We start from the raw sequence: 68,479 nt of genomic DNA, 5'->3' as shown, positions 1-68,479 counted from the left end.
CATCTGACATTTTTATAACTGTATTGTAATGTCAGCCTACAGGGAAGATCAGTCCTATGGAGATGTTCCTATTGAAACATACAGTGGTTGTATTGTAATGTCAGCCTACAGGGAAGATCAGTCCTATGGAGATGTTCCTATTGAAACATACAGTGGTTGTATTGTAATGTCAGCCTACAGGGAAGATCAGTCCTATGGAGATGTTCCTATTGAAACATACAGTGGTTGTATTGTAATGTCGGCCTATAGGGAAGATAGATCCTATGGAGATGTTCCTATTGAAACATACAGTGGTTGTATTGTAATGTCAGCCTATAGGGAAGATAGATCCTATGGAGATGTTCCTATTGAAACATACAGTGGTTGTATTGTAATGTTATCCTATAGGGAAGATAGATCCTATGGAGATGTTCATATTGAAACATACAGTGGTTGTATTGTAATGTCAGCCTACAAGGAAGATAGATCCTATGGAGATGTTCCTATTGAAACATACAGTGGTTGTATTGTAATGTCGGCCTACAGGGAAGATAGATCCTATGGAGATGTTCCTATTGAAACATACAGTGGTTGTATTGTAATGTCAGCCTACAGGGAAGATAGATCCTATGGAGATGTTCCTATTGAAACATACAGTGGTTGTATTGTAATGTCGGCCTATAGGGAAGATAGATCCTATGGAGATGTTCCTATTGAAACATACAGTGGTTGTATTGTAATGTCGGCCTATAAGGAAGATAGATCCTGTGGAGATGTTCCTATTGAAACATACAGTGGTTGTATTGTAATGTCGGCCTATAGGGAAGATAGATCCTATGGAGATGTTCCTATTGAAACATACAGTGGTTTTATTGTAATGTCAGCCTACAGGGAAGATCAGTCCTATGGAGATGTTCCTATTGAAACATACAGTGGTTGTATTGTAATGTCGGCCTACAGGGAAGATAGATCCTATGGAGATGTTCCTATTGAAACATACAGTGGTTGTATTGTAATGTCAGCCTACAGGGAAGATAGATCCTATGGAGATGTTCCTATTGAAACATACAGTGGTTGTATTGTAATGTCGGCCTATAGGGAAGATAGATCCTATGGAGATGTTCCTATTGAAACATACAGTGGTTGTATTGTAATGTCGGCCTATAAGGAAGATAGATCCTTTGGAGATGTTCCTATTGAAACATACAGTGGTTATATTGTAATGTCTACCTATAGGGAAGATCAGTCCTATGGAGATGTTCCTATTGAAACATACAGTGGTTGTATTGTAATGTCGGCCTATAGGGAGGATCAGTCCTATGGAGATGTTCCTATTGAAACATACAGTGGTTGTATTGTAATGTCGGCCTATAGGGAAGATAGATCCTGTGGAGATGTTCCTATTGAAACATACAGTGGTAGTATTGTAATGTCGTCCTATAGGGAAGATAGATCCTGTGGAGATGTGCGTATTGAAACATACAGTGGTTGTATTGTAATGTCGGCCTATAGGGAGGATAGATCCTGTGGAGATGTTCCTATTGAAACATACAGTGGTTGTATTGTAATGTCGGCCTATAGGGAGGATCAGTCCTATGGAGATGTTCAACCTGAAATGTAGTGGTTGTATTTTAATGTCGACCTATAGGTGAAGATAGATCCTGTGGAGATGTTCCTATTGAAACATAACTTATTTTTCTTAAGTTCGTAACTAGTTTGAAAAGATTAGTACAGAGATAAGGAGAGATAGGGGGTCAGATAGATAGAGAGATAGAAACAGAGCAGGAGAGCGAGATAGAGAGAGGGGCAGACAGACAGACAGAGAGGGGCAGATTGAGAGAGAGATTTGATTTTAAAATTACGTTTATTGGCCCAATCATTTACGCCACTTTAGTAAAGGATATCCCCCCCTTCCACTGCACACAGAACCGCCTTGGCACACCATTTCACCAGACAGTACACACACACAGAGACAGAGACAGAGACAGAGACAGAGACAGAGACAGAGAGAGAGGGGGGGGTACAGAGATTGAAAGAGAGGGGTACAGATGAATAAAAGATGGATAGGGCGCTACAGGCAGCAGCAGCAGTGTCTGCTAGATGCAGGTGGTGGTGTTATTATGATCTGTTCATGGCACACTGGGTTTCATCAGGGCCAGAGGGGACTGGAGCCTTATTGGAATGAAATGACACACATAGAGAACAAGCTAGATAGAGAGAGAAGAGAGGGAATGGAGAAAAGAGGAGGGACTGATGGTATTCATGGAGAATGGACAGCGATGGGAAGACAAGGAGGTAGAGGGACAGAATGAGAGAATGGTAGAATGAGAGAACGGTAGAATGAGAGAATGGTAGAATGAGAGAATGGTAAAATGAGAGAATGGTAGAATGAGAGAATGGTAGAATGAGAGAATGGTAGAATGAGAGAATGGTAGAATGAGAGAACGGTAGAATGGTAGAATGAGAGAACGGTAGAATGGTAGAATGAGAGAATGGTAGAATGGTGGAATGAGAGAACGGTAGAATGAGAGAATGGTAGAATGAGAGAACGGTAGAATGAGAGAATGGTAGAATGAGAGAACGGTAGAATGAGAGAACGGTAGAATGAGAGAACGGTAGAATGAGAGAATGAGAGAATGGTAGAATGGTAGAATGAGATAATGGTAGAATGAGATAATGGTAGAATGAGATAATGGTAGAATGAGATAATGGTAGAATGAGATAATGGTAGAATGAGATAATGGTAGAATGAGATAATGGTAGAATAAGAGAACGGTAGAATGAGAGAACGGTAGAATGAGAGAACGGTAGAATGAGAGAACGGTAGAATGAGAGAATGAGAGAACGGTAGAATGGTAGAATGAGATAATGGTAGAATGGTAGAACGAGAGAATGAGAGAATGGTAGAATGAGAGAATGGTAGAATGAGAGAATGGTAGAATGAGAGAATGGTAAAATGAGAGAATGGTAGAATAGACAGATAGAAGGGATAAGAGCAGAGAGGAAGAGAGATAGAAAAGGAAGAATGAGGGATGAAGAGGTAGGAAGAGAGATAGAAAAGGAAGAATGAGGGATGAAGAGGTAGGAAGAGAGATAGAAAAGGAAGAATGAGGGATGAAGAGGTAGGATGAGAGATAGAAAGGAAGAATGCGGGATGAAGAGGTAGGAAGAGAGATAGAAAAGGAAGAATGAGGGATGAAGAGGTAGGAAGAGAGATAGAAAAGGAAGAATGAGGGATGAAGAGGTAGGAAGAGAGATAGAAAAGGAAGAATGAGGGATGAAGAGGTAGGAAGAGAGATAGAAAAGGAAGAATGAGGGATGAAGAGGTAGGAAGAGAGATAGAAAAGGAAGAATGAGGGATGAAGAGGTAGGAAGAGAGATAGAAAAGGAAGAATGAGGGATGAAGAGGTAGGAAGAGAGATAGAAAAGGAAGAATGAGGGATGAAGAGGTAGGAAGAGAGATAGAAAAGGAAGAATGAGGGATGAAGAGGTAGGAAGAGAGATAGAAAAGGAAGAATGAGGGATGAAGAGGTAGGAAGAGAGATAGAAAAGGAAGAATGAGGGATGAAGAGGTAGGAAGAGAGATAGAAAAGGAAGAATGAGGGATGAAGAGGTAGGAAGAGAGATAGAAAAGGAAGAATGAGGGATGAAGAGGTAGGAAGAGAGATAGAAAAGGAAGAATGAGGGATGAAGAGGTAGGAAGAGAGATAGAAAAGGAAGAATGAGGGATGAAGAGGTAGGAAGAGAGATAGAAAAGGAAGAATGCAGGATGAAGAGGTAGGATGAGAGATAGAAAAGGAAGAATGAGGGATGAAGAGGTAGGAAGAGAGATAGAAAAGGAAGAATGAGGGATGAAGAGGTAGGAAGAGAGATAGAAAAGGAAGAATGAGGGATGAAGAGGTAGGAAGAGAGATAGAAAAGGAAGAATGAGGGATGAAGAGGTAAGGAGAGGCAGGTTGGTCATTCACTCTCATTTTTTTCTGTAAATCTGTGTAAACATAACTGAATAAATGAATGAATGCATCAATCAATCAATCAATTAGATCAAGTTTATTGAGACAGTTTTCTTCCTGGACACTGAACACCTGGGATTTGATGTATTATATAGCGTTGTGAGAGGGAGCATTGGTTTCTGGGTAGATGATACACAACATTGCCAAAAGTATGTCGACACCCCTTCAAATGAGTGGACTCGGCTATTTCAGCCACACCCGTTGCTAACAGGTATATCAAATCGAGCACACTGCCATGCAATCTCCATAGACAAACATTGGCAGTAGAATGGCCTTACTGAAGAGCTCAGTGACTTTCAATGTGGCACCGTCATACGATGCCACCTTTCCAACAAGTCAGTTGGTCAAATTTCTGCCCTGCTAGAGCTGCCCCGGGCAACTATAAGTGCTCTTATTGTGAAGTGGAAACGTCTAGGAGCAACAACTGCTCAGCCGCGAAGTGGTAGGCCACACAAGCTCATAGAATGGGACCACTGAGTGCTGAAGCGCTCATTACCGAGTTCCAAACTGCCTCTGGAAGCAACGTCAGCACAATAAATGTTTGTCGGGAGCTTCATGAAATGGGTTTCCATGGCAGAGCAGCCGCACACAAGCATAAGATCACCATGCTCAATGCCAAGGGTTGGCTGGAGTGGTGTAGCTCACCTGGCTGTAGTGGCTGTCCTCCTGTAGCCTAATAGCAGAGCCTGTAGTCTAATAGCAGAGCCTGGCTGTCCCCTAATAGCAGAGCCTGGCTGTCCTCCTGTAGCCTAATAGCAGAGCCTGTAGTTTAATAGCAGAGCCTGGCTGTCCCCTAATAGCAGAGCCTGGCTGTCCTCCTGTAGCCTAATAGCAGAGCCTGTAGTCTAATAGCAGAGCCTGGCTGTCCCCTAATAGCAGAGCCTGGCTGTCCTCCTGTAGTCTAATAGCAGAGCCTGGCTGTCCTCCTGTAGTCTAATAGCAGAGCCTGGCTGTCCTCCTGTAGTCTAATAGCAGAGCCTGGCTGTCCTCCTGTAGTCTAATAGCAGAACCTGGCTGTCCTCCTGTAGTCTAATAGCAGGGCCTGGCTGTCCTCCTGTCGCCTAATAGCAGAGTCTGGCTGTCCTCCTGTGGTCTAATCGCAGCAGCAGGCCGTCCTCCTGTAGTCTAATAGCAGACCCTGGCTGTCCTCCTGTAGTCTAATAGCAGAGCCTGGCTGTCCTCCTGTAGTCTAATAGCAGAGCCTGGCTGTCCTCCTGTAGTCTAATCGCAGCAGCTGGCCGTCCTCCTGTAGTCTAATAGCAGCAGCTGGCAATCCTCCTGTAGTCTAGTAGCAGCAGTTGGCCATCCTCCTGTAGTCTAATAGCAGAGCCTGGCTGTCCTCCTGTAGTCTAATAGCAGCAGCTGGCTGTCCTCCTGTAGTCTAATAGCAGAGCCTGGCTGTCCTCCTGTAGTCTAATAGCAGTAGCTGATGATCCTCCTGTAGTCTAGTAGCAGCAGCTGGCCATCCTCCTGTAGTCTAATAGCAGCAGCTGGCTGTCTTCCTGTAGTCTAATAGCAGCAGCTGGCTGTCCTCCTGTAGTCTAATAGCAGAGCCTGGCTGTCCTCCTGTAGTCTAATAGCAGCAGCTTGCCGTCCTCCTGTAGTCTAATAGCAGAGCCTGGCTGTCCTCCTGTAGTCTAATAGCAGAGCCTGGCTGTCCCCTAATAGCAGAGCCTGGCTGTCCTCCTGTAGTCTAATAGCAGCAGCTGGCCGTCCTCCTGTAGTCTAATAGCAGAGCCTGGCTGTCCTCCTGTAGTCTAATAGCAGAACCTGGCTGTCCTCCTGTAGTCTAATAGCAGAGCCTGGCTGTCCTCCTGTAGTCTAATAGCAGAGCCTGGCTGTCCTCCTGTAGTCTAATAGCAGAACCTGGCTGTCCTCCTGTAGTCTAATAGCAGGGCCTGGCTGTCCTCCTGTCGCCTAATAGCAGAGTCTGGCTGTCCTCCTGTAGTCTAATCGCAGCAGCAGGCCGTCCTCCTGTAGTCTAATAGCAGACCCTGGCTGTCCTCCTGTAGTCTAATAGCAGAGCCTGGCTGTCCTCCTGTAGTCTAATAGCAGAGCCTGGCTGTCCTCCTGTAGTCTAATCGCAGCAGCTGGCCGTCCTCCTGTAGTCTAATAGCAGCAGCTGGCAATCCTCCTGTAGTCTAGTAGCAGCAGTTGGCCATCCTCCTGTAGTCTAATAGCAGAGCCTGGCTGTCCTCCTGTAGTCTAATAGCAGCAGCTGGCTGTCCTCCTGTAGTCTAATAGCAGAGCCTGGCTGTCCTCCTGTAGTCTAATAGCAGTAGCTGATGATCCTCCTGTAGTCTAGTAGCAGCAGCTGGCCATCCTCCTGTAGTCTAATAGCAGCAGCTGGCTGTCTTCCTGTAGTCTAATAGCAGCAGCTGGCTGTCCTCCTGTAGTCTAATAGCAGAGCCTGGTTGTCCTCCTGTAGTCTAATAGCAGCAGCTTGCCGTCCTCCTGTAGTCTAATAGCAGAGCCTGGCTGTCCTCCTGTAGTCTAATAGCAGAGCCTGGCCGTCCTCCTGTAGTCTAATAGCAGAGCCTGGCTGTCCTCCTGTAGTCTAATAGCAGCAGCTGGCCGTCCTCCTGTAGTCTAATAGCAGAGCCTGGCTGTCCCCTAATAGCAGAGCCTGGCTGTCCTCCTGTAGTCTAATAGCAGCAGCTGGCCGTCCTCCTGTAGTCTAATAGCAGAGCCTGGCTGTCCTCCTGTAGTCTAATAGCAGCAGCTGGCCGTCCTCCTGTAGTCTAATAGCAGCAGCTGGCCGTCCTCCTGTAGTCTAATAGCAGCAGCTGGCTGTCCTCCTGTAGTCTAATAGCAGAGCCTGGCTGTCCTCCTGTAGTCTAATAGCAGCAGCTGGCTGTCCTCCTGTAGTCTAATAGCAGCAGCTGGCTGTCCTCCTGTAGTCTAATAGCAGAGCCTGGCTGTCCTCCTGTAGTCTAATAGCAGAGCCTGGCTGTCCTCCTGTAGTCTAATAGCAGAGTCTGGCTGTCCTCCTGTAGTCTAATCGCAGAGCCTGGCTGTCCTCCTGTAGTCTAATAGCAGAGCCTGGCTGTCCTCCTGTAGTCTAATAGCAGAGCCTGGCTGTCCTCCTGTAGTCTAATAGCAGAGTCTGGCTGTCCTCCTGTAGTCTAATCGCAGAGCCTGGCTGTCCTCCTGTAGTCTAATAGCAGAGCCTGGCTGTCCTCCTGTAGTCTAATAGCAGCAGCTGGCTGTCCTCCTGTAGTCTAATAGCAGAGCCTGGCTGTCCTCCTGTAGTCTAATAGCAGCAGCTGGCTGTCCTCCTGTAGTCTAATAGCAGCAGCTGGCTGTCCTCTTAAATCAGAACTGTCTAGACGTCATGGTGAAGGCTGAGTTTCTGTTGTTTTTCTCAAGTCAAGAACACTTTTTATAAGAATAAATATAAAGTTGATCGATGAGAGAGAGGACATTCCCTGTCCCTCTCTTTTTTCTGACACGCTCTTGTTCATTCTCTCTCTTTCTGTCATTTCTCTCTCTCTCTCTCTCTGTCATTTCTCTCTCTCTCTGTGTCATTTCTCTCTCGCTCTCTCTCTCTCTCTCTCTCTCTCTCTCTCTCTCTCTTTCTCTCTCTCTCTCTCTCTCTCTCTCTCTCTCTCTCTCTCTCTCTCTCTCTCTCTCTCTTTCTCTCTCTCTCTCTCTCTCTCTTATTATCTCTCTCTCTTATTATCTCTCTCTCTCTCTTATTATCTCTCTCTCATTCTCTCCTCTCCCCCCTCTATTTATTTTTCTCTCAGTTGCTATTCTACCCATCACAGGAGTGGTATTCAGTGTCTGACTCTGCATTCAGCCACCATTTCTCCCCAGAGAACAATTTACTGATACAGTTGGATGTAAATGAATCAATCTTTCATGGCTATGCCGGTGAAGTTACTCTGAAGGGAGGTTGGGGAACTCATTGTGTCAAGTCATTGTGGCTATATAACATTGTTTCTTTCCAAACCGAGGCTCAGACAGCGTTGAAACCTTCACCTCTTAAGGATCCGCCCCCCTTTTTAAAACAATGTCTCCTAAAATTACAAACTCAAATCTAACTGCCTGTAGCTCAGGACCTGAAGCAAGGATATGCATATTCTTGGTACCATTTGAAAGGAAACACTTTGAAAGTTGTGGAAATTTGAAAGGAATGTAGTAGAATATAACACAATAGATCTGGTAATAGATAATACAAAGAAAAAACCAACCATTCCGTTGTTTTTGTACCATCATCTTTATAATGCAAGAGAAAGGCCATTATGTATTATTGCAGCCCAGGTTCAATATACATTTTGGCCACTAGATGGCAGCAGTGTATGTGCAAAATGTTAGACTGATCCAATGAATCATTGCCTTTCTGTAAAAAATTTTTTTTATCAAGACTGCCCAAATATGCCTAATTTGTTTATTAATGACTAGTGCTGCCATGTCACTACGGGCCATCATACACAGTTCTGTATCAATCCCAAATGGCGCCCTGTTTCCTATGTAGAGCACAACAGTCGTGGCCAAAAGTTTTGAGAATGACACAAATATGAATTTCCACAAAGTTTGGTGCTTCAGTGTCTTCAGATATTTTTGTCAGATGTTCCTATGGAATACTGAAGTATAATTACAAGCATTTCTTAAGTGTCAAAGGCTTTTATTGACAATTACATGAAGTTGATGCAAAGAGTCAATATTTGCCGTGTTGACCCAGAGGATGTGTTGGTACCATTCTTTATTCAAGGCTGTGTTCTTAGCCAAAATTGTGCACGAGCCCAGTCCCTTGGCTGAGAAGCAACCCCACACATGAATGGTCTCAGGATGCTTTACTGTTGGCATGACACAGGACTGATGGTAGCGCTCACCTTGTCTTCTCCGGCATCTGTCTTCTCCAGATGCCCCAAACAATCGGAAAGGGGATTCATCAGAGAAAATGACTTTACCCCAGTCCTCAGCAGTCCTGTCCCTGTACCTTTTGCAGAATATCAGTCTGTCCCTGATGTTTTTCCTGGAGAGAAGTGGCTTCTTTGCTGCCCTTCTTGACACCAGGCCATCCTCCAAAAGTCTTCGCCTCACTGTAAGTGCAGATGCACTCACACCTGCCTGCTGAGCAAGCTCTGTACTGGTGGTGCCCCGAACCCGCAGCTGAATCAACTTTAGGAGACGGTCCTGGCACTTGCTGGACTTTCTTGGGCGCCCTGAAGCCTTCTTCACAACAATTGAACCGCTCTCCTTGAAGTTCTTGATGATCCGATAAATGGTTGATTTAGGTGCAATCTTACTGGCAGCAATATCCTTGCCTGTGAAGCCCTTTTTGTGCAAAGCAATGATGACAGCACCACCCTCCTTTTGAAGCTTCCGGTCTGTTATTCGAACTCAATCAGCATGACAGAGTGATCTCCAGCCTTGTCCTCGTCAACACTCACACCTGTGTTAACGAGAGAATCACTGACATGATGTCAGCTGGTCCTTTTGTGGCAGGGCTGAAATGCAGTGGAGATGTTTTTTGAGGACTCAGTTCATTTGCATGGCAAAGGGGGACTTAATTGCAATTCATCTGATCACTCTTCATAACATTCTGGAGTATATGCAAATTGCCATCATACAAACTGAAACAGCAGACTTTGTGAAAATGTATATTTGTTTCATTCTCAAAACTCTGGGCCACAACTGTACATTCTGATCAGGGCCAATAGGCACTATATAGGGAATAGGATGTCATTTGAGGTGCCGGCAGAACTGTGTCCCTCCAGGATGTAAATATGAGTAATTATTCATATTGGAAATATGGAAGGGAAAAAAAAGTCATTAATTTTATGAATAAAAGTGTAATTTCAACCATTAGAATTTTTGAAAACAGAACAGTTATTAGATGTTGTTTTCATATGAATGCCGTTCCACTCTCATCAAAGGAAAGTCTGGTGTGTGTGTGTGTGTGTGTGTGTGTGTGTGTGTGTGTGTGTGTGTGTGTGTGTGTGTGTGTGTGTGTGTGTGTGTGTGTGTGTGTGTGTGTGTGTGTGTGTGTGTGTGTGTGAAGTCATGTGGGTAATTATGATTAGATATTAGATATTCATGCATAGTTGACTGCTTGAAATAATAGTTACTATGTAAATGCTGTTTAATTAAACCCTGAAACATTGTAATAAACGATATTAAACGTAACAGAGCGAGAACACGTCAGAACGGGCCAATGAGATTCATGTAATATTTGTACCACAGCCTGTAGGTTGAAAGTGGTGGAGTGTGACTCTCTTCTCCATCAAAACGATTTTATTATGAATCATTAATTTAAATACTGTGACATTCGGGTCATGGTGGACCTAAAGAGCTCTGTCTAATGAAGGTCTACCAGGACTGAAACCATCCACTATTTTAGATACATTCATTAAAAAAGAGACGTTTTTTCGATGGAGAAGAATGCCTCCACCACTTTCTTGAGATTCTGTTATGATTTAAAGATGGAATCCGCATGAGGGGATACAGCTCCTCTGTCCACCACAGCACCTTCCTTAATGTTGTTGTGGAGGAAACAGCTCCTCTGTCCTCCACAGCACCTTCCTTATTGTTGTTGTGGAGGAAACAGCTCCTCTGTCCTCCACAGCACCTTCCTTATTGTTGTTGTGGAGGAAACAGCTCCTCTGTCCTCCACAGCACCTTCCTTATTGTTGTTGTGGAGGAAACAGAGACACTGTCCACCACAGCACCTTCCTTATTGTTGTTATGGAGGAAACAGCTCCTCTGTCCTCCACAGCACCTTCCTTATTGTTGTTGTGGAGGAAACAGCTCCTCTGTCCTCCACAGCACCTTCCTTATTGTTGTTGTGGAGGAAACAGCTCCTCTGTCCGCCACAGCACCTTCCTTATTGTTGTTGTGGAGGAAACAGCACCTTCCTTATTGTTGTTGTGGAGGAAACATCACCTTCCTTATTGTTGCTGTGGAGGAAACATGACCTTCCTTATTGTTGTTGTGGAGGAAACATTACCTTCCTTATTGTTGTTGTGGAGGAAACATCACCTTCCTTATTGTTGTTGTGGAGGAAACAGCACCTTCATTATTGTTGTTGTGGAGGAAACATCACCTTCCTTATTGTTGTTGTGGAGGAAACAGCACCTTCCTTATTGTTGTTGTGGAGGAAACAGCACCTTCCTTATTGTTGTTGTGGAGGAAACAGCACCTTCCTTATTGTTGTTGTGGAGGAAACATCACCTTCCTTATTGTTGTTGTGGAGGAAACAGCACCTTCCTTATTGTTGTTGTGGAGGGTCCCAAAATGGCATCCTAATCCCTGTCTAGTGCACTACTTTGGACCAGGCACCATAACAGTGGTGCACTACACATATAGGGAGTAGGGTGCCATTTGGGACACAATCTCTGAGTCCCCCCCCCCTCCCCCCCAAAACAAATGAAATGAACCTTACCATATTTTGTGTTATTTTTGCTCGTCAGTAGAAATCCATCTGGTTTGTCACTGAATGGGTGGACCCAGTGGCCCTGACCAGTCATTCTCCAATTACACACTTACCCAGGCAAGACGTCTGGACTGACATCTGGAGTGGGGATACGTGCTATCAGGGGAGATGGAGAGGAGGAGGACGAAGGAGGAGGACGAAGGAGGAGGACAGAGGAGGAGTACAGGGAGGAGGAGGAGGAGTGGGGATACGTGCTATAAGGGGAGATGGAGGATGGGGACGAAGGAGGAGGACAGAGGAGGAGGATGAGGATGAGGAGGAGGAGGAGGAGGAGGAGGAGGAGTGGGGATACGTGCTATAAGGGGAGATGGAGGATGGGTAGAAGGAGAAGGAGAGAGGAGGAGGAGGAGGAGGAGGACAGAGGAGGAGTACAGGGAGGAGGAGGAGGAGGAGGAGTGGGGATACATGCTATAAGGGGAGATGGAGGATGGGTAGAAGGAGGAGGAGAGAGGAGGAGGAAAGAGGAGGAGTACAGGGAGGAGGAGGACAGAGGAGGAGGAGGAGGAAGAGGAGGACGAAAGAGGAGGAGGGAGGAGGAGGATGAAAGAGGAGGAGGAGGGAGGAGGAGGACGAAAGAGGAGGAGGAGGGAGGAGGAGGAGGAGGAGTACAGGGAGAAGGAGGAGGAAGAGGAGGACGAGGAGGAGGAGGGAGGAGGAGGAGGGAGGAGGAGGACGAAAGAGGAGGAGGAGGGAGGAGGAGGACGAAAGAGGAGGAGGGAGGAGGAGGATGGAGGAGGAGGAGGAGGAGGAGGACGAAAGAGGAGGAGGAGGAGGAGGACGAAAGAGGAGGAGGAGGGAGGAGGAGGACGAAAGAGGAGGAGGGAGGAGGAGGATGGAGGAGGAGGAGTACAGGGAGAAGGAGGAGGAAGAGGAGGACGAGGAGGAGGAGGGAGGAGGAGGACGGAGGAGGAGGAGTACAGGGAGAAGGAGGAGGAAGAGGAGGACGAGGAGGATTATGGAGGAGGAGGCCAGAGATGGACAGCTCTGGTCAAAAGTAGTGCACTATTACTAATTAGGGTTCCATTTGGGACTCACCTCCTGTGTCTATAGGTCTGTGTGGATCAGAGATCCCCTTGTGTCTGTAGGTCTGTGTGGATCAGAGATCACCCAGAGTCTGTAGGTCTGTGTGGATCAGAGATCACCCAGAGTCTGTAGGTCTGTGTGGATCAGAGATCACCCAGAGTCTGTAGGTCTGTGTGGATCAGAGATCACCCAGAGTCTGTAGGTCTGTGTGGATCAGAGATCACCCAGAGTCTGTAGGTCTGTGTGGATCAGAGATCACCCAGAGTCTGTAGGTCTGTGTGGATCAGAGATCACCTTGTGTCTGTATGTCTGTGTGGATCAGACATCACCTTGTGTCTCTAGGTCTGTGTGGATCAGAAATGTCAACGGATCGAGCACAATTTATTTTCAAAAAAGCCATTTCATTTAATTCAGTTTGTGTCGTGATAAATTTGCTATTTGTGACCTGTGGAAGTGGGTGGACAACCTAAACATTGTCTGTGTTGATGGACATAGGGATCTCCTGGCACCAGAGATGATGAAAACTATTATAAAGTGGTCCTGCTGTCTGGGATGACTTCAAGGTCTCAGAGCAAGTGACGTCACCGATTGGAACACTATTTAGCGCGCCCCACCGCTAACTAGCTAGCCGTTTCACATCGGTTACACAAGGACTGACCATCCATTGAAATCGAAATCAAAATTGTAACCATGTATTGAGGCTATACGGTGTTTGTTTAAAATTACTTTTAACAAGCTTATATTCTGGGTTCTGATGAGGTATGACAGTTGAACTAAGCTCATGAGGCATTTATACATTATATTCTTCAAGAATCAATGGTTATATATAATAATTTTAAAAGTCCAGAAATGGATTTGGAATTGTAGATTGCACCTTTAAGGTTGTCTTTGACAAGAGGCCTTTCTGACAAGGAGCGCTAACTCAGTTCAGCGGAGAAAAGATAACCCAGACAGAGGGTCCCAAAAGGCACCTTATTCCCTACATAGTGCACTACTTTTGACCAGAGCCTATGGCACCCCATTCCCTACATAGTGCACTAATTTAGACCAGGGCCCTATGGAATAAATACACAGAGTAGCGAGCTCATTAAAGTAGATTAAAACACATGGACTGATATTCCTTCTACCCCACTGTCTGTTGGTGGTTGGTTCTCTATAATACTGACATGGAGAGTAGTGGTTGGTGGTCTATAACACTGAGAGTAGTGGTTGGTGGTCTATAACACTGAGAGTAGTGGTTGGTGGTCTATAATACTGAGAGTAGTGGTTGGTGGTCTATAATACTGAGAGTAGTGGTTGGTGGTCTATAATCCTGAGAGTAGTGGTTGGTGATCTATAATACTGAGAGTAGTGGTTGGTGGTCTATAATACTGAGAGTAGTGGTTGGTGGTCTATAATACTGAGAGTAATGGTTGGTGGTCTATAATACTGAGAGTAGTGGTTGGTGGTCTATAATACTGAGAGTAGTGGTTGGTGGTCTATAATACTGAGAGTAATGGTTGGTGGTCTATAATACTGAGAGTAGTGGTTGGTGGTCTATAATACTGAGAGTAGTGGTTGGTGGTCTATAATACTGAGAGTAATGGTTGGTGGTCTATAATACTGAGAGTAGTGGTTGGTAGTCTATAATACTGAGAGTAGTGGTCGGTGGTCTATAATATTGAGAGTAGTGGTTGGTTCTCTATAATACTGAGAGCAGTGGTTGGTGGTCTATAGTACTGGGAGTAGTGGTTGGTGGTCTATACTACTGAGAGTAGTGGTTGGTGGTCTATAATACTGAGAGTAGTGGTTGGTGGTCTATAATCCTGAGAGTAGTGGTTGGTGGTCTATAATACTGAGAGTAGTGGTTGGTGGTCTATAATACTGACATGGAGAGTAGTGGTTGGTGGTCTATAATACTGAGAGTAGTGGTTGGTGGTCTATAATACTGAGAGTAGTGGTTGGTGGTCTATAATACTGAGAGTAGTGGTTGGTGGTCTATAATACTGAGAGTAGCGGTTGGTGGTCTATACTACTGAGAGTAGTGGTTGGTGGTCTATAATACTGAGAGTAGTGGTTGGTGGTCTATAATACTGGGAGTAGTGGTTGGTGGTCTATAATTCTGAGAGTAGTGGTTGGTAGTCTATAATACTGAGAGTAGTGGTTGGTGGTCTATAATCCTGAGAGTAGTGGTTGGTGGTCTATAATATTGAGAGTAGTGGTTGGTGGTCTATAATACTGAGAGTAGTGGTTGGTGGTCTATAAGACTGAGAGTAGTGGTTGGTGGTCTAAAATACTGACATGGAGAGTAGTGGTTGGTGGTCTATAATACTGAGAGTAGTGGTTGGTGGTCTATAATACTGACATGGAGAGTAGTGGTTGGTGGTCTATAATACTGAGAGTAGTGGTTGGTGGTCTATAATACTGAGAGTAGTGGTTGGTGGTCTATAATACTGACATGGAGAGTAGTGGTTGGTGGTCTATAATACTGAGAGTAGTGGTTGGTGGTCTATAATACTGAGAGTAGTGGTTGGTGGTCTATAATACTGAGAGTAGTGGTTGGTGGTCTATAATACTGAGAGTAGTGGTTGGTGGTCTATAATACTGAGAGTAGTGGTTGGTGGTCTATAATACTGAGAGTAGTGGTTGGTGGTCTATAATACTGAGAGTAGTGGTTGGTGGTCTATAATACTGAGAGTAGTGGTTGGTGGTCTATAATACTGAGAGTAGTGGTTGGTGGTCTATACTATACTACTGAGAGTAGTGGTTGGTGGTCTATAATACTGAGAGTAGTGGTTGGTGGTCTATACTACTGAGAGTAGTGGTTGGTGGTCTATAATCCTGAGAGTAGTGGTTGGTGGTCTATAATACTGAGAGTAGTGGTTGGTGGTCTATAATACTGAGAGTAGTGGTTGGTGGTCTATAATACTGAGAGTAGTGGTTGGTGGTCTATAATACTGAGAGTAGTGGTTGGTGGTCTATAATACTGAGAGTAGTGGTTGGTGGTCTATAATTCTGAGAGTAGTGGTTGGGGGTCTATAATACTGGGAGTAGTGGTTGGTGGTCTATAATACTGGGAGTAGTGGTTGGTGGTCTATAATTCTGAGAGTAGTGGTTGGTGGTCTATAATACTGGGAGTAGTGGTTGGTGGTCTATAATTCTGAGAGTAGTGGTTGGTGGTCTATAATACTGAGAGTAGTGGTTGGTGGTCTATAATCCTGAGAGTAGTGGTTGGTGGTCTATAATACTGAGAGTAGTGGTTGGTGGTCTATAATACTGACATGGAGAGTAGTGGTTGGTGGTCTATAATATTGACATGGAGAGTAGTGGTTGGTGGTCTATAATACTGAGAGTAGTGGTTGGTGGTCTATAATATTGAGAGTAGTGGATGATGGTCTATAATGTTGGCTCAAATATCCTGGTAGTGGGTAAAGTTCATGATGCTGTTGACCTTAAGGCCCCAGGATCAGCGGATCCACAATTGTCTCATAACATCAAAGATCCACCACCATGTTTTATAACAACTATGGTGTTCTATTCTGCTCAGGTATTCCCCCCTAGACATTAAACCCCCCACTGGTGTTCACTGCCACAGAGCTCTATTTCCATGCCATCTGACCAAAGCACCGGTTTCAATCCCCCCCCCCCCAAGTTGGGATGAGAGAGTACTGTAAACTGACCCTGGATCTGTACAGCTTGTACTCAGAGCCTCTGTCTGACCCACTCTCAAGAATCAAGATTCAAGTTTATTAGAAAACATCATTGCACGGTAATATGAAATGAAATGTCAAGTAGAGTAGTACAAAATATATATATTTTTTAAATACATATAAATACATATATATATATATATATAAATACTATATAAATACTATATATATACTGTATGATGTACTGTATATACATCATAAAATTATCCACTCTCTGTGGCAAAACCAACTGGCTGATTTGGGATCAGTCATTACAACCCAGTCTAATATTAATGATGGAGAGCAGACCATTACACTGACCCCGGACCATGGGTTAATGTTAATAGCTTTGCTTTACAGCACACACACACATGCTCGCACACACAAGCACACAATGACACACACACACGCACAAACACACACACACACCTAAATCACCTGGTCGTCGAGGGCCTTGTTGACTCAAGGTGAAAGCTGTAATGTTGAGTTACTACCTTTTACTGTAGTCCTGACAGGTGTGTGTGTGTGTGTGTGTGTGTGTGTGTGTGTGTGTGTGTGTGTGTGTGTGTGTGTGTGTGTGTGTGTGTGTGTGTGTGTGTGTGTGTGTGTGTGTGTGTGTGTGTGTGTGTGTGTGTGTGTGTGTGTGTGTGTGTAATTCACAGTGGAGGTTATTTTGCTGACAAGAGGGAGATTCTCAAAATAGAACCCTATTCCCTACATACAGTAGTGCACTACTTTAGACCAAAGCCATATGGCACCCTATTCCCTACATAGTGCACTACGTTTGACCAGAGCCCTTGGACTTGATGGATGTGTTGGACAATAACATCATTTTTTTTAATGACTACCTTATCTCTGTACCCCATTACATGCAATCATCTGGAAGGTCCCTCAGTTGAGCAGTGAATTCCAAACACAGATTCAACCACAAAGACCAGGGAGGTTTTCCAATGCATGGCAAAGAAAGGCACCTACAGTATTGGTAGATGGGGTTAAAAAACAAAAAGCAGACATTGAATATCCCTTTGAACACGGTGAAGTTATGACTTATACTTTGGATGGCGTATCGATACAACCAGTAGCTACAAAGATACAGGTGTCCTTTTTAACTCAGTTGCCGGAGAGGAAGGAAACTGCTCAGGGATTTCAACATGAGGCCAATGGCCAAATCAAATCAAATCAAATGTATTTATATAGCCCTTCGTACATCAGCTGATATCTCAAAGTGCTGTACAGAAACCCAGCCTAAAACCCCAAACAGCAAGCAATGCAGGTGTGGTGACTTCAAAACAGTTACAGAGTTTAATTGCTCTGACAGGAGAAAACTGAGGATGGATCAACAACATTGTAGTTACTCCACAACACTAACCTAAATGACAGAGTTTAATGGCTCTGACAGGAGAAAACTGAGGATGGATCAACAACATTGTAGTTACTCCACAACACTAACCTAAATGACAGAGTTTAATGGCTCTGACAGGAGATAACTGAGGATGGATCAACAACATTGTAGTTACTCCACAACACTAACCTAAATGACAGAGTTTAATGGCTGTGACAGGAGATAACTGAGGATGGATCAACAACATTGTAGTTACTCCACAACACTAACCTAAATGACAGAGTTTAATGGCTCTGACAGGAGATAACTGAGGATGGATCAACAACATTGTAGTTACTCCACAACACTAACCTAAATGACAGAGTTTAATGGCTGTGACAGGAGATAACTGAGGATGGATCAACAACATTGTAGTTACTCCACAACACTAACCTAAATGACAGAGTGAAAAGAAGGAAGCCTGTACAGAATAAAAACATTCCAGAACATACATCCTGTTTGTAGCACTAAAGTAATACTGCTAAACATGTGGCAAAGCAATTCACTTTTTGTCCTGAATACAAAGTGTTATGTTTGGGGCAAATTCAATACAACACCTCACTGAGTACCACTCTCCATATTTTCAAGCTTACTGGAGGCTGCATCAAGTTATGTGTATATGTCATGACGTGTGTAACGACGTTCGTCTGTAGAAGGAGAAGCGGACCAAAATGCAGCGTGGTGGTTACTCATGTTCTTTAATGGAAAATGAACGATTACATGAAATAACTTAAATCTACAAAACAACTGTTACGGCTTTCTTCCGTTGAAGGAGAGTCGGACCAAAATGCAGTGTGGTTAAATGGTCTTTAATAACGATGAAAACGAACAATACAAAACAACAAACGGAAATGTGAAAACCTCTACAGACTGTCTGGTGACAACTAACACAGAGACAGGGACAATCACCCACAAAACACACAGTGAAACCCAGGCTACCTAAATATGGTTCCCAATCAGAGACAACGATAATCACCTGACTCTGATTGAGAACCGCCTCAGGCAGCCATAGACTATGCTAGACACCCCACAAAAACCCAAGACAAAAACGCACCACAATAACCCATGTCACAACCTGGCCTTACCAAATAAATGAAGACAAATATAATATACTTCGACCAGGGCGTGACAACGTGGCCCTCTTTGGGTATAGTGAGCACCATCCCCCTCTCTCTCTCACCACCTCTCTCTTCCCCCTACACCCCGGCTCTGTTATCGCAGGTTGTAAATCCCTGGAGGAGACTCTTTCCCTCATGAAGTATAGAGAGAGAAGGTTTCACAGGAGAACAAAGGAACCTCTTCTCCATCATAGAACTTGAGAACTGAACAATGTCCATGTTTTGGAGAATGTGTACACGGTCGGGGGGAGAATCCAAATCAAATCAAATCAAATGTTATTTGTCACATACACATGGTTAGCAGATGTTAATGCGAGTGTAGCGAAATGCTTGTGCTTCTAGTTCTGACAATGCAGTAATAACCAACAAGTAATCTAACTAACAATTCCAAAACTACTGTCTTATACACAGTGTAAGGGGATAAAGAATATGTACATAAAGATATATGAATGAGTGATGGTACAGAGCAGCATAGGCAAGATACAGTAGATGGTATCGAGTACAGTATATACATATGAGATGAGTATGTAAACAAAGTGGCATAGTTAAAGTGGCTAGTGATACATGTATTACATAAGGATGCAGTAGATGATATAGAGTACAGTATATAAGTATGCATATGAGATGAATAATGTAGGGTATGTAACATTATATTAGGTAGCATTGAATCCAGCTACAACCGGTCCATTTCGTTTAATGTTTGTGAAACTCATGAGAGACAATACAGCCACATTACCAGAGATCTGTATATACAAGAGTCTCAAGTGTGAGGCTTGCATCTAATTGTTGTATACAATCAAACAAACACATGACAATCATATTTCAACCCGCCAGGCACAACACAAAACTCAGAAATAACGATATAATTCATGCCTTACCTTTGAAGATCTTCTTCTGTTGGCATGCCAATATGTCCCATTAACATCACAAATGGTCCTTTTGTTCGATAAATTCCGTCGTTATATCTCCAAAATATCCATTTATTTGGCACGTTTGATAAAAAAAAAACAGTGGTTCCAACTCTCGCAACATGACTACAAAATATCTAATAAGTTACCTGTAATCTTGATCCAAACATTTCAAACAACTTTCCTAATACAACTTTAGGTATTTTTTTCTGTAAATAATCAATCAAATTTAAGACAGGATGAACTGTGTTCAATACAGGATGAAAACAAAGTGGAGCGAGCTTTCAGGTCGTGCTCCCCAACCACAACAGTACACTAGACCCGACCCTCGTTCTGAACAGCCGTACTTCTTCATTACTCAAAAGAAAAACATCAACCGATTTCTAAAGACTGTTGACATCCAGTGGAAGCAATAGGTACTGCAAGCAACTGCATGCAAGTGCTAGATCCCCATAGAAAACCCATTGAAAACATTTGTCACCTCAAAAACAAAATCGTGGATGGTTTGTCTTCGGGGTTTTGCCTGCCAAATAAGTTCTGTTATATCCACAGATATAATTTTAACAGTTTTAGAAACGTTAGAGTGTTTATATCCTAATATACCAATTATATGCATATCCTAGCTTCTGGGCCTGAGTAGCAGGCAGTTTACTTTGGGCACACTTTTCATCCGGACGTGAAAATACCGCCTCCTAGCCTTAACAAGTTTGAATGAAGGAAACTCCAATTCCATTTGGAGTTTAACTAAGTCCTAGGCCCGCCCCATGAGCACAGACATTGATCTGACGTCATGGGAGAGCCCTTTCCTACTGTTCTGGATATAACCCCCACCTTGGAAATGTCCTAACAGACCAGTACATCAATCACAGAGGGAGTTGAGGTTTGAGTAGAGACCAGGCGTACCTCCACCATCGAGGGAGCTAAGGTTGTAATGGTTGCTGAATCTTTTAACCATACCACGTGGTTAAACTGAGACTATCAATCTGACAGAATATGAGCTACTCTTCGATACTAATTACTAGTCTGCAGCTAGAAATTATGTCAACCTGGGATGCGATTACCGACAACCGCCGAATCATCTCTTCTATGAGAACATTTCTGAATGGGACTCTGAAGTATCCATACTAACCACGGAAGAGAGAGAGAGGGTGGACGAACATTCCAACAGAAAGACGGGCGATCCCAACAGAGATCACGACGACACACTGAGCGTAAATGTATATATTGATTGAAATGATTCCCGAATGAGTGAGTGTTCATCTACAAAGGAATAGCATTTCAATGAATATAATTATCAAGTGTGTAGTGACTCATTTGTGTAATTCCCGCCTTTCTCATTCGACCCCCACTTCCCTTTTGTCCACCAAGCCGCAATACCGGTTTACCCCACTAGGGAACATCCCCTACCATTTCCTTGTAACCATATCTACTTTGTTGTTTGTTGATGCATTTCTGTGATTATTTAGTTAGTTAATAAATAAATGATTGAGACAATTGATGTATGGATGATTCATAGTGAAGTCTGGGTTCGTGCAGATAACCAACCATTTAGACGTTTGGAATGAGACTAACGTGAGGTAAAGAATAATTCATTAATTAGAAGCCAAATTGATCAGATATTAAAATATCTGAAAGTTATATTAGGAAAAATATAACTTTGTAATCTGAATATTTTTCTTGGTGCCCTGACCTTCTAGTTAATTACATTTACATGATTAGTCTAATCATAATAATAATTACAGAGAATTGATTTGAGAAAATAACAGTCTTCATTTTAATGATGCCAAAGACACGACAGTATGCTTGTAATCATTAAGGACTGGGGAGTTTTTCAGGATAAAAAAATAAACAGAATGGAGCTAACTAATGAGAAAATCCTAGAGGAAAACCTGGGAGATGAATTCGCCTATCGGCAGGACAATAACCTAAAACACAAGGCCAAATATACACTGGAGTTGTTTACCAATAAGACAGTGAATGTTACAGATGAGTTACAGTTTTGAATTAAATATTCTTGAAAATCTATGGCAAGACTTCAAAATAGCTGTGTGGCAAAGATCAACAACTAACTCGACAGAGCTTGAAAAATAATAATGTGCAAATATTGTACAATCCAGGTGTGTAAATCTCTTAGAGACTAACCCAGAAGGACTCACAGCTCTTAGAGACTCACCCAGAAGGACTCACAGCTCTTAGAGACTCACCCAGAAGGACTCACAGCTCTTAGAGACTAACCCAGAAGGACTCACAGCTCTTAGAGACTCACCCAGAAGGACTCACAGCTCTTAGAGACTCACCCAGAAGGACTCACAGCTCTTAGAGACTTACCCAGAAGGACTCACAGCTCTCAGAGACTCACCCAGAAGGTCTCACAGCTCTTAGAGACTAACCCAGAAGGACTCACATCTCTTAGAGACTCACCCAGAAGGACTCATAGCTCTTAGAAACTCACCCAGAAAGACTCACAGCTCTTAGACTCACCCAGAAGGACTCACAGCTCTTAGAGACTCACCTAGAAGGACTCACAGCTCTTAGACTCACCCAGGAGGACTCACAGCTCTTAGAGACTCACACAGAAGGACTCACAGCTCTTAGAGACTCACCCAGAAGGACTCACAGCTCTTAGACTCACCCAGAAGGACTCACAGCTCTTAGACTCACCCAGAAGGACTCACAGCTCTTAGAGACTCACCCAGAAGGACTCACAGCTCTTAGAGACTCACCCAGAAGGACTCACAGCTCTTAGAGACTTACCCAGAAGGACTCACAGCTCTCAGAGACTCACCCAGAAGGACTCACAGCTCTTAGAGACTAACCCAGAAGGACTCACATCTCTTAGAGACTCACCCAGAAGGACTCACAGCTCTTAGAGACTCACCCAGAAAGACTCACAGCTCTTAGACTCACCCAGAAGGACTCACAGCTCTTAGAGACTCACCTAGAAGGACTCACAGCTCTTAGACTCACCCAGAAGGACTCACAGCTCTTAGAGACTCACCCAGAAGGACTCACAGCTCTTAGAGACTTACCCAGAAGGACTCACAGCTCTCAGAGACTCACCCAGAAGGACTCACAGCTCTTAGAGACTAACCCAGAAGGACTCACAGCTCTTAGAGACTCACCCAGAAGGACTCACAGCTCTTAGAGACTCACCCAGAAAGACTCACAGCTCTTAGACTCACCCAGAAGGACTCACAGCTCTTAGAGACTCACCTAGAAGGACTCACAGCTCTTAGACTCACCCAGAAGGACTCACAGCTCTTAGAGACTCACACAGAAGGACTCACAGCTCTTAGAGGCTCACCCAGAAAGACTCACAGCTCTTAGAGACTCACCCAGAAGGACTCACAGCTCTTAGAGACTCACCCAAAAAGACTCACAGCTCTTAGACTCACCCAGAAAGACTCACAGCTCTTAGACTCACCCAGAAAGATTCACAGCTCTTAGAGACTCCCAGCTCTTAGAGACTCACCCAAAAAGACTCACAGCTCTTAGACTCACCCAGAAGGACTCACAGCTCTTAGAGACTCACCCAGAAAGATTCACAGCTGTAATCACTACCAAAGGTGAGTCTAACATCTATTGACTCAGAGTTGTGAATGCACATATATATATTTCTGTATTTCATTTTCAACACATTTGCTAAAATAAAAAATAAAAAACAACACTTTGTCATTATAGGGTATTATAGGGTATTATAGGGTATTGTGTTGATGAGTGAATTGAGGCTGTAACACAACAACGTGTGGAATAAATCAAGGGGTATGAATACATTCTACAGGGAGGGGTATTTCTCATATCTTTCCATCCCCAGGATAAACGTAAAGTGGCCCTCAAAGCCCTGCATAAAGTATGTAGTCTGTTTGCATCCCAAAAAGCACCCTATTCCCTGTACAGGATTTGGGATAAGGCCCTGTGATAGTCTAGTGTCCTGTTCAGGAGATAAGGCCCTGTGATAGTCTAATGTCCCGTTCAGGGGATAAGGCCCTGTGATAGTCTAGGGTTAAGGTTAAGAATTAAGGGTTAGAGTTTTGGGTTAAGGGTTAAGGGTTAGTGTTCAAGTGAGGGTCAGATGTAGGTTTTGGCTAGTTGAGCTATAAATATGGATTGCTGGTGGGAAAAGTCCCCTTCGTCTCTCAATGTGCGTCCTCATAATCTACTTTTGACCAGAGTTAGTCCCTCATTCGCAACTGCGTCATTGATGAACAACAGACCAAAGTTAGTCCCTCAGTCCCAACTGCCTCATTGATGAACAACAGACCAGAGTTAGTCCCTCAGTCCCAACTGCCTCATTGATGAACAACAGACCAGAGTTAGTCCCTCAGTCCCAACTGCCTCGTTGATGAACAACAGACCAGAGTTAGTCCCTCAGTCCCAACTGCCTCGTTGATGAACAACAGACCAGAGTTAGTCCCTCAGTCCCAACTGCCTCCTTGATGAACAACAGACCAGAGTTAGTCCCTCAGTCCCAACTGCCTCGTTGATGAACAACAGACCAGAGTTAGTCCCTCAGTCCCAACTGCCTCGTTGATGAACAACAGACCAGAGTTAGTCCCTCAGTCCCAACTGCCTCATTGATGAACAACAGAGTTATGTATTTTAGTGGCGTAAGATAAACAAACTCTAAGATACTATCATTCTTCTCACACATCAGCAACATCTCCTTGTGGTAGTTTGGAATATGAGAGTGACGTCAACACAAACCACTGTCTCACCCATGTGGATTTATATAGCAACTACATCCTCTGCAGATGTAGAGTTACAAGGGCAGGGAGTGCAGGGTTTAGTTCCATACTAGCCCACGTTTGACTTGGACTGAAATAGGTGCCTGTACTGTTTATATTTAGGAACAACAACACCTCTATACTGTTGATCTGATATTCTTTAAGAGGAACAGGAACACCTCTATACTGTTGATCTGATATTCTATAAGAGGAACAGGAACACCTCTATACTGTCTATACCACGCCTGATTCAACAAACCAACCAATCACCATCAAGACCCTGGTTATTTTATTGAACCTGTGTTTTATCAGGGAGTCACGCTGAGGCCAAGGTCTCTTTTACCTCTGTCTCAACCTGAATTACAGACATGACAGAAATGACACGAGTCAGAAAAACAGGGTCAGAAAAAATGAAAAAAAAACACATTGATCAGTAATAAGGTCCTCTATCAGCTTTCTGATTGGCCGAGGGGCACAAAAACAACATTTCAATTAGCTGTAAAGTGTGTTGATGCTTTGATGAAACAAAATCCTGCCCTGCACAGACTGTACTAGTATTTCTAGAGGCCTTGTTAGGGAGGATGGAGACATTGAATTGATGCGAAAAACAACATATTTATTTACTTTCATAAATGTATACAGAAAAATGAGGTTTTATTTGTAGGTTATTAAATTAAATTCACCATCATAAGACCACTTAAACATGCTTAGTTCTAGCTCTCTCTCTCTCAATCTCTCTCTCTCTCGCTCTCTCGCTCTTGCTCTCGCTCTCTCTCACTCTCTCACTCTCGCTCTCTCTCTGGCTTGCTGTCTCTCTCTCTCTCGCTGTCTCTCTCTCTCTCTCTCGCTGTCTCTCTCTCTCTCGCTGTCTCTCTCTCTCGCTGTCTCTCTCTCTCTCTCGCTCTCTCTCTCTCTCGCTCTCTCTCTCTTGCTCTCTCTCTGGCTTGCTGTCTCTCTCTTTCTCTCTCTCTCTCTCTCTCGCTGTCTCTCTCTCTCGCTGTCACTCTCTCTCTCTCTCGCTGTCTCTCTCTCTCTCGCTGTCTCTCTCTCTCTCGCTGTCTCTCTCTCTCTCTCTCTCGCTGTCTCTCTCTCTCTCTATCTTGCTCTCTCTCTCTCTCACTTGCTTTCACTCGCTCACTGTCTTTCCCTGCATTCTGGTGAGTTCAGAATAAAAAAAAATTGTATCTCACTATCACACCAAGTTTTGTCCAATAAGGCCTGAGGAGTTTGTTGGTATATGGCCAATATACCACAACCCCCGAGGTGGCTTATTGCTGTTACAAACTGGTTACCAACATAATTAGAGTTGTAAATATACATGTTTTGTCATAACCGTGGTATACGGTCTGATATACCACGGCTGTCAGCCAATCAGCATTCAGTGCTTGAAACACCCATTTTAGAATCTCGTTTTTAGAATTGAGAATGAAACCGCAGAATGTCAGAGCAGAGGGCTAAGTTACACATAATAAAGGGGTAGAATATGGCTGCAGGAATAGGGTTGGATGTGGTAAGGGTTAGGGGTATGGTTAGGGTTAGGGTTAGGGTTAGGGTTAGGGGTATGGTTAGGGTTAGGGTTAGGGTTAGGGTTAGGGTTAGGGTTAGGGTTAGGGTTAGGGTTAGGGTTAGGGTTAGGGTTAGGGTTAGGGTTGTGGCTGCAGGAATAGGGTTGGATGTGGTAAGGGTTAGGGGTATGGTTAGGGTTAGGGGTATGGTTAGGGTTAGGGGTATGGTTAGGGTTAGGGTTAGGGTTAGGGTTAGGGTTGTGGCTGCAGGAATAGGGTTGGATTTGGTTTGGGTTGAACTGGGTAGTAGACATGAAACTAAGGTTAGGGTTAGGGTTAGGGTTAGGGTTAGGGTTAGGGTTAGGGTTGTGGTTGAGGTTTAGGGTTAGGGTTAGGGTTGCGGTTGCGGTTGAGGTTTAGGGTTAGGGTTGTGGGTTAGGGTTAGGGTTAGGGTTGTGGTTGGAGTTGTAGTTGTGGTTGAGGTTTAGGGTTAGGGTTGTGGTTGTAGTTGTGGTTGAGGTTTAGGGTTAGGGTTAGGGTTGTGGTTGTAGTTGTGGTTGAGGTTTAGGGTTAGAGTTAGGGTTGAACTGGGTAGTAGACATGAAGCTAAGGTTAGGGTTAGGGTTAGGGTTAGGGTTGTGGTTGAGATTTAGGGTTAGGGTTAGGGTTAGGGTTGTGGTTGAGGTTTAGGGTTAGGGTTAGGGTTGTGGTTGTAGGTTTAGTTGTGGTTGAGGTTTAGGGTTAGGGTTAGGGTTAGGGTTGTAGTTGTAGTTGTGGTTGAGGTTTAGGGTTAGGGTTAGGGTTAGGGTTAGGGTTAGGGTTAGGGTTGAGGCTAGGGTTGAGGCTAGGGTTAGTGATGTGGGTTAGGGTTAGTGATGTGGTTGAGGCTAGGGTTAGGGTTAGGGTTGAGGCTAGAGTTAGGGTTAGGGTTAGGGTTGGGGTTAGGGTTGAGGCTAGGGTTAGTGATGTGGTTGAGGCTAGGGTTAGGGTTAGGGTTGAGGCTAGGGTTAGTGATGTGGGTTAGGGTTAGTGATGTGGTTGAGGCTAGGGTTAGGGTTAGGGTTAGGGTTGAGGCTAGAGTTAGGGTTAGGGTTAGGGTTGGGGTTAGGGTTGAGGCTAGGGTTAGTGATGTGGTTGAGGCTAGGGTTAGGGTTAGGGTTGAGACTAGGGTTAGGGTTAGGGTTGGGGTTAGGGTTGAGGCTAGGGTTAGTGATGTGGGTTAGGGTTAGTGATGTGGTTGAGGCTAGGTTTGTGGTTGAGGCTAGGGCTAGGGCTAGGGTTGGGGTTAGGGTTAGGGTTAGGGTTGAGGCTAGGGTTAGGTTTGTGGTTGAGGGTTAGGTTTAGGGTTAGAGTTGAGGCTAGGATTAGGGTTAGGGTTAGGGTTGAGGCTAGGGTTAGTGATGTGGTTGAGGCTAGGGTTAGGGTTAGGGTTGAGGCTAGGGTTAGGTTTGTGGTTGAGGCTAGGTTTAGGTTTGTGGTTGAGGGTTAGGGTTAGGGTTAGGCTTGAGGCTAGGGTTAGGTTTGTGTTTGAGGGTTAGGGTTAGGGTTAGGGTTGAGGCTAGCGTTAGTGATGTGGTTGAGGCTAGAGTTAGGGTTAGGGTTGAGGCTAGGGTCAGGATTAGGGTTGAGGGTTAGGGTTAGGGTTGAGGCTAGAGTTAGGTTTAGGTTTAGGGTTGAGGCTAGGGTTAGTGATGTGGTTGAGGCTAGGGTTAGGATTAGGGTTGAGGCTAGGGTTAGGGTTAGGGTTCAGGCTAGGGTTAGGGTTAGGGTTAGGGTTGAGGCTAGGGTTAGGGTTAGGGTTGCGGCTAGGGTTAGTGATGTGGTTGAGGCTAGGGTTAGTGATGTGGTTGAGGCTAGGGTTAGGGTTGGGGTTAGGGTTAGGGTTAGGGTTAGGGTTGAGGCTAGGGTTAGGGTTAGGGTTGAGGCTAGGGTTAGTGATCTGCTTGAGTCTAGGGTTAGTGATGTGGTTGAGGCTAGGGTTAGGGTTAGGGTTAGGGTTGTGGTTGTAGTTGTGGTTTAGGGTTAGGGTTAGGGTTAGGGTTGTGGTTGTAGTTGTGGTTGAGGTTTAGGGTTAGGGTTAGGGTTAGGGTTGAACTGGGTAGTAGACATGAAGCTAAGGTTAGGGTTAGGGTTAGGGTTAGGCTTAGGGTTAGGGTTGTGGTTGAGATTTAGGGTTAGGGTTAGGGTTAGGGTTGTGGTTGAGGTTTAGGGTTAGGGTTAGGGTTGTGGTTGTAGGTTTAGTTGTGGTTGAGGTTTAGGGTTAGGGTTAGGGTTAGGGTTAGGGTTAGGGTTGTAGTTGTAGTTGTGGTTGAGGTTTAGGGTTAGGGTTAGGGTTAGGGTTAGGGTTAGGGTTGAGGCTAGGGTTGAGGCTAGGGTTAGTGATGTGGGTTAGGGTTAGTGATGTGGTTGAGGCTAGGGTTAGGGTTAGGGTTGAGGCTAGAGTTAGGGTTAGGGTTAGGGTTGGGGTTAGGGTTGAGGCTAGGGTTAGTGATGTGGGTTAGGGTTAGTGATGTGGTTGAGGCTAGGGTTAGGGTTAGGGTTAGGGTTGAGACTAGGGTTAGGGTTAGGGTTGGGGTTAGGGTTGAGGCTAGGGTTAGTGATGTGGGTTAGGGTTAGTGATGTGGTTGAGGTTTGTGGTTGAGGCTAGGGCTAGGGCTAGGGTTGGGGTTAGGGTTAGGGTTGAGGCTAGGGTTAGGTTTGTGGTTGAGGGTTAGGGTTAGGGTTAGGGTTAGAGTTGAGGCTAGGATTAGGGTTAGGGTTAGGGTTGAGGCTAGGGTTAGTGATGTGGTTGAGGCTAGGGTTAGGGTTAGGGTTGAGGCTAGGGTTAGTGATGTGGTTGAGGCTAGGGTTAGGGTTAGGGTTGAGGCTAGGGTTAGGGTTAGGGTTGAGGCTAGGGTTAGTGATGTGGTTGAGGCTAGGGTTAGGGTTAGGGTTAGGGTTAGGGTTAGGGTTAGGGTTGAGGCTAGGGCTAGGGCTAGGGTTAGGTTTGTGGTTGAGGCTAGGGTTAGGTTTGTGGTTGAGGCTAGGGTTAGGTTTGTGGTTGAGGCTAGGGTTAGGGTTGGGGTTAGGGTTAGGGTTAGGGTTGAGGCTAGGGTTAGGTTCAATGAGTAGCAGACGAATCTGGTGTGCACTGGCACAGGCAACCCCTTTAGGATAAATGGTAAGACTTATGTATTATATACTTTAAATGACTAAGAAAAGCTATAAGAAGAAGACCAGAGTCAGACATTAGAATAAGGCTTAGGTTAAAAGGGTTAGGGTTAGGGTTAGGGTTAAGGTTAGGGTAAGGCTTAGGTTAAAAGGGTTAGGGTTAGGGTTAGGCTTAGGTTAAAAGCCAGAAAATCTAAATTAAGAAGAAAGGCCAAGTGCCAAATTCAGAGCGGTGGTCTAGAAGAAAGAGTTCGATATAAAAGTCTAAAGATTCAAATAGATATGGAGAGTGTAGAGATTCAAATAGATATAGAGAGTGTAGAGATTCAAATAGATATAGAGAGTGTAGAGATTCAAATAGATATAGAGAGTGTAGAGATTCAAATAGATATAGAGAGTGTAGAGATTCAAATAGATATAGAGAGTGTAGAGATTAAAATAGATATAGAGAGTGTAGAGATTAAAATAGATATAGAGAGTGTAGAGATTCAAATAGATATAGAGAGTGTAGAGATTCAAATAGATATAGAGAGTGTAGAGATTCAAATAGATATAGAGAGTGTAGAGATTCAAATAGATATAGAGAGTGTAGAGATTCAAATAGATATAGAGAGTGTAAGAGATTCAAATAGATATAGAGAGTGTAGGGATTCAAGTTAGATGTGGGGGTATAGGGACATAGGGTTAGGGTTAGAAATTAATAGGGTTAGGGTTAGAAATTAAGCTGAAGATTTGGAAGCTATAGGTTAAGGTCAAAATTCAGATTGGGGTTACCATAAGGAGCAGAGTTAAAATACAGGTCAAGGTTGGATTAAAGTCAGATATGAGGGTCTAAAGGTTTAAGGTTAGGCATGAAGGTCTCAGGGTTAGGTTCAGGCATGGGGGTCCCAGGGTTAGGGTGAGGAATTAGGGTAACTTGGGGTTAAGGTTAGAATTCAGGTTGGGTTGGGGTTAGGGTTAGAGTCAGGGTTAGGGTCAGGGTCAGGGTTAAGTTCAATAAGTAAGGTTAGGCATGAGGGTCTCAGTGTTAGGGTGAGGGATTGGGGTAACTAGGGGTTAAGGTTAGAATTCAGGTTAGGGTTAGGGTTAGGGTTAGGGTTAGGGTTAGGGTCTACAAGGTGAACCGCCCAATACGTACCAAAAAAAATAATGAAAGGTCCATAGTGCCATCAAACAAAGGCAAAACTCGAAATAAGTGCTATAAAAGTATCCAAACAATTAAATAAAACCACACCACACTAAAAGATCAAGAATATGATAAAAATAAGTGCCATCGTTTTTATGGTCCGTGAATAGATCCATTTCATTTCTTTTGCTTTTCTCCGCAGGGTCTAGAAGAATGTGATCAAGTACTCAGGATATGCCTGGTTGTCATGGAAAATGACAAACATAGATGGTCCTGATGGGTTGTCTGTCACGCTGTTGTAGAGTTCAACAGTTGTGGTGCTTTTAGCTGGAGGAACTGTCATCCCATGTCGTCCTGCAGTGAAATCGCCAGTCAGAACTCGACAGAGGTACATATACTTCTGCCCCTGGCGATCCGGTCTTGAGTATGTGCTGCTGGCAGAGTAACTGGCACCAACAGCAAAGTAGGTGCCGTTTCCAAATGCTGTAGCTGGAAAAAATGATACAAATGCTTAGGTTTTAGACTATTGCAGAGACAAGACTGAGTAAATGAGAAGCACAAGCTAAGTTTTAAATGAAGAGCAATAGAATTGTACATATAACTTTTATCAATAAGCCATAGGAGTTGGCAAGACAGGACGCAGAGATCTGGGACCTTGTCCATGGAACATACATATCTGTCTCACCATTTTTCCCAGCAAAGCTCCGATTGAAGCCATGGTTGTTGATGTGATTTATGGTTGTGTGGCATGTTCCATGGAAGAGCCTCTTCTCATTCTTCTGGTGACCGTTCCTGAGCTCCATGTCGTGTTTCTTGATCTGGAGACTCCTCCACAGGGTTGGGTTCTGGATCCTCTCAATCTGAAATAAATTGAGGGAAAATCACTTTATACGAGCCAATAATAGACTCTAAAATGTATCCTGAATACCTTCTATGCATCTTAGATTATTATTGTGGGCTGAAAAAGATCCAGAGAAACAAATATCTGGCTAGCTGACCCCTAGCTGACCCCTAGCTGACCTGTAGATGAGCTGAGGGGCCTCTTCATTATTTCTAAGTGCTTAACTAAATACTAACTGTCACGACTTCCTCCGAAGTCGGTCCCTCTCCTTGTTCGGCGGTCGACGTCACCGGCTTCCTAGTCACCACCGATCCATGTTTCATTTTCGTTTAGTTTTGTCTGTATTAATCACACACCTGGTTTCAATCCCCATATCACGTTCCTTATTTAACCCTCTGGCATACATTTCTGTTCTGTCCGTGATTTTTTGGTGTCTTTAGTGGTTGTTGTATGTGCTAGTGGTTGTTGTATGTGCTAGTGGTTGTTGTATGTGCTAGTGGTTGTTGTATGTGCTAGTGGTTGTTGTATGTGCTAGTGGTTGTTGTATGTGCTAGTGGTTGTTGTATGTGCTAGTGGTTGTTGTATGTGCTAGTGGTTGTTGTATGTGCTAGTGGTTGTTGTATGTGCTAGTGGTTGTTGTATGTGCTAGTGGTTGTTGTATGTGCTAGTGGTTGTTGTATGTGCTAGTGGTTGTTGTATGTGCTAGTGGTTGTTGTATGTGCTAGTGGTTGTTGTATGTGCTAGTGGTTCTTGTATGTGCTAGTGGTTGTTGTATGTGCTAGTGGTTGTTGTATGTGCTAGTGGTTGTTGTATGTGCTAGTGGTTGTTGTATGTTCCTAGTTGTCATTTTTGCTTGACTTTTCGAGTAAACTCTGTTGTTGTTGCTCTAAACCTGTGTCCTGCGCCTCACTACGTTACATCTCTGCACCCAATCGCTGACACTAACACACAAAGTCTCTAATAAACAAACAATTTAATATGGCTGATCTCAAATTCAATCAAATTCTAATCAAATGTATATATAAAGTCATTTTTATATATGACTCCTCTAGCTCCACAATGAAATAGGGTGCAGGCTGTTAGCCAGCCTGCCAGCATAGTGGAGTCTGCCACTAGCGCAGTCAGTGTAGTCAGCTCAGCTATCACCATTGAGACCGTGTGTTGATTTGATTTGATTTGATTTTTTACATCAGTTGATGTCACAAAGTGCTGTACAGAAACCCAGCCTAAAATCCCAAACAGCAAGCAATGCAGGTGTAGAAGCACGGTGGCTAGGAAAAACTCCCTAGAAAGGCCAGAACCTAGTCAGGAAGGCTAGAGACCAACAGATGAGTCACCCTGAACAAATCAACCCATTACTCACACAGCCAACTACAATGGAAAACAGGTAGCCTACCTGTATAACTTTGTTGGGGCAGGTGGCTCTGAACAGGTGTAAAACTTCATTGTGCTCTGGGCTTCCTGGCTGGATGAGGCAGGACAGGCAGGACGTGTTGGCTGGCATGGCATCCCAATGTCGAGGGAGACTCTCAATAGGTTGAGCTAGAGCAAACACAGTTATTACTAAGTTGGTGAACAGTTAGCATTTTCCATAAGAAAACCATGTCACACTTAGCCATCATGCTAACACTAACTGGGCTCGCATTCCCTTGTAAACTAAGGTTAAAATAACAAATTAACTCTGTATGGAATAAACCAGCCTGTACCTGCTAACTTGTCGATTTGTCTGCTTTTGGGACTGTTTCCACTTGTGTTGTTAGCAGCCCTGTCAGGCAGGGTGAACGTGTTCATATTCCTCCAGGCAGAGACCTCCACGCGCGGCAGCTTCCTGTCCAGCGCCTGCTGCAGATGGGAGTTATGGATGGGGTGGAATATCTGGGACTGTCCCCCTGGCTGCTGCTGCCAATCCACCATGTTGCTAGGCTCTGTAATGTTCCTGTTGAAGGACTTTTTGTCCCTGTCCTTCCTCAGCATCTCCTTGATTCTCATGTCATGGATGTGGTGGCGGTGGGATTTGGACTGGTAGACAGCGTCCTGTGGGATGCTGCTGCTCTCTGGTTCCTTTAGGTTCAGGTCCTTGATTCTCATGTCATGGATGTGGTGGCGGTGGGATTTGGACTGGTAGGCAGCGTTGTGTGGGATGCTGCTGCTCTCTGGTTCCTTTAGGTTCAGGTCCTTGATTCTCATGTCATGGATGTGGTGGCGGTGGGATTTGGACTGGTAGACAGCGTCCTGTGGGATGCTGCTGCTCTCTGGTTCCTTTAGGTTCAGGTCCTTGATTCTCATGTCATGGATGTGGTGGCGGTGGGATTTGGACTGGTAGACAGCGTCCTGTGGGATGCTGCTGCTCTCTGGTTCATTTAGGTTCAGGTCCTTGATCCAACGATCCACTTTGGAAGAAACGTGGAAGACAGCCGGATCCACTTCCAGGCCCTCGATGACAATGTCCTCATTCTTTTGTGGCTTTTTAGCTTTACCCCAGTTGAACAATGCTGTGAGAATAAAAGGGAGGGTGGGGATACCTAGTCAGTTGTACAACTGAATGCCTTCAACTGAAATGTGTCTTTCACATTTAACCCAACACCTCTGAATCAGAGAGGTGCAGGGAGCTGCCTTAATCAACATCCACATGTGGAACGTCATGTAGAACGTCAAGTAAAACGTCATGTGGAACGTCAAGTGGAACGTCATGTGGAACGTCAAGTGGAACGCCATGTGGAACGTCAAGTGGAACATCATGTGGAACGCCATGTGGAACGTCATGTGGAACGTCAAGTGGAACGTCATGTGGAACGTCATGTAGAACGTCAAGTAAAACGTCAAGTGGAACGTCATGTGGAACGTCAAGTGGAACGTCATGTGGAGCATCATGTGGAACGTCATGTGGAACGTCAAGTGGAACGTCATGTGGAGCATCATGTGGAACGCCATGTGGAACGTCAAGTGGAACGTCAAGTAGAATGTCAAGTGGAACGTCATGTGGAACGTCAAGTGGAACGTCATGTGGAACGTCATGTGGAACGTCAAGTAGAACGTCAAGTGGAACGTCAAGTGGAACGTCATGTAGAATATCTTACCGTGAGGTTTTACGTATGTAGGCTTATTGCAGGTGATCAGATATTCAGGTAGAGCCTGGTGACCATTGAAGACGACCCAGGTGTCTCCGCCTCCTTTCACACTGTCATACAAGGTGAGTGGGTCTCTGGCAAAGGGAGGTGGCACGATGAGACCTGGACAGCCAACAATTGACTTGCCAGTCAGCACCTGTGCCTCAATGAAGTACAGGTACTCCTGGTCAGCTGAGCCCTTCCACAGCCTCTCTGCTCCATGGACACTGCTGCTGAAGTAGATCCCCTCTCCCAGATTTTGCTCTGTGGACGTAAACATATGAATGGTGGACTCCATGGCAACAAAAAACATTTTGTGACGGTTGTTGTGTTATTCTAGCTACACACCAGGAATAGGTTATGTGCTTGAAAAAGGACTAGCGAAAGTGGCCGCCCTGTATATTCTGATTGCGGTAGACCCACGGATAGAGTACATGTCGGCTAGTGTAACTATTTATTACACCTCGTGTTAGCATTCTGTCATTTAAAAAAAAAACGTGTTTTCCAATCTCAAGGCGTTGAATAATAATCAAATACTAAAGTGCCTCTAAGGTAACATGGTAACATAGGTAACATGGTAACAGGGGTAACATAGGTAACAGGGGTAACATAGGTAACATGGTAACATAGATAACATGGTAACATAGGTAACATGGTAACATAGGTAACATGGTAACATAGGTAACATGGTAACAGGGGTAACATAGGTAACAGGGGTAACATAGGTAACATGGTAACATAGATAACATGGTAACATAGGTACATGGTAACATAGGTAACATGGTAACATAGGTAACATGGTAACATAGGTAACATGGTAACATAGGTAACATGGTAACAGGGGTAACATAGGTAACATGGTAACATAGATAACATGGTAACATAGGTAACATGGTAACATAGGTAACATGGTAACATAGGTAACATGGTAACATAGGTAACATGGTAACAGGGGTAACATAGGTAACATGGTAACATGGTAACAGGGGTAACATAGGTAACATGGTAACATAGGTAACATGGTAACATAGGTAACATAGGTAACATGGTAACATAGGTAACATAGGTAACATAGGTAACATAGGTAACATGGTAACAGGGGTAACATAGGTAACATGGTAACATGGTAACAGGGGTAACATAGGTAACATGGTAACATAGGTAACATGGTAACATAGGTAACATAGGTAACATAGGTAACATGGTAACATAGGTAACATAGGTAACATGGTAACATGGTAACAGGGGTAACATAGGTAACATGGTAACATAGGTAACATGGTAACATAGGTAACATGGTAACAGGGGTAACATAGGTAACATGGTAACATGTAACAGGGGTAACATAGGTAACATGGTAACATAGGTAACATGGTAACATAGGTAACATGGTAACATGGTAACATAGGTAACATGGTAACATGGTAACAGGGGTAACATGGTAACATAGGTAACATGGTAACAGGGGTAACATGGTAACATAGGTAACATGGTAACATAGGTAACATGGTAACATGGTAACATAGGTAACATGGTAACATGGTAACATGGTAACATAGGTAACATGGTAACATGGTAACAGGGGTAACATAGGTAACATGGTAACATGGTAACAGGGGTAACATAGGTAACATGGTAACATAGGTAACATGGTAACATAGGTAACATGGTAACATGGTAACATAGGTAACATGGTAACATGGTAACAGGGGTAACATAGGTAACATGGTAACATAGGTAACATGGTAACATAGGTAACATAGGTAACATGGTAACAGGGGTAACATAGGTAACATGGTAACATGGTAACAGGGGTAACATAGGTAACATGGTAACATAGGTAACATGGTAACATAGGTAACATGGTAACAGGGGTAACATAGGTAACATGGTAACATGGTAACAGGGGTAACATAGGTAACATGGTAACATAGGTAACATGGTAACATAGGTAACATAGGTAACATGGTAACATGGTAACATAGGTAACATAGGTAACATAGGTAACATGGTAACAGGGGTAACATAGGTAACATGGTAACATGGTAACAGGGGTAACATAGGTAACATGGTAACATAGGTAACATGGTAACATAGGTAACATAGGTAACATGGTAACATGGTAACATAGGTAACATAGGTAACATGGTAACATGGTAACAGGGGTAACATAGGTAACATGGTAACATAGGTAACATGGTAACATAGGTAACATGGTAACAGGGGTAACATAGGTAACATGGTAACATGGTAACAGGGGTAACATAGGTAACATGGTAACATAGGTAACATGGTAACATAGGTAACATGGTAACAGGGGTAACATAGGTAACATGGTAACATGGTAACAGGGGTAACATAGGTAACATGGTAACATAGGTAACATGGTAACATAGGTAACATGGTAACATGGTAACAGGGGTAACATAGGTAACATGGTAACATGGTAACAGGGGTAACATAGGTAACATGGTAACATAGGTAACATGGTAACATAGGTAACATGGTAACAGGGGTAACATGGTAACATGGTAACATGGGTAACATGGTAACATAGGTAACATGGTAACATGGTAACATAGGTAACATGGTAACATGGTAACAGGGGTAACATGGTAACATAGGTAACATGGTAACAGGGGTAACATGGTAACATAGGTAACATGGTAACATGGTAACATGGGTAACATGGGTAACATGGGTAACATAGGTAACATGGTAACAGGGGTAACATTGTAACATGGTAACATGGTAACATGGTAACATGGTAACATGGTAACAGGGGTAACATAGGTAACATGGTAACATGGTAACATAGGTAACATAGGTAACATGGTAACATGGTAACATGGTAACAGGGGTAACATGGTAACATAGGTAACATAGGTAACATGGCAACATGGTAACATGGTAACATGGTAACATGGTAACAGGGGTAACATGGTAACATGGTAACATAGGTAACATAGGTAACATGGTAACATGGTAACAGGGGTAACATGGTAACATGGTAACATAGGTAACAGGGGTAACATGGTAACATAGGTAACATGGTAACATGGTAACATAGGTAACATGGTAACATGGTAACATAGGTAACATGGTAACATGGTAACATAGGTAACATGGTAACATAGTAACATAGGTAACATGGTAACATGGTAACATAGGTAACATGGTAACATAGTAACATAGGTAACATGGTAACATGGTAACATAGGTAACATGGTAACATAGTAACATGGTAACATAGGCAACATGGTAACATAGGTAACATGGTAACATGGTAACATAGGTAACATGGTAACATGGTAACAGGGGTAACATAGGTAACATGGTAACATGGTAACAGGGGTAACATGGTAACATGGTAACATAGGTAACAGGGGTAACATGGTAACATAGGTAACATGGTAACATGGTAACATAGGTAACATGGTAACATGGTAACATAGGTAACAGGGGTAACATGGTAACATGGTAACATAGGTAACATGGTAACATGGTAACATGGTAACATAGGTAACATGGTAACATAGTAACATAGGTAACATGGTAACATGGTAACATAGGTAACATGGTAACATAGTAACATAGGTAACATGGTAACATGGTAACATAGGTAACATGGTAACATAGTAACATAGGTAACATGGTAACATGGTAACATAGGCAACATGGTAACATAGGTAACATGGTAACATGGTAACATAGGTAACATGGTAACATGGTAACATAGGTAACATGGTAACATAGGTAACATGGTAACGTGGTAACATGGTAGCATAGGTAACATGGTAACAGGGGTAACATGGTAACATGGTAACATTGGTAACATGGTAACATAGGTAACATGGTAACATAGGTAACATGGTAACATAGGTAACATGGTAACATGGTAACATGGTAGCATAGGTAACATGGTAACATGGTAACAGGGGTAACACGGTAACATGGTAACATTGGTAACATGGTAACATAGGTAACATGGTAACATGGGTAACATGGTAACATGGTAACATAGGTAACATGGTAACATAGGTAACATGGTAACATAGGTAACATGGTAACATAGGTAACATGGTGGAGGTTTTCATCTTAAATCAGACGTAAATTGTCCCTTTGTGTCATGTGGAATGGAAGCTTGTTGTGTGCAACAGGGAGGGTCAATTGAGTGCAAGCTTCACAAAAACAATGCCTAGCCTTATCTATCTATGGGGAAAAGGTGTGGCAGTGTTATGCACGACTTGCACATTTTTCCACCACAAATCACCAAAAAGAGTAGAACCAGCTCACCTGCTTTCACACTATGATTGACCATTTTTTAAACCTTTGTTTAACTAGGCAAGTCAGTTAAGAACAAATTCTTTATACAATGACGGCCTACACCGGCCATACTCAGACGACGCTGGGCCAATTGCGCGCTGCCCTAACAGCCTGGAATCAAACCAATGTGTCTGTAGTGATATAGCCTCTAGCACTGAGATACGGTGCTTTAGACCACTGCACCACTCAAGAGCCTGAACCAGGGTCTGTAGTGATATAGCCTCTAGCACTGAGATGCGGTGTCTTAGACCGCTGAACCAGGTACTGTAGTGATATAGCCTCTAGCACTGAGATGAGGTGCCTTAGACCGCTGAACCAGGTACTGTAGTGATATAGCCTCTAGCACTGAGATGAGGTGCCTTAGACCACTGAACCAGGGTCTGTAGTGATATCGCCTCTAGCACTGAGATGCGGTGTCTTAGACCACTGCACCACTTGAGAGCCTGAACCAGGGTCTGTAGTGATATAGCCTCTAGCACTGAGATGCGGTGTCTTAGACCACTGCACCCCTCGAGAGCCTGAACGAGGGTCTGTAGTGATATAGCCTCTAGCACTGAGATGAGGTGCTTTAGACCACTGCACCTCTCGAGAGCCTGAATCAGGGTCTGTAGTGATATAGCCTCTAGCACTGAGATGAGGTGCTTTAGACCACTGCACCACTCGAGAGCCTGAACCAGGGTCTGTAGTGATATAGCCTCTAGCACTGAGATGAGGTGCTTTAGACCACTGCACCACTCGAGAGCCTGAATCAGGGTCTGTAGTGATATAGCCTCTAGCACTGAGATGAGGTGCTTTAGACCACTGCACCATTCGAGAGCCTGAACCAGGGTCTGTAATGATATCGCCTGTAGCACTGAGATGCGGTGCTTTAGACCACTGCACCACTCGAGAGCCTGAATCAGGGTCTGTAGTGATATACCCTCTAGCACTGAGATGAGGTGCTTTAGACCACTGCACCACTCGAGAGCCTGAACCAGGGTCTGTAGTGATATAGCCTTTAGCACTGAGATGAGGTGCTTTAGACCACTGCACCACTCGAGAGCCTGAATCAGGGTCTGTAGTGATATAGCCTCTAGCACTGAGATGAGGTGCTTTAGACCACTGCACCACTCGCGAGCCTGAACCAGGGTCTGTAGTGATATCGCCTCTAGCACTGAGATGCAGTGCTTTAGACCACTGCACCACTCGAGAGCCTGAACCAGGGTCTGTAGTGATATCGCCTCTAGCACTGAGATGCAGTGCTTTAGACCACTGCACCACTCGAGAGCCTGAACCAGGGTCTGTAGTGATATAGCCTCTAGCACTGAGATGCGGTGCTTTAGACAGCTGCACCACTCAAGAGCCTGAACCAGGGTCTGTAGTGATATCGCCTCTAGCACTGAGATGCGGTGCTTTAGACAGCTGCACCACTCGAGAGCCTGAACCAGGGTCTGTAGTGATATAGCCTCTAGCACTGAGATGCGGTGCTTTAGACCACTGCACCACTCGAGAGCCTGATGTTCAATGTTTATTTTGAAAAAAAAGGATGGAATAGGAATAGTTTCACCATATTAAAACGAGAGTTCAATTCATGTAACAGGGGTTGACCTTAAAATGAGGGACACTTGTAAATTAATCACTAATCCCGTTTAATTTAATTTAAAATCTTCAGAAAATGACTGTTGAAACAAGAACATACAGTAACTAGGCTTTTACAAAGAGGGTGGAACCATGAACAAATGTTGGGGTTAAAATGTGTTAAAATCTTCCTAAACGTGGTGTAAACTCCATCTGAATCTCTCTTACTGTCAGGTGGTGTAAACTCCATCTGAATCTCTCTTAACATCAGGTGGTGTAAACTCCATCTGAATCTCTCTAACCATCAGGTGGTGTAAACTCCATCTGAATCTCTCTAACCATCAGGTGGTGTAAACTCCATCTGAATCTCTCTAACCATCAGGTGGTGTAAACTCCATCTGAATCTCTCTTACCATCAGGTGGTGTAAACTCTGAATCTCTCTTACCATCAGGTGGTGTAAACTCTGAACCTCTCTTACCATCAGGTGGTGTAAACGCTGAACCTCTCTTACCATCAGGTGGTGTAAACTCTGAACCTCTCTTACCATCAGGTGGTGTAAACTCTGACCCTCTCTTAACATCAGGTGGTGTAAACTCTGAACCTCTCCTACCATCAGGTGGTGTAAACTCTGAACCTCTCTAACCATCAGGTGGTGTAAACTCTGAACCTCTCTAACCATCAGGTGGTGTAAACTCTGAACCTCTCTTACCATCAGGTGGTGTAAACTCTGAACCTCTCTAACCATTAGGTGGTGTAAACTCCATCTGAATCTCTCTTACCATCAGGTGGTGTAAACTCTGAACCTCTCTAACCATCAGGTGGTGTAAACTCCATCTGAATCTCTCCTACCATCAGGTGGTGTAAACTCTGAACCTCTCTAACCATCAGGTGGTGTAAACTCCATCTGAATCTCTCTAACCATCAGCTGGTGTAAACTCTGAATCTCTCTAACCATCAGGTGGTGTAAACTCTGAAACTCTCTTACCATCAGGTGGTGTAAACTCTGAACCTCTCTTACCATCAGGTGGTGTAAACTCTGAATCTCTCTAACCATCAGGTGGTGTAAACTCTGAACCTCTCTAACCATCAGGTGGTGTAAACTCTGAACCTCTCTTACCATCAGGTGGTGTAAACTCTGAACCTCTCTAACCATCAGGTGGTGTAAACTCCATCTGAATCTCTCTTACCATCAGGTGGTGTAAACTCTGAACCTCTCTAACCATCAGGTGGTGTAAACTCCATCTGAATCTCTCTTACCATCAGGTGGTGTAAACTCTGAACCTCTCTAACCATCAGGTGGTGTAAACTCCATCTGAATCTCTCTAACCATCAGGTGGTGTAAACTCTGAATCTCTCTAACCATCAGGTGGTGTAAACTCCATCTGAATCTCTCTAACCATCAAGTGGTGTAAACTCTGAATCTCTCTAACCATCAGGTGGTGTAAACTCTGAACCTCTCTTACCGTCAGGTGGTGTAAACTCCATCTGAAAGCCCACTCTGCTGAGCAGGTCACAGAATTGCACAGGCAAGCGTTGGTACATTCGCTGAGAAGAGGTAGACACCTGCATCTGCCTCTTCCTAAGGTCAAAGACCTGCTTCAGAGCTTTGTTCTCCACCTTCTCAACCTGTAACGCATCAGCCATGGACATATTTGATGAATTATCAGGCAGGGAATACCACAGATTGCAACTTTAATGTTATCCATCGTTTCCTGTGACACTCACCCTGACAATTTGAAGTCCGGCAAAATGTTGCTGTCTCTCTTTATAGTCAGAACTGTTGTCATCTACAGGCTTCCTTGGGGAACTGATGGGAGATTGCAGGCCCATTAAACTCAACTCTTCCTTTGCAAAATCCTCTTGGACTTTGCAGCACAGGGCTTCCACCTCTAACACAGCAGCTTTGAACCCTCTAGAAGCCCCCTGGATGGTCAATCCAAAGCGGCCATCTTTAAAGTTCTCCTCGATGGAAACTTCCCTCTTGGTCTGAAGGGAAAGAAGCTCTTCAAACTCCCTCTGGCCAAAGTGCTGGATGAAATTGTTGTGAATGGTGATTACATTCTTCGAGGCAGGGTACAAAGCATCCAAATACCAGCGTCTGGCCTCCCTCAATGTCTCATGATAGGCCCCACTGAGCTCAATAAACGGTGGAACACTTTTCCTTGCATCTCTGGAGTCGGAATGGACAGTTTCGTGCTTAAATACTTAAAGATGAGACACAGAAGAAGAATACTGTGAGATATACTGTAGGAAATACTGTAAGAAAGACTGTGAGATATCATGTAGGAAATACTGTAGGAAATACTGTGGAAAATACTGTGAGATATACTGTAGGAAATACTGTGAGATATACTGTAGGAAATACTGTGAGATATACTGTAGGAAATACTGTGAGATATACTGTAGGAAATACTGTGAGATATACTGTAGGAAATACTGTGAGATATACTGTAGGAAATACTGTGAGATATACTGTAGGAAATACTGTGAGATATACTGTGAGATATACTGATGGAAATACTGTAAGAAATACTGAGATATACCATAGGAAATACAGTAGGAAATATTGTGAGATATACTGTAGGAAATACTGTGAGATATACTGTAGGAAATACTGTGAGATATACTGTAGGAAATACTGTGAGATATACTGTAGGAAATACTGTGAGATATACTGTAGGAAATACTGTGAGATATACTGTAGGAAATACTGTGAGATATACTGTAGGAAATACTGTGAGATATACTGTAGGAAATACTGTGAGATATACTGTAGGAAATACTGTGAGATATACTGTAGGAAATACTGTGAGATATACTGTAGGAAATACTGTGAGATATACTGTAGGAAATACTGTGAGATATACTGTAGGAAATACTGTGAGATATACTGTAGGAAATACTGTGAGATATACTGTAGGAAATACTGTGAGATATACTGTAGGAAATACTGTGAGATATACTGTAGGAAATACTGTGAGATATATGGCAAGTGTTCTGATAAAACACCAACGATAATAAGAGTTCCTCTTCATCTACTTCTTTTGACCAGGATCTCACCTTGAAAGGAGGCAGAACTACACTGTTGGAAGAACTAAGAACTAGATCTAAAATGGCCCCCGGAAGAAATGGCAGCAGTTTTACAGGCGCCCAACCAATTGTGCTATTACTTGTTTTTTTCGCGTTATTTGTAACTTATTTTGTACATAATGTTTCTGCAACCGTATTTTATGGCAAAAAAGAGCTTCTGGATATCAGGACAGCGATCGCTCACCTCGGATTAGACAAAGAGCTTCTGAATATCAGGACAGCGATCACTCACCTCGGATTAGACAAAGATCTTCTGGATATCAGGACAGCGATCACTCACCTCGGATTAGACAAAGAGCTTCTGGATATCAGGACAGCAATCACTCACCTCGGATTAGACAAAGAGCTTCTGGATATCAGGACAGCGATCACTCACCTCGGATTAGACAAAGATCTTCTGGATATCAGGACAGCGATCACTCACCTCGGATTAGACAAAGAGCTTCTGGATATCAGGACAGCGATCACTCACCTCGGATTAGACAAAGATCTTCTGGATATCAGGACAGCGATCACTCACCTCGGATTAGACAAAGAGCTTCTGGATATCAGGACAGCGATCACTCACCTCGGATTAGACAAAGAGCTTCTGGATATCAGGACAGCGATCACTCACCTCGGATTAGACAAAGAGCTTCCGGATATCAGGACAGAGATCACTCACCTCAGATTAGACAAAGAGCTTCTGGATATCAGGACAGCGATCACTCACCTCGGATTAGACAAAGAGCTTCTGGATATCAGGACAGAGATCACTCACCTCAGATTAGACATAGAGCTTCTGGATATCAGGACAGCGATCACTCACCTCGGATTAGACAAAGAGCTTCTGGATATCAGGACAGCGATCACTCACCTCGGATTAGACAAAGAGCTTCTGAATATCAGGACAGCGATCACTCACCTTGGATTAGACAAAGATCTTCTGGATATCAGGACAGCGATCACTCACCTCGGATTAGACAAAGAGCTTCTGGATATCAGGACAGCGATCACTCACCTCGGATTAGAGAAGGAGCTTCTGGATATCAGGACAGAGATCACTCACCTCAGATTAGACAAAGAGCTTCTGGATATCAGGACAGCGATCACTCACCTCGGATTAGACTAAGAGCTTCTCGATATCAGGACAGCGATCACTCACCTCGGATTAGACAAATAATTTTTCTTCAACAAGCAGGACGCACAGGACATTCTCCGAACACCCGACAAGGCCAACATCCCAGTTATTTGCTAGAAGAAGAGACGCAGGTACAGAGGCCACAGAGCGGGATGCCTCGTACGGACCCGCAGAAGGCGAGTGGGAAAGCTGCCCGTTACCGTCAATATTACTCGCCAAAGTGCAATCATTGGACAATAAATTAAACAAGGTACGATCACGAATATCATTCCAAAGGGACATCAAAAACTGTAATATCTTATGTTTCACGGAATCGCTGCAGCGGTAAGATAGAACAGCACAATCCGATAAGATGAGGGGGGGTCTGTGCATATTTGTAAACAACAGCTGGTGCACGAAATCTAAGGAAGTCCCTAGATTTTGCTCGCCTGAAGTAGAGTATCTTGTGATAAATTGCAGACCCCACTACTTGCCTAGAGAGTTCTCAGCTATACTTTTCGTGGCTGTTTATTTACCACCGCAGCTGGCACTAAGACCGCACTCAGCCAGCTGTATAAAGAAATAAGCTAACAGGAAACAACTCACCCAGAGGCGGCGCTCCTAGTGGCCAGAGACCTTAATGCCGGGAAACTTAAATCAGTTTTACCTCATTTATATCAACATGTTAAATGTGCAACCAGAGGAAAACAAATCTAGATCACCTTTACTCCACACACAGATTCGCGTACAAATCTCTCGCTCGCCCTCCATTTGGTAAATCTGACCACATCTATATCCTGATTCCTGCTTACAAGCAAACATTAAAGCAGGAAGCACCAATGACTCGGTGTATAAAACGTGGTCAGATGAAGCAGATGCTAAACTACAGGACTATTTTGCTATCACAGACTGGAACATGTTCCGGGATTCTCCCGATGACGTTGAGGAATACACCACATCAGTTGTTGGCTGTATCAATAAGTGCATCGAGGACGTCGTCCCCACAGTGACTGTACGTACATACCCCAACCAGAAGCCATGATTTACAGGCAACATTCGCACTGAGCTAAAGGGTAGAGCTATCGCTTTCAAGGTGCGGGACTCTAAGCCCGAAGCTTATAAGAAATCCTGCTATGTCCTGCGACGAATCATCAAACAGGAAAAGCGTCAATACAGGGCTAAGATTGAACCATACCACACCGGCTCCGAAGCTTGTCTTATGTGGCAGGGCCTGCAAACTATTACAGGCTACAAAGGGAAGCACAGCCGCGAGCTGCCCAGTGACACGAGCCTACCAGACGAGCTAAATCACTTCTATGCTCTCTTCGATGCAAGCAACACTGAGGCATGCATGAGAGCATCAGCTGTTCAGGACAACTGTGTGATCACGCTCTCTGTAGCCGGTGTGAGTAAGACCTTTAAACAGGTCAACATTCACAAGGCTGCGGGGCCAGACGGATTACCAGGACGTGTGCTCCGGGCATGTGCTGACTAACTGGCAGGTGTCTTCACTGACATTTTCAACATGTCCCTGACTGAGTCTGTAATACCAACATGTTTCTAGCAGACCACCAGTGTCCCTGTGCCCAAGAACACGAAGGCAACCTGCCTAAATGACTACATACCCGTAGCACTCACGTCCAAAGTTCTTTGAATGGCTGGTAATGGCTCACATCAACACCATTATCCCAGAAACCCTAGACCCACTCCAATTTGCATACCACCCAAACAGATCCACAGATGATGCAATCTCTATTTCACTCCACACTATCCTTTCCTACCTGGACAAGAGGAACACCTATTTGAGAATGCTATTCATTGACTACAGTTCAGCGTTCAACACCCTAGTGCCCACAAAGCTCATCACTAAGCTAAGGATCCTGGGACTAAACACCTCCCTCTGCAACTGAATCTTGGACTTCCTGATGAGCCGCCCCCAGGTGGTAAGGGTAGGTAGCAACACATCTGCCACACTGATCCTCAACGCTGGAGCTCCCCAGGGGTGCGTGCTCAGTCCCCTCCTGTACTCCCTGTTCACCCATGGCCAGGCACAACTCCAACACCATCATGAAGTTTGCAGACGACACAACAGCGGTAGGCCTGGTCACCGACAACAACGAGACAGCCGATAGGGAGGAGGTCAGAGACCTGGCCGGGTGGTGCCAGAATAACAACCTATCCCTCAACATAACCAAGACTAAGGAGATGATTGTGGACTACAGGAAAAGGAGGACCGAGCACGCCCACATTCTCATCGACGGGGCTGTAGTGGAGCAGATTGAGAGCATTACCAACAAACTAGAATGGTCCAAACACACCAAGACAGTCGTGAAGAGAGCACGTCAAAGCCTATTCCCCATCAGGAAACTAAAAAGATTTGGCTTGAGTCCTCAGATCCTCAAAAGGATCTACAGCTGCAACATTGAGAGCATCCTGACAAGTTGTATCACTGCCTGTATCAGGCAATTGCTGGGCCTCTGACCGCAAGGCACTACAGAGGGTAGTGCGTACGGCCCAGTACATCACTGGGGCCAAGCTGCCTGCCATCCAGAACCTCTACACCAGGCGGTCCAAAAGATTGTATAAGACCCCAGCTACCTTCTCTCTACTACCGCATGGCAAGCGGTACCGGAGTGCCAAGTCTAGGACAAAAAGGCTTCTCGACAGTTTTTACCCCCAAGCCATAAGACTCCTGAACAGGTAACCAAATGGTTACCCGGACTATTTGCATTGTGTGCCTCCCCCAACCCCTCTTTTACACTGCTGCTACTCTCTGTTTATCATATATGCATAGTCACTTTAACTATACATTCATGTACATACTACCTCAATTGGCCCGACAAACCAGTGCTCCCGCATACTGACTAACTGGGCTATCTCCATTGTGTCCCAGCCACCACCTGCCAACCCCTATTTTACGCTACTGCTACTCTCTGTTCATCATATATGCATAGTCACTTTAACCAGATCTACATACTACCTCAATCAGCCGACTAACCGGTGTCTGCATGTGGCCTTGCTACTGTTATTTTTCACTGTCTTTTTACTGTTGAGGTCCTTTGACAGCTGGGTAGAAAACCTTTCCTCACCTGGCTTCTTGAACTTCATTGCACCGGCATCAACACCATGGAGCACAGCAGTACATCCAAACTTGCTATGTAGGACATATGTCAGAGCTGGTCCGCATTGATCCAGGATGCTCACCATCTCCTCCTCCAGAGGGATATTCTCTGACCTGGTCATTGCTCTCATAGAACAGGGAATATTGATCTGACGAATGAGGAGAACAATTAAGATCAATAAAATATGGAAGCCCGCCACTGTCCGCCCCCACCTACGTTGTTATTGTTTTTGATTTTGTTGATCAAGTGGAGGTGAGGAGCGTCATGGTAACGTGGTGAAACAAAAACACTACACACTCTGCTGTTCTATAATGTCCCGTGATGCATTGACATCTGAGGGAAGAAGCAGTGTTGGTTGTTTGAAGTAAGTTCGGTAGTGTATGTTGTATTACCACAAATGAACATGGCAGTTTCACCATTAAGTATTCCACCTTTAAGGCATACATTATACAAATCAAATTTTATCAACATAATATAGCCTTTCATATAGTTTGCTCGTAACTACTGACATGTACAGTGCCTTCAGAAAGTATTCACACCCCTTGACGTTTTCCACATTTTGTTGTGTTACAGTTTAAAAATATATATAAAAATGTAGATTTTGTGTCACTGGCTTAAGCACAAAACCCCATAATGTCAAAGTGAAATGATGTTGTTTTGTAATGCCAAGAGTGTGCAAAGCTGTCATCAAGTCAGGCTCCTGAGCCGTGCAGCTGTCTAAGGCACTGAATCTCAGTGCAAGAGGTGTCATTACAGTCCTTGGTTCGAATCCATCTGAATCACATCCAGCAGTGATGGGGAGTCCCATAGGGCAGTGCACAATTGGCCCAGTGTCATCTGGGTTTGGCCAGGGTAGGCCATTAATGTAAACAAGAATTTGTTCTTAAAACCTCTTCGGACTAGGGGGCGGTATTTTCACGTCTGGATGAAAAGCGTGCCCAAAGTAAACTGCCTGCTACTCAGGCCCAGAAGCTAGGATATGCGAATAGTTGGTAGATTTGGATAGAAAACACTCTAATGTTTCCAAAACTGTTACAATTATGTCTGTGAGTATAACCAAACTTATTTGGCAGGTGAAACCCAGGGTTTCTATGTGAATCTAGATTTGAGGCCTTTGGGCACGCGGTTGCAGTTCCTATGGTTTCCACTAGATGTCAACAGTCTTTAGAAATTGGTTGATGTTTTTCCTTTGAGAAATGAAGAAGTAGCCCTGTTATTTCCATGTGTCACTCCAGGTGCACTCTAATGTTTTGGTGCACGCAACCTGGAACGTGCTTCACTTTGTTTTCATCCGGTATTGAGCACAGTTATTTTTTATTTTAACTAGGCAAGTCAGTTAAGAACAAATTCTTATTTTCAATGACAGCCTAGGAACAGTGGGTTAACTGCCTGTTCAGGGGCAGAACGACAGATTTGAACTTGCAACCTTTCAGTTCATAGTCCAACACTCTAACCACTAGGCTACCCTGCAACCCAGCTTATCCCGTCTAAAATTTGATCGATTATTTACGGTTTAAAATATCTAAAGTTGGATTATGAAAGTTGTTTGAAATGTTTGGATCAAGATTACAGGTAACTTATTAAATATTTTGTAGTCATGTTGGGCGAGCTGGAACCAATGTTTTTCTGAATCAAACGCGCCAAATAAATGGACATTTTGTCGATATATAACGACGGAATTAATCGAACAAAAGGATCATTTGTGATGTTTATGGGACATATTAGAGTGCCAACAGAAGAAAATCTTCAAAGGTAAGGCATGAATTATATCGTTATTTCTGAGTTTTGTGTCGCGCCTGGGGGGTTTAAATATGATTGTCATGTGTTTGTTTGATGGGGTGCTGTCCTTAGACAATCGCACGATTTGCTTTCACCATTAAGCCTTTTTGAAATCTGACACGGTGGCTGGATAAGCTTTAATTTGGTGTATTGCACTTGTGAATGTATGAAAGTTAAATATTTATAATAAAAAAATATAAAAAAATTGCGCTCTGCAATTTCACCGGATGTTGTCGAAACGTTCCGCTAGCCATAATTGAACTGACTTGCCTAGTTCAATAAAAGGCAAAGGGTGGCTACTTTGAAGAATGTAAAATATATTTAGATTTATTTAACACTTTTTTGGTTACTACATGTTTCCATATGGGTTATTTCATAGTTTTGATGATCTAACTTGTTTAGTAAAGACAGACAAGATCTAACTTGTTTAGTAAAGACAGACTAGATCGAACTTGTTTAGTAAGGTCAGACTAGATCTAACTTGTTTAGTAAAGACAGACTAGATCTAACTTGTTTAGTAAAGACAGACTAGATCTAACTTGTTTAGTAAAGACAGACTAGATCTAACTTGTTTAGTAAAGACAGACTAGATCTAACTTGTTTAGTAAAGACAGACTAGATCTAACTTGTTTAGTAAAGACAGACTAGATCTAACTTGTTTAGTAAAGACAGACTAGACCTAACTTGTTTAGTAAAGACAGACTAGATCTAACTTGTTTAGTAAAGACAGACTAGATCTAACTTGTTTAGTAAAGACAGACTAGATCTAACTTGTTTATTAAAGACAGACTAGATCTAACTTGTTTAGTAAAGACAGACTAGATCTAACTTGTTTAGTAAAGACAGACTAGATCTAACTTGTTTATTAAAGACAGACTAGATCTAACTTGTTTAGTAAAGACAGACTAGATCTAACTTGTTTAGTAAAGACAGACTAGATCTAACTTGTTTAGTAAAGACAGACTAGATCTAACTTGTTTAGTAAAGACAGACTAGATCTAACTTGTTTAGTAAAGACAGACTAGATCTAACTTGTTTAGTAAAGACAGACTAGATCTAACTTGTTTAGTAAAGACAGACTAGATCTAACTTGTTTAGTAAAGACAGACTAGATCTAACTTGTTTAGTAAAGACAGACTAGATCGAACTTGTTTAGTAAAGACAGACTAGATCGAACTTGTTTAGTAAGGACAGACTAGATCTAACTTGTTTAGTAAAGACAGACTAGATCTAACTTGTTTAGTAAAGACAGACTAGATCTAACTTGTTTAGTAAAGACAGACTAGATCTAACTTGTTTAGTAAAGACAGACTAGATCTAACTTGTTTAGTAAAGACAGACTAGATCTAACTTGTTTAGTAAAGACAGACTAGATCTAACTTGTTTAGTAAAGACAGACTAGATCTAACTTGTTTAGTAAAGACAGACTAGATCTAACTTGTTTAGTAAAGACAGACTAGATCTAACTTGTTTAGTAAAGACAGACTAGATCTAACTTGTTTAGTAAAGACAGACTAGATCTAACTTGTTTAGTAAAGACAGACTAGATCACAAAAAAGCACATAAAGAAATCACAGTACCTGGTGTTTTACAATAAATGTAAATCTCTTTCTTCTGGTTTCCGTGTAGATCCGTATGAGGCCTAGTGAGAAGATGATTGGATGAACTGCAAGCTCGTGTGTGTGTGTGTGTGTGTGTGTGTGTGTGTGTGTGTGTGTGTGTGTGTGTGTGTGTGTGTGTGTGCGTGTGTGTGTGTGTGTGTGCGTGTGTGTGTGTGTGTGTGTGTGTGTGTGTGTGTGTGTGTGTATGTGTTATTTACTCTGGGGGCAGGACTTCCCATGAAGAGCCCAGAGTGTTCAGGAAGTTGAACTGAAAGTAAATCCTTGTCTTGGGCTGGGCTTGGCTGTGTTCCATACCTACTTTCTGCCTCCTCGATTCAAATAGCACCTCTACGTCAGTGTTATGATCTAGGATCAGTTTTAATCCTTAGAATCGTAATGAATAAGATGACATGGACAGGGGGACCTGATCCTAGATCAGCACTATGACTGAATACTGGTCCTTTTACATTACATGGACAGGGGGACCTGATCCTAGATCAGCACTATGACTGAATACTGGTCCTTTTACATTACATGGACAGGGGGACCTGATCCTAGATCAGCACTATGACTGAATACTGGTCCTTTTACATTACATGGACAGGGGGACCTGATCCTAGATCAGCACTATGACTGAATACTGGTCCTTTTACATTACATGGACAGGGGGACCTGATCCTAGATCAGCACTATGACTGAATACTGGTCCTTTTACATTACATGGACAGGGGGACCTGATCCTAGATCAGCACTATGACTGAATACTGGTCCTTTTACATTACATGGACAGGGGGACTGTTGATGGATGGTGGACTGTTGTTTCTCTTTACTTATTTGAGCTGTTGTTGACATAATATGGCCTTGGTCTTTTACCAAATAGGGTTATCTTCTGTATACCACCCCTACCTTGTCACAACACAACTGATTGGCTCAAATGCATTAAGAAGGAAAGAAATACCAACAAAAGAACTTTAAACAAGTCACACCTGTTAATTGAAATGCATTCCAGGTGACTACCTCATGAAGCTGGTTGAGAGAATGCCAAGAGTGTGCAAAGCTGTCATCAAGGCAAAGGGTGGCTACTTTGAAGAATCTCAAATATAAAATATATTTTGATTTGTTTAACACAACATTGGTGGATTGATTCCATATGTGTTATTTCATAGTCTTCATGTCTTCACCATTATTATACAATGTAGAAAATAGTCCAAATAAAGAAATAGCTTTGAATGAGTCGGTGTGTCCAAACTGTTGACTGGTCCTGTATATATATTTCTCAATGGAGGAGTCTATAGATGTCATAAAGATATCAACAGAATTTGACTATGACAACGCCACGCTCACATCTCCTGGTGGGGAAATATTCAGAATATTGTGATTGCAGGCCATCAAAATCAGCCTACATTTAGGCTGTTGTTTCTATGTGTGTCTTTCACACTGTGTTGAGGTAAAAAATCAGGCCAAATTTAGGTTGTTGTTTATGTGTATTTCAATTCTAAATGTTATGAATCTAAATATATATCCAAATCAGATTTTTAGAAAAACACTTTGTGGTACTGTTAGATCAGATTTTTAGAAAAACACTTTGTGGTACTGTTAGATCAGATTTTGTGAATGTTAAAACACACATAAACGACCTGTTTATAACTGGTGCGATTGGTATCCCACCCGTCTGATAGGCCTATTCATTAGGCTCGTCCAAAAGCTACAATTTGGTTGTCTAGATAAAGTTCTGTGTCACTGTATCCATAAGTATCCATTAGCCACTGACTGTTCTAACTTTACAACAGAGGCAGTTCACTTCTTATAACGTGGGAAAGTGCTCAGTCAGACATTTCACTCGTAGGTGTGTCTGCAATACGAGCTGTAACATGTTCTAACACGTATTCCCTTTGAAGTGTTTTGTGTTGAACATGTTTTTCCTGAGTTACAACACTTTCTGAACCAATGGAAACTTGTGAAGAGAAAAATACCTCAATGCGAATCTGTGTTAAAACTAATGTACAGTACAACCCCCAGACAGGACACTAGTCTATCTCCTGTTTCTGTAGTGAGACAGCTTGATGTACAGGACACTCACTGGACAGGACACTAGTCTATCTCCTGTTTCTGTAGTGAGACAGCTTGATGTACAGGACACCCCCTGGACAGGACACTAGTCTATCTCCTGTTTCTGTAGTGAGACAGCTTGATGTACAGGACACCCCCTGGACAGGACACTAGTCTATCTCCTGTTTCTGTAGTGAGACAGCTTGATGTACAGGACAACCCCTGGACAGGACACTAGTCTATCTCCTGTTTCTGTAGTGAGACAGCTTGATGTACAGGACACCCCCTGGACAGGACACTAGTCTATCTCCTGTTTCTGTAGTGAGACAGCTTGATGTACCAGTACACCCCCTGGACAGGACATTAGTCTATCTCCTGTTTCTGTAGTGAGACAGCTTGATGTACAGGACACCCCCTGGACAGGACACTAGTCTATCACCTGTTTCTGTAGTGAGACAGCTTGATGTACAGTACACCCCCTGGACAGGACACTAGTCTATCTCCTGTTTCTGTAGTGAGACAGCTTGATGTACCAGGACACCCCCTGGACAGGACACTAGTCTATTGCAGAGCCTGTGAACAAAACAGAAGGTTACCGTGCCTTTATTGAAGAAACAAGGACAGTGATACAAGTCAAGTATATTCCTCCAGTAGGATAACCTGATAGGAGGTACCAAATGGCACCCTACTCCTTATATAGTGCACTATGTAGCGTGAGGCAGCTTGATGAACAAGTGCTAATTTTAACCAATTCAAAAATGTATATTGGGGCCTCCCGAGCGGTCTAAGCCACTGCATCGCAGTGCTGGAGGCGTCACTGCAGACCTAGGTTTGATCCCTGGCTGTATAACAACTGGCGCTCTAGCGACTCCTAGTGGCGGGATGGGTGCCTGCAGGCTGACCCCGGTCATCAGTTGAACGGTTTTTCCTCCGACACATTGGTGCAGCTGGCTTCCCGGGTTAAACAGGCGGGTGTTAATTAAGGAGCGCGGTTTTGGGCGGGTCATGTTTTCGGAGGACGCACGACTCGACCTTCGCCTCCCGAGCCCGTTGGGGAGTTGCAGCGATGAGACAAGATTGAAATTGGGGAGAAAAGATGGGGGGGGGGGGTAAAATACAAAAACAATGCCAGATAGATCCACTTCTGGTAGTGTGGACTGTGAGAGGGAGGGATAACAAGAAGCCACTGTCTCCCTCCAGAGGGTTAACATAGCAACATGACACCTGGTAGTGTGGACTGTGAGAGGGAGGGATAACAAGAAGCCACTGTCTCCCTCCAGAGGGTTAACATAGCAACATGACACCTGGTAGTGTGGACTGTGAGAGGGAGGGATAACAAGAAGCCACTGTCTCCCTCCAGAGGGTTAACATAGCAACATGACACCTGGTAGTGTGGACTGTGAGAGGGAGGGATAACAAGAAGCCACTGTCTCCCTCAAGAGGGTTAACATAGCAACTGACACCTCGATCGCTGGAGCATTACAAGAGCAGGGGCTGCAGGGTTTAGTTCTATACCAGCACTAAGACACCTAGTTCAGCAATCCAACCAATCATCAAGACCCTGATTAGGTGATTTAGAAGAAAAAAAACATTATATTGCTTGCTTCATATGTTCTATATAGAACCCCACATTTCAAGAAAAGGGTTATTGGGGTTCTAAATTGAACATTAGGGGTGCCGTATAAGCAAGGGAAAGAACCCTTTTTGGTTCTATGTAGATTTCTATTTTTCTTAGAGTGTATGGAACAAAATCCTGCCCTGCACAGACTGTACTAGAATGTGTAGAGACAGATTGTACTAGAATGTGTAGAGACAGACTGTACTAGCTGTACCAGACTGTACTAGAATGTGTAGAGACAGACTGTACTAGAATGCGTAGAGACAGACTGTAGTAGAATGTGTAGAGACAGACTGTACTAGGATGTGTAGAGTCAGACTGTAGTAGAATGTGTAGAGACAGACTGTACTAGGATGTGTAGAGTCAGACTGTAGTAGAATGTGTAGAGACAGACTGTACTAGGATGTGTAGAGTCAGACTGTAGTAGAATGTGTAGAGTCTGACTGTGGTAGAATGTGTAGAGTCAGACTGTAGTAGAATGTGTAGAGTCAGACTGTAGTAGAATGTGTAGAGACAGACTGTAGTAGAATGTGTAGAGACAGACTGTACTAGGATGTGTAGAGTCAGACTGTAGTAGAATGTGTAGAGTCTGACTGTGGTAGAATTTGTAGTCAGACTGTAGTAGAATGTGTAGAGTCAGACTGTAGTAGAATGTGTAGAGACAGACTGTAGTAGAATGTGTAGAGTCAGACTGTAGTAGAATGTGTAGAGACAGACTGTAGTAGAATGTGTAGAGACAGACTGTACTAGGATGTGTAGAGTCAGACTGTAGTAGAATGTGTAGAGTCTGACTGTGGTAGAATGTGTAGAGTCAGACTGTAGTAGAATGTGTAGAGTCAGACTGTAGTAGAATGTGTAGAGACAGACTGTAGTAGAATGTGTAGAGACAGACTGTAGTAGAATGTGTAGAGTCAGACTGTAGTAGAATGTGTAGAGTCAGACTGTAGTAGAATGTGTAGAGACAGACTGTAATAGGATGTGTAGAGTCAGACTGTAGTAGAATGTGTAGAGTCTGACTGTGGTAGAATGTGTAGAGTCAGACTGTAGTAGAATGTGTAGAGTCTGACTGTGGTAGAATGTGTAGAGTCAGACTGTAGTAGAATGTGTAGAGACAGACTGTACTAGAATGTGTAGAGTCAGACTGTACTAGGATGTGTAGAGTCAGACTGTAGTAGAATGTGTAGAGTCTGACTGTGGTAGAATGTGTAGAGTCAGACTGTAGTAGAATGTGTAGAGTCAGACTGTAGTAGAATGTGTAGAGACAGACTGTAGTAGAATGTGTAGAGACAGACTGTAGTAGAATGTGTAGAGTCAGACTGTAGTAGAATGTGTAGAGACAGACTGTAGTAGAATGTGTAGAGACAGACTGTAGTAGAATTTGTAGTCAGACTGTAGTAGAATGTGTAGAGACATACTGTACTAGGATGTGTAGAGTCAGACTGTAGTAGAATGTGTAGAGACAGACTGTACTAGGATGTGTAGAGTCAGACTGTAGGAGAATGTGTAGAGACAGACTGTACTAGAATGTGTAGAGTCAGACTGTACTAGAATGTGTAGAGACAGACTGTAGTAGAATGTGTAGAGACAGACTGTAGTAGAATGTGTAGTCAGACTGTAGTAGAATGTGTAGAGACAGACTGTACTAGGATGTGTAGAGTCAGATTGTAGTAGAATGTGTAGAGACAGACTGTACTAGGATGTGTAGAGTCAGACTGTAGTAGAATGTGTAGAGTCAGACTGTACTAGAATGTGTAGACAGACAGTACTAGAATGTGTAGAGACAGACTGTACTAGGATGTGTAGAGTCAGACTGTGCTAGAATGTGTAGACAGACAGTGCTAGAATGTGTAGAGACAGACTGTACTAGGATGTGTAGAGTCAGACTGTACTAGGATGCGTAGAGTCAGACTGTGCTAGAATGTGTAGACAGACTGTACTAGAATGTGTAGAGACATACTGTACTAGGATGTGTAGAGTCAGACTGTACTAGAATGTGTAGAGTCAGACTGTGCTAGAATGTGTAGACAGACAGTACTAGAATGTGTAGAGACAGACTGTACTAGGATGTGTAGAGTCAGACTGTACTAGGATGTGTAGAGTCAGACTGTGCTAGAATGTGTAGACAGACTGTACTAGAATGTGTAGAGACATACTGTACTAGGATGTGTAGAGTCAGACTGTACTAGAATGTGTAGAGTCAGACTGTGCTAGAATGTGTAGAGACAGTACTAGAATGTGTAGAGACAGACTGTACTAGGATGTGTAGAGTCAGACTGTACTAGGATGTGTAGAGTCAGACTGTGCTAGAATGTGTAGACAGACTGTACTAGAATGTGTAGAGACATACTGTACTAGGATGTGTAGAGTCAGACTGTACTAGAATGTGTAGAGTCAGACTGGGCTAGAATGTGTAGACAGACAGTACTAGAATGTGTAGAGACAGACTGTACTAGGATGTGTAGAGTCAGACTGTACTAGGATGTGTAGAGTCAGACTGTGCTAAAATGTGTATACAGACTGTACTAGAATGTGTAGAGACAGACTGTACTAGGATGTGTAGAGTCAGACTGTACTAGGTGATGTAGAGTCAGACTGTGCTAGAATGTGTAGACAGACAGTGCTAGAATGTGTAGAGACAGACTGTACTAGGATGTGTAGAGTCAGACTGTACTAGGATGCGTAGTGTCAGACTGTGCTAGAATGTGTAGACAGACTGTACTAGAATGTGTAGAGACATACTGTACTAGGATGTGTAGAGTCAGACTGTACTAGGATGCGTAGAGTCAGACTGTGCTAGAATGTGTAGACAGACTGTACTAGAATGTGTAGAGACATACTGTACTAGGATGTGTAGAGTCAGACTGTGCTAGAATGTGTAGACAGACTGTACTAGAATGTGTAGAGACAGACTGTACTAGAATGTGTAGAGTCAGACTGTACTAGGATGTGTAGAGTCAGACTGTGCTAGAATGTGTAGACAGACTGTACTAGAATGTGTAGAGACAGACTGTACTAGGATGTGTAGAGTCAGACTGTACTAGGATGTGTAGAGTCAGACTGTGCTAGAATGTGTAGACAGACTGTACTAGAATGTGTAGAGACATACTGTACTAGGATGTGTAGAGTCAGACTGTACTAGAATGTGTAGAGTCAGACTGTGCTAGAATGTGTAGACAGACAGTACTAGAATGTGTAGAGACAGACTGTACTAGGATGTGTAGAGTCAGACTGTACTAGGATGTGTAGAGTCAGACTGTGCTAGAATGTGTAGACAGACTGTACTAGAATGTGTAGAGACAGACTGTACTAGGATGTGTAGAGTCAGACTGTACTAGGATGTGTAGAGTCAGACTGTGCTAGAATGTGTAGTCAGACTGTACTAGAATGTGTAGAGACAGACTGTACTAGGATGTGTAGTCAGACTGTACTAGGATGTGTAGAGTCAGACTGTACTAGAATGTGTAGACAGACTGTACTAGAATGTGTAGACAGACAGTACTAGAATGTGTAGAGACAGACTGTACTAGGATGTGTAGAGTCAGACTGTACTAGGATGTGTAGAGTCAGACTGTGCTAGAATGTGTAGACAGACTGTACTAGAATGTGTAGACAGACAGTACTAGGATGTGTAGAGTCAGACTGTGCTAGAATGTGTAGACAGACTGTACTAGAATGTGTAGAGACAGACTGTACTAGGATGTGTAGAGTCAGACTGTACTAGGATGTGTAGAGTCAGACTGTGCTAGAATGTGTAGACAGACTGTACTAGAATGTGTAGACAGACAGTACTAGGATGTGTAGAGTCAGACTGTGCTAGAATGTGTAGACAGACTGTACTAGAATGTGTAGAGACAGACTGTACTAGGATGTGTAGAGTCAGACTGTACTAGGATGTGTAGAGTCAGACTGTGCTAGAATGTGTAGACAGACTGTACTAGGATGTGTAGAGTCAGACTGTACTAGGATGTGTAGAGTCAGACTGTGCTAGAATGTGTAGACAGACTGTACTAGAATGTGTAGAGACATACTGTACTAGGATGTGTAGAGTCAGACTGTACTAGAATGTGTAGAGTCAGACTGTGCTAGAATGTGTAGACAGACAGTACTAGAATGTGTAGAGACAGACTGTACTAGGATGTGTAGAGTCAGACTGTACTAGGATGTGTAGAGTCAGACTGTGCTAGAATGTGTATACAGACTGTACTAGAATGTGTAGAGACAGACTGTACTAGGATGTGTAGAGTCAGACTGTACTAGGATGTGTAGAGTCAGACTGTGCTAGAATGTGTAGACAGACAGTGCTAGAATGTGTAGAGACAGACTGTACTAGGATGTGTAGAGTCAGACTGTACTAGGATGCGTAGAGTCAGACTGTGCTAGAATGTGTAGACAGACTGTACTAGAATGTGTAGAGACATACTGTACTAGGATGTGTAGAGTCAGACTGTACTAGGATGCGTAGAGTCAGACTGTGCTAGAATGTGTAGACAGACTGTACTAGAATGTGTAGAGACATACTGTACTAGGATGTGTAGAGTCAGACTGTGCTAGAATGTGTAGACAGACTGTACTAGAATGTGTAGAGACAGACTGTACTAGAATGTGTAGAGTCAGACTGTACTAGGATGTGTAGAGTCAGACTGTGCTAGAATGTGTAGACAGACTGTACTAGAATGTGTAGAGACAGACTGTACTAGGATGTGTAGAGTCAGACTGTACTAGGATGTGTAGAGTCAGACTGTGCTAGAATGTGTAGACAGACTGTACTAGAATGTGTAGAGACATACTGTACTAGGATGTGTAGAGACAGACTGTACTAGGATGTGTAGAGTCAGACTGTAGGAGAATGTGTAGAGACAGACTGTACTAGAATGTGTAGAGTCAGACTGTACTAGAATGTGTAGAGACAGACTGTAGTAGAATGTGTAGAGACAGACTGTAGTAGAATGTGTAGTCAGACTGTAGTAGAATGTGTAGAGACAGACTGTACTAGGATGTGTAGAGTCAGATTGTAGTAGAATGTGTAGAGACAGACTGTACTAGGATGTGTAGAGTCAGACTGTAGTAGAATGTGTAGAGTCAGACTGTACTAGAATGTGTAGACAGACAGTACTAGAATGTGTAGAGACAGACTGTACTAGGATGTGTAGAGTCAGACTGTGCTAGAATGTGTAGACAGACAGTGCTAGAATGTGTAGAGACAGACTGTACTAGGATGTGTAGAGTCAGACTGTACTAGGATGCGTAGAGTCAGACTGTGCTAGAATGTGTAGACAGACTGTACTAGAATGTGTAGAGACATACTGTACTAGGATGTGTAGAGTCAGACTGTAGTAGAATGTGTAGAGTCTGACTGTGGTAGAATGTGTAGAGTCAGACTGTAGTAGAATGTGTAGAGACAGACTGTACTAGAATGTGTAGAGTCAGACTGTACTAGGATGTGTAGAGTCAGACTGTAGTAGAATGTGTAGAGTCTGACTGTGGTAGAATGTGTAGAGTCAGACTGTAGTAGAATGTGTAGAGTCAGACTGTAGTAGAATGTGTAGAGACAGACTGTAGTAGAATGTGTAGAGACAGACTGTAGTAGAATGTGTAGAGTCAGACTGTAGTAGAATGTGTAGAGACAGACTGTAGTAGAATGTGTAGAGACAGACTGTAGTAGAATTTGTAGTCAGACTGTAGTAGAATGTGTAGAGACATACTGTACTAGGATGTGTAGAGTCAGACTGTAGTAGAATGTGTAGAGACAGACTGTACTAGGATGTGTAGAGTCAGACTGTAGGAGAATGTGTAGAGACAGACTGTACTAGAATGTGTAGAGTCAGACTGTACTAGAATGTGTAGAGACAGACTGTAGTAGAATGTGTAGAGACAGACTGTAGTAGAATGTGTAGTCAGACTGTAGTAGAATGTGTAGAGACAGACTGTACTAGGATGTGTAGAGTCAGATTGTAGTAGAATGTGTAGAGACAGACTGTACTAGGATGTGTAGAGTCAGACTGTAGTAGAATGTGTAGAGTCAGACTGTACTAGAATGTGTAGACAGACAGTACTAGAATGTGTAGAGACAGACTGTACTAGGATGTGTAGAGTCAGACTGTGCTAGAATGTGTAGACAGACAGTGCTAGAATGTGTAGAGACAGACTGTACTAGGATGTGTAGAGTCAGACTGTACTAGGATGCGTAGAGTCAGACTGTGCTAGAATGTGTAGACAGACTGTACTAGAATGTGTAGAGACATACTGTACTAGGATGTGTAGAGTCAGACTGTACTAGAATGTGTAGAGTCAGACTGTGCTAGAATGTGTAGACAGACAGTACTAGAATGTGTAGAGACAGACTGTACTAGGATGTGTAGAGTCAGACTGTACTAGGATGTGTAGAGTCAGACTGTGCTAGAATGTGTAGACAGACTGTACTAGAATGTGTAGAGACATACTGTACTAGGATGTGTAGAGTCAGACTGTACTAGAATGTGTAGAGTCAGACTGTGCTAGAATGTGTAGACAGACAGTACTAGAATGTGTAGAGACAGACTGTACTAGGATGTGTAGAGTCAGACTGTACTAGGATGTGTAGAGTCAGACTGTGCTAGAATGTGTAGACAGACTGTACTAGAATGTGTAGAGACATACTGTACTAGGATGTGTAGAGTCAGACTGTACTAGAATGTGTAGAGTCAGACTGGGCTAGAATGTGTAGACAGACAGTACTAGAATGTGTAGAGACAGACTGTACTAGGATGTGTAGAGTCAGACTGTACTAGGATGTGTAGAGTCAGACTGTGCTAGAATGTGTATACAGACTGTACTAGAATGTGTAGAGACAGACTGTACTAGGATGTGTAGAGTCAGACTGTACTAGGATGTGTAGAGTCAGACTGTGCTAGAATGTGTAGACAGACAGTGCTAGAATGTGTAGAGACAGACTGTACTAGGATGTGTAGAGTCAGACTGTACTAGGATGCGTAGTGTCAGACTGTGCTAGAATGTGTAGACAGACTGTACTAGAATGTGTAGAGACATACTGTACTAGGATGTGTAGAGTCAGACTGTACTAGGATGCGTAGAGTCAGACTGTGCTAGAATGTGTAGACAGACTGTACTAGAATGTGTAGAGACATACTGTACTAGGATGTGTAGAGTCAGACTGTGCTAGAATGTGTAGACAGACTGTACTAGAATGTGTAGAGACAGACTGTACTAGAATGTGTAGAGTCAGACTGTACTAGGATGTGTAGAGTCAGACTGTGCTAGAATGTGTAGACAGACTGTACTAGAATGTGTAGAGACAGACTGTACTAGGATGTGTAGAGTCAGACTGTACTAGGATGTGTAGAGTCAGACTGTGCTAGAATGTGTAGACAGACTGTACTAGAATGTGTAGAGACATACTGTACTAGGATGTGTAGAGTCAGACTGTACTAGAATGTGTAGAGTCAGACTGTGCTAGAATGTGTAGACAGACAGTACTAGAATGTGTAGAGACAGACTGTACTAGGATGTGTAGAGTCAGACTGTACTAGGATGTGTAGAGTCAGACTGTGCTAGAATGTGTAGACAGACTGTACTAGAATGTGTAGAGACAGACTGTACTAGGATGTGTAGAGTCAGACTGTACTAGGATGTGTAGAGTCAGACTGTGCTAGAATGTGTAGTCAGACTGTACTAGAATGTGTAGAGACAGACTGTACTAGGATGTGTAGTCAGACTGTACTAGGATGTGTAGAGTCAGACTGTACTAGAATGTGTAGACAGACTGTACTAGAATGTGTAGACAGACAGTACTAGAATGTGTAGAGACAGACTGTACTAGGATGTGTAGAGTCAGACTGTACTAGGATGTGTAGAGTCAGACTGTGCTAGAATGTGTAGACAGACTGTACTAGAATGTGTAGACAGACAGTACTAGGATGTGTAGAGTCAGACTGTACTAGGATGTGTAGAGTCAGACTGTGCTAGAATGTGTAGACAGACTGTACTAGAATGTGTAGAGACAGACTGTACTAGGATGTGTAGAGTCAGACTGTACTAGGATGTGTAGAGTCAGACTGTGCTAGAATGTGTAGACAGACTGTACTAGGATGTGTAGAGTCAGATTGTAGTAGAATGTGTAGAGACAGACTGTACTAGGATGTGTAGAGTCAGACTGTAGTAGAATGTGTAGAGTCAGACTGTACTAGAATGTGTAGACAGACAGTACTAGAATGTGTAGAGACAGACTGTACTAGGATGTGTAGAGTCAGACTGTGCTAGAATGTGTAGACAGACAGTGCTAGAATGTGTAGAGACAGACTGTACTAGGATGTGTAGAGTCAGACTGTACTAGGATGCGTAGAGTCAGACTGTGCTAGAATGTGTAGACAGACTGTACTAGAATGTGTAGAGACATACTGTACTAGGATGTGTAGAGTCAGACTGTACTAGAATGTGTAGAGTCAGACTGTGCTAGAATGTGTAGACAGACAGTACTAGAATGTGTAGAGACAGACTGTACTAGGATGTGTAGAGTCAGACTGTACTAGGATGTGTAGAGTCAGACTGTGCTAGAATGTGTAGACAGACTGTACTAGAATGTGTAGAGACATACTGTACTAGGATGTGTAGAGTCAGACTGTACTAGAATGTGTAGAGTCAGACTGTGCTAGAATGTGTAGACAGACAGTACTAGAATGTGTAGAGACAGACTGTACTAGGATGTGTAGAGTCAGACTGTACTAGGATGTGTAGAGTCAGACTGTGCTAGAATGTGTAGACAGACTGTACTAGAATGTGTAGAGACATACTGTACTAGGATGTGTAGAGTCAGACTGTACTAGAATGTGTAGAGTCAGACTGGGCTAGAATGTGTAGACAGACAGTACTAGAATGTGTAGAGACAGACTGTACTAGGATGTGTAGAGTCAGACTGTACTAGGATGTGTAGAGTCAGACTGTGCTAGAATGTGTATACAGACTGTACTAGAATGTGTAGAGACAGACTGTACTAGGATGTGTAGAGTCAGACTGTACTAGGATGTGTAGAGTCAGACTGTGCTAGAATGTGTAGACAGACAGTGCTAGAATGTGTAGAGACAGACTGTACTAGGATGTGTAGAGTCAGACTGTACTAGGATGCGTAGTGTCAGACTGTGCTAGAATGTGTAGACAGACTGTACTAGAATGTGTAGAGACATACTGTACTAGGATGTGTAGAGTCAGACTGTACTAGGATGCGTAGAGTCAGACTGTGCTAGAATGTGTAGACAGACTGTACTAGAATGTGTAGAGACATACTGTACTAGGATGTGTAGAGTCAGACTGTGCTAGAATGTGTAGACAGACTGTACTAGAATGTGTAGAGACAGACTGTACTAGAATGTGTAGAGTCAGACTGTACTAGGATGTGTAGAGTCAGACTGTGCTAGAATGTGTAGACAGACTGTACTAGAATGTGTAGAGACAGACTGTACTAGGATGTGTAGAGTCAGACTGTACTAGGATGTGTAGAGTCAGACTGTGCTAGAATGTGTAGACAGACTGTACTAGAATGTGTAGAGACATACTGTACTAGGATGTGTAGAGTCAGACTGTACTAGAATGTGTAGAGTCAGACTGTGCTAGAATGTGTAGACAGACAGTACTAGAATGTGTAGAGACAGACTGTACTAGGATGTGTAGAGTCAGACTGTACTAGGATGTGTAGAGTCAGACTGTGCTAGAATGTGTAGACAGACTGTACTAGAATGTGTAGAGACAGACTGTACTAGGATGTGTAGAGTCAGACTGTACTAGGATGTGTAGAGTCAGACTGTGCTAGAATGTCTAGTCAGACTGTACTAGAATGTGTAGAGACAGACTGTACTAGGATGTGTAGTCAGACTGTACTAGGATGTGTAGAGTCAGACTGTACTAGAATGTGTAGACAGACTGTACTAGAATGTGTAGACAGACAGTACTAGAATGTGTAGAGACAGACTGTACTAGGATGTGTAGAGTCAGACTGTACTAGGATGTGTAGAGTCAGACTGTGCTAGAATGTGTAGACAGACTGTACTAGAATGTGTAGACAGACAGTACTAGGATGTGTAGAGTCAGACTGTACTAGGATGTGTAGAGTCAGACTGTGCTAGAATGTGTAGACAGACTGTACTTGGAATGTGTAGAGGCAGACTGTACTAGGATGTGTAGAGTCAGACTGTACTAGGATGTGTAGAGTCAGACTGTGCTAGAATGTGTAGACAGACTGTACTAGGATGTGTAGAGTCAGACTGTACTAGGATGTGTAGAGTCAGACTGTGCTAGAATGTGTAGACAGACTGTACTAGAATGTGTAGAGACATACTGTACTAGGATGTGTAGAGTCAGACTGTACTAGAATGTGTAGAGTCAGACTGTGCTAGAATGTGTAGACAGACAGTACTAGAATGTGTAGAGACAGACTGTACTAGGATGTGTAGAGTCAGACTGTACTAGGATGTGTAGAGTCAGACTGTGCTAGAATGTGTATACAGACTGTACTAGAATGTGTAGAGACAGACTGTACTAGGATGTGTAGAGTCAGACTGTACTAGGATGTGTAGAGTCAGACTGTGCTAGAATGTGTAGACAGACAGTGCTAGAATGTGTAGAGACAGACTGTACTAGGATGTGTAGAGTCAGACTGTACTAGGATGCGTAGAGTCAGACTGTGCTAGAATGTGTAGACAGACTGTACTAGAATGTGTAGAGACATACTGTACTAGGATGTGTAGAGTCAGACTGTACTAGGATGCGTAGAGTCAGACTGTGCTAGAATGTGTAGACAGACTGTACTAGAATGTGTAGAGACATACTGTACTAGGATGTGTAGAGTCAGACTGTGCTAGAATGTGTAGACAGACTGTACTAGAATGTGTAGAGACAGACTGTACTAGAATGTGTAGAGTCAGACTGTACTAGGATGTGTAGAGTCAGACTGTGCTAGAATGTGTAGACAGACTGTACTAGAATGTGTAGAGACAGACTGTACTAGGATGTGTAGAGTCAGACTGTACTAGGATGTGTAGAGTCAGACTGTGCTAGAATGTGTAGACAGACTGTACTAGAATGTGTAGAGACATACTGTACTAGGATGTGTAGAGACAGACTGTACTAGGATGTGTAGAGTCAGACTGTAGGAGAATGTGTAGAGACAGACTGTACTAGAATGTGTAGAGTCAGACTGTACTAGAATGTGTAGAGACAGACTGTAGTAGAATGTGTAGAGACAGACTGTAGTAGAATGTGTAGTCAGACTGTAGTAGAATGTGTAGAGACAGACTGTACTAGGATGTGTAGAGTCAGATTGTAGTAGAATGTGTAGAGACAGACTGTACTAGGATGTGTAGAGTCAGACTGTGCTAGAATGTGTAGACAGACTGTACTAGAATGTGTAGACAGACAGTACAGGATGTGTAGAGTCAGACTGTACTAGGATGTGTAGAGTCAGACTGTGCTAGAATGTGTAGACAGACTGTACTAGAATGTGTAGACAGACAGTACTAGGATGTGTAGAGTCAGACTGTACTAGGATGTGTAGAGTCAGACTGTGCTAGAATGTGTAGACAGACTGTACTAGAATGTGTAGAGACAGACTGTACTAGGATGTGTAGAGTCAGACTGTGCTAGAATGTGTAGACAGACAGTGCTAGAATGTGTAGAGACAGACTGTACTAGGATGTGTAGAGTCAGACTGTACTAGGATGCGTAGAGTCAGACTGTGCTAGAATGTGTAGACAGACTGTACTAGAATGTGTAGAGACATACTGTACTAGGATGTGTAGAGTCAGACTGTACTAGAATGTGTAGAGTCAGACTGTGCTAGAATGTGTAGACAGACAGTACTAGAATGTGTAGAGACAGACTGTACTAGGATGTGTAGAGTCAGACTGTACTAGGATGTGTAGAGTCAGACTGTGCTAGAATGTGTAGACAGACTGTACTAGAATGTGTAGAGACATACTGTACTAGGATGTGTAGAGTCAGACTGTACTAGAATGTGTAGAGTCAGACTGTGCTAGAATGTGTAGACAGACAGTACTAGAATGTGTAGAGACAGACTGTACTAGGATGTGTAGAGTCAGACTGTACTAGAATGTGTAGAGTCAGACTGGGCTAGAATGTGTAGACAGACAGTACTAGAATGTGTAGAGACAGACTGTACTAGGATGTGTAGAGTCAGACTGTACTAGGATGTGTAGAGTCAGACTGTGCTAGAATGTGTATACAGACTGTACTAGAATGTGTAGAGACAGACTGTACTAGGATGTGTAGAGTCAGACTGTACTAGGATGTGTAGAGTCAGACTGTGCTAGAATGTGTAGACAGACAGTGCTAGAATGTGTAGAGACAGACTGTACTAGGATGTGTAGAGTCAGACTGTACTAGGATGCGTAGTGTCAGACTGTGCTAGAATGTGTAGACAGACTGTACTAGAATGTGTAGAGACATACTGTACTAGGATGTGTAGAGTCAGACTGTACTAGGATGCGTAGAGTCAGACTGTGCTAGAATGTGTAGACAGACTGTACTAGAATGTGTAGAGACATACTGTACTAGGATGTGTAGAGTCAGACTGTGCTAGAATGTGTAGACAGACTGTACTAGAATGTGTAGAGACAGACTGTACTAGAATGTGTAGAGTCAGACTGTACTAGGATGTGTAGAGTCAGACTGTGCTAGAATGTGTAGACAGACTGTACTAGAATGTGTAGAGACAGACTGTACTAGGATGTGTAGAGTCAGACTGTACTAGGATGTGTAGAGTCAGACTGTGCTAGAATGTGTAGACAGACTGTACTAGAATGTGTAGAGACATACTGTACTAGGATGTGTAGAGTCAGACTGTACTAGAATGTGTAGAGTCAGACTGTGCTAGAATGTGTAGACAGACAGTACTAGAATGTGTAGAGACAGACTGTACTAGGATGTGTAGAGTCAGACTGTACTAGGATGTGTAGAGTCAGACTGTGCTAGAATGTGTAGACAGACTGTACTAGAATGTGTAGAGACAGACTGTACTAGGATGTGTAGAGTCAGACTGTACTAGGATGTGTAGAGTCAGACTGTGCTAGAATGTCTAGTCAGACTGTACTAGAATGTGTAGAGACAGACTGTACTAGGATGTGTAGTCAGACTGTACTAGGATGTGTAGAGTCAGACTGTACTAGAATGTGTAGACAGACTGTACTAGAATGTGTAGACAGACAGTACTAGAATGTGTAGAGACAGACTGTACTAGGATGTGTAGAGTCAGACTGTACTAGGATGTGTAGAGTCAGACTGTGCTGGAATGTGTAGACAGACTGTACTAGAATGTGTAGACAGACAGTACTAGGATGTGTAGAGTCAGACTGTACTAGGATGTGTAGAGTCAGACTGTGCTAGAATGTGTAGACAGACTGTACTTGGAATGTGTAGAGGCAGACTGTACTAGGATGTGTAGAGTCAGACTGTACTAGGATGTGTAGAGTCAGACTGTGCTAGAATGTGTAGACAGACTGTACTAGGATGTGTAGAGTCAGACTGTACTAGGATGTGTAGAGTCAGACTGTGCTAGAATGTGTAGACAGACTGTACTAGAATGTGTAGAGACATACTGTACTAGGATGTGTAGAGTCAGACTGTACTAGAATGTGTAGAGTCAGACTGTGCTAGAATGTGTAGACAGACAGTACTAGAATGTGTAGAGACAGACTGTACTAGGATGTGTAGAGTCAGACTGTACTAGGATGTGTAGAGTCAGACTGTGCTAGAATGTGTATACAGACTGTACTAGAATGTGTAGAGACAGACTGTACTAGGATGTGTAGAGTCAGACTGTACTAGGATGTGTAGAGTCAGACTGTGCTAGAATGTGTAGACAGACAGTGCTAGAATGTGTAGAGACAGACTGTACTAGGATGTGTAGAGTCAGACTGTACTAGGATGCGTAGAGTCAGACTGTGCTAGAATGTGTAGACAGACTGTACTAGAATGTGTAGAGACATACTGTACTAGGATGTGTAGAGTCAGACTGTACTAGGATGCGTAGAGTCAGACTGTGCTAGAATGTGTAGACAGACTGTACTAGAATGTGTAGAGACATACTGTACTAGGATGTGTAGAGTCAGACTGTGCTAGAATGTGTAGACAGACTGTACTAGAATGTGTAGAGACAGACTGTACTAGAATGTGTAGAGTCAGACTGTACTAGGATGTGTAGAGTCAGACTGTGCTAGAATGTGTAGACAGACTGTACTAGAATGTGTAGAG

The 68,479-nt window shown here is 43.4% G+C and overlaps 1 protein-coding gene across 1 annotated transcript; it reads right to left on the bottom strand.

Moving 5' to 3' along the window:
• Positions 1–29,466: 29,466 nt before the first annotated feature.
• Positions 29,467–50,603, bottom strand: LOC109881516 (uncharacterized). The gene is made up of 9 exons (XM_031813689.1): positions 50,539–50,603; positions 47,147–47,327; positions 41,594–42,072; positions 41,332–41,494; positions 33,955–34,248; positions 32,584–33,369; positions 32,274–32,419; positions 30,722–30,896; positions 29,467–30,525 (listed from the first exon to the last, which is right to left on the bottom strand). Exons 2-9 carry the CDS (start codon positions 47,307–47,309, stop codon positions 30,242–30,244), a joined length of 2,490 nt encoding a protein of 829 aa, XP_031669549.1. The 5' UTR covers positions 47,310–47,327; positions 50,539–50,603; the 3' UTR covers positions 29,467–30,241.
• Positions 50,604–68,479: the final 17,876 nt, after the last annotated feature.

This window comes from Oncorhynchus kisutch, unplaced genomic scaffold (assembly GCF_002021735.2).
Source record: "Oncorhynchus kisutch isolate 150728-3 unplaced genomic scaffold, Okis_V2 Okis06b-Okis10b_hom, whole genome shotgun sequence".
Classification (NCBI taxonomy): domain Eukaryota; kingdom Metazoa; phylum Chordata; class Actinopteri; order Salmoniformes; family Salmonidae; genus Oncorhynchus; species Oncorhynchus kisutch.
The sequence above is the reverse complement of the archived record's forward strand: the minus strand, read 5'-3'. Positions and strand labels throughout refer to the sequence as shown.

Coding starts and splice junctions, on each gene's coding strand:
- LOC109881516 (XM_031813689.1), bottom strand. CDS start 47,309: ATGAGAGCAATGACCAGGTCAGAGAATATCCCTCTGGAGGAGGAGATG. Junction 30,897..32,273: donor GCCCCAACAAAGTTATACAG/GTAGGCTACCTG, acceptor AATTTATTTCAG/ATTGAGAGGATCCAGAACCC. Junction 30,526..30,721: donor GAGCTTTGCTGGGAAAAATG/GTGAGACAGATA, acceptor CATTTTTTCCAG/CTACAGCATTTGGAAACGGC.